The following is a 71,411-nucleotide window of genomic DNA, read 5'->3' as shown; positions in this document are numbered from 1 at the left end:
CACACAGTGGTGCCTCGCAAGACGAAATTAATTCGTTCCGCAAGTCTCTTCGTCTTGCGGTTTTTTCGTCTTGCGATGCACGGTTTCCCATAGGAATGCATTGAAAATCAATTAATGCGTTCCTAGGGAAACCGCCTTCAGACAAGGTCCGGGGACAGTCTGTCCCCGGACCTCTTCTGAAGGCTGGGGGGGGACAAGGGCTTTTCTTCCCACCCCCAGCATTTTAAAAAACCCCAGGACAGCGGAGGACTTCTCCGCTGTCCGGGGCGATCTTAAAATGCTGGCGGGCGGCATTTAAAAAGTCCGGGGCGATTTAAAAGCCCCTGGGAAGGCAGGCAGGGGGGACAAAGACTTTCGCCCCCTGCCCGCCTTCAGAAGGTGTTCCCGCCCCCCCGCCCGGCTTCGGAACAGCTTTCCGAAGTGGGGCGGCTGGGGCAGGTGTCCCCGCCCCCCCCCGCCCCACTTCGGAACAGCTTTCCGAAGTGGGGCGGCTGGGGCAGGTGTCTCCGCCCCCCCTCCCCACTTCGGAACAGCTTTCCGAAGTGGGGCGGCTGGGGCAAGTGTCTCCGCCCCCCGCCCCACTTCGGAACAGCTTTCCGAAGTGGGGCGGCTGGGGCAGGTGTCTCCGCCTCCCCGCCCCACTTCGGAACAGCTTTCCGAAGTGGGGCGGCTGGGGCAGGTGTCTCCACCCCCCTCCCCACTTCGGAACAGCTTTCCGAAGTGGGGCGGCTGGGGCAGGTGTCCCCGCCTCCCCGCCCCACTTCGGAACAGCTTTCCGAAGTGGGGCGGCTGGGGCAGGTGTCTCCGCCCCCCCTTCGGAACAGCGTTTTAAAATGCTGGGGGTCGGGAGCGAAGCGCTTCCGACCCCCAGCATTTTAAAATTTTAAAACCTTCCTGGGACACGGGGAGATTTTAAAATGCTGGGGGTCGGCAGCTAACGCTTCGCTCCCGCCCGCCAGCATTTTAAGATCGCCCGGGCCAGGCGGGGGGGAAGGCAGGCGGGGGGGAGCAAAGACTTTTGCCCCCCGCCGGCCTTCAGAAGAGGTCCTCTTCTGAAGGCCGGCTGTGGGCGAAAGTCTTTGCTCGCAACCGCCAGCATTTCCCTATGGGCTTTCGTCTTGCGATGCAAGCCCATAGGGAAATTCGTCTTGCGAAGCGCCTCCAAAACAGAAAACCCTTTCGTCTTGCGGGTTTTCCGTCTTGCGAGGCATTCGTCTTGCGGGGTACCACTGTATATATATATGCAGAATATGGATAGATATCTTTTCAAAATGAAATCAAGGCCATGGCTTCTTTACATTGATGAGGAGGCCCTCCAGATGTTTTGGGACTACAATTCCCATCATCCCTGACCACTGGTCCTGTTAGCTAGGGATCATGGGAGTTGCAGTCCCAAAACATCTGGAGGGCTGAGGTTGCCTATGCCTGTCTTAAAGATTCCCTAACTGCACAACTGTTAACTTATTCATCTGACTTAATTAGTCAACTAAACCTTGCAGGCTTAATAATAACTATTTGTGGATTTCACCCCAAAGCCAGCTTCAGCAGATGGATTCAGGACTTTTGCAAGGGAAGGGAGGTTTAAATCCCCCCTCCACCCCAACCCATGCCTGTTCTGATCCCATTAATCATCAGCCCCTTCCACCTTTGAGCTGATAGACTTTGCATTTTAAAAGTACAGCTCTCTGCGCATTTGATGCAGATACACATTCAAAGTCAGGGGCACTTTCGTCCTGACGTCAGAGACGGTTGTGCGGGAAGAGCTTTTGACGGAGCGCACCCAGTCAACACATTTCTTCCCTGCGTAGGTGGACTGAAATAATTTAGATCGAAAGTGGGAAGGGGGAATGATGGCAGCAAAGAAAAAGGCTACAGATTGGGCGTGTGGTGCAGTGGGGAGAGGCGATGTATGAAAAAAGCATTTCATCTTCTTCCTTTATTCTGAGCTGTTAAGCCTTAGACTGAGTCAGATCGCTGGTCTATCTAGTTTGGTGCTGTCTCCACCAACTTGGCAGATCAGCAAAGGTGACTGTAAATTCTGGGTTCTCTCTGTTTCTCATTTTTCCAGTTTCCAGTTCAGTTTTCCACGTTTCCACAGCAGTGTGCATTCAAAAAGAAAAAGAAAAAAACAGTCTTCATGAAAATCCACCAGCATTTTAGTATGAATTTCTTCTACTGTGTACACGTTTGAATGCAATTGGGCCTTTCTCACGTGAACATTTCAGAAGACCAATTTGCAGTGCTATGCATTCTGCCAGGCGTCGAAGGCGGGTCTGATCCATTGACACCTTCTGAAGCAGATACCCATTTTTGCAAAGCAATTTCCTCTCATTTAATGTTTGTTTTTTGCTTGTTGTTGCATACATTGGTCTGCACACTTTACCCCACAATGTGCCTCTTTGTACACATTACTTGACTAGAGAACTGCATTGCTAAATTCGAGGAACCACAGATTTTGCAGGATGCCTGTGTTTCTGTTATCACTCTGTTTCTGAAACTGTGGCTTTGGTAAGGTAAAGGTAAAGGGACCCCTGACTGTTAGGTCCAGTCGTGGACGACTCTAGGGTTGCGGTGCTCATCTCGCTTTACTGGCCGAGGGAGCCGGCGTACAGCTTCCAGGTCATGTGGCCAGCATGACTAAGCTGCTTCTGGCAAACCAGAGCAGCGCACGGAAACGGCATTTACCTTCCCGCCTGAGTGGTACCTATTTATCTACTTGCATTTGATGTGCTTTTGAACTGCTAGGTTGGCAGGAGCTGGGACTGAGCAACGGGAGCTCACCCCGTTGCAGGGATTCGAACCTCCGACCTTCTGATCTGCAAGCCCTACGCTTTGGTAGGTCTGGCTTTAAATGCAGTGAATCTGCTTTCTCTCCTCTCCTGTGGTCAAAGTGTCCCTTCAGGATTTCTAACAGGGGACAGCAGGGGTTGAACCTGTGAGTTCTGCATGCCAAGCAGTTGCTCTGCCACTGAGCTGGGATCATTTCATGTGTTACTGTTCCCACAATGCACGTTTACCTGGGGAAAGTGAATTGGTGTATTCCTAGTCAGAGAATAAAATACAGCCAGATTGATTCGCCCGAGGGAATCTCTGTAGTTTGATTTGTGTGCATGAGAGTGTGGGCAGAGAAGCATCGAGAGCAAGAAGAAGGGGTGTTTGGTTTGATTGCCAAGTGTGTGGGGGAAGCCTGATACTCTGTTTGCCGGGGGGGTGGAATTGAATCTACTTCAAATGCTTCTCATTTTATGACTGTCATTATTAGCGTTCGTCAATATCTTTCCAGAAGGTCATTTGAAAGAGCCATTAAGTAAGTTCGAGTGGGTCTGTTAATATTTTTCCTGCTTTCCTGCTTTTTTTGTTTTTTAATGCAGCCTGTTCTGTAGGGAAAGGAACAATCGGCAATTGCACGGCGTTTTTGCAAACGTACCCTTTTGAAAAAGCTTCTTCTGCAAATGAGGGACTATTGTCATTATAATTATCTATTAAAGTTGTATATTGCTTTTCATCCAAAGCTCTTGGGGTGGTTCGCAGCATAAAATACAAAATAAAACCACAAAGTGCATAATACAAACAAGAACGAACCAATAACCGCCCCCCCCCCCACTCCCACAAACACATTTAAAAGGACTACTTTCTTTTCTTTCTTTTTCGGAAAAAAGAAAAGAACGGAGCCAAAAGGCCAAACAGGTTCAGAGAGCAGCAAGTCCCACTGTTCATAACATGAAACCAGAATCCACCTCATCTGGTGACTTTTTCAGATGAGGCTATTGAATGCGCAGAACTGCACAAGGCAGGAAGGGAATCATGGATGGTAGCCAACTCACATGTCCCAACAGTCTAAGAATTTCCACGGAACATCCCTCCCAGCTCTCCTGCCTGTATGTGCCTTTCCTCCTTGCCAATTCTGCTCCAGGGTTTTTTTGGGGAGTCCCCCTAGAAAATCTCGCAGGGGTTGGCTAGGAGAGAGGGAGAAGGCCCTTTGCACAAGATGAAAATGGGGTGTTACACTTGGGGCTACTTTGCATATAACCCTGTGCCTTTCTGCCTTGTCCATTGGCTGCAGCTGGCATGGCCAGGTGACAGAGCATCTGTGTTGCACGCAGAAGATCTCAGGTCCAATCCTCACAATCTCCAGGTGTCAGGATGCTGTCAGTGGCTCCTGGCTGGTTGCCCAGGAGAGTATAAAGACAAGGAAGGGTTTCCTACCGTACTTTTTTATTTCAGGCTTTATAGAGAGAGGCTATAGAATGCAGCCTGTTGGATAATGGCGGTGTCCCGAGTGAATCTCCACACATACACCCGTCTCTTCCACTTCCTCCTTCTTCATCATCATCTCCTCTTCGGGTGCTGCTACGTGCCCTCTGTCTTTGAGCTCTTTGCTCTCCTACTTTTAAGGCCCGGTGGGTTCTGGGAGATGGAGGGTCTGGAATGCTTTCTAGTGACAACGTGTCAACCAGCTGCTGATTTGGTCCTCCCATTATTTCCCAACTTTTCTCCTCATCTGCCTCTGAGCTGCAACCTCCCACAAGCCCCTGTTGTAAATCTATGCTGTCTTCCTCTTCCTCCTCCCTGGAAGGGTCAGGATGGAGAGGAGGTCTCCACCACTCCTCCTTCTCCTCTGCCCAGTCCCAGATACCAAGTAGGCTTGGGAATATCACCTGTTCTCATGGACTGGTGGGAGGAAACAGCTAGAGTGCCCCCTGGGAAGAAGGCTAAGAGCCCTGTGAGTGGTGGTGGGACAAAAGGTAAAAGGTAAAGGATCCCGGATGGTTAAGTCCAATCAAAGGTGACTATGGGGATGCGGCACATATCTCGCATTCAAGCCAAGGGAGCCGGTGTTTGTCCACAGACAGCTTTCCGGGTCATGTGGCCAGCAGGACTAAACCGCTTCTGGTGCAATGGAACACCGTGACGGAAACCAGAGCACATAGAAACGCCATTTACCTTCCTGCCACAGCCGTACCTATTTATCTACAGTCATACCTCGGGATGAATACACTTCAGGTTAAGCATTTTCAGGTTGCGCTCTGCAGCAACTCAGAAGTAATGGAACGTGTTGCTTCTGGGTTTCGCCGTTCATGCATGCGCAGACGCCCAAAATGACATCACCCGCATGCGCAGAAGCGGCGAAACGCGACCCACGCACGCACAGATGCACAGTCGCATCTTACATTCACTTCAGGATGCAAACGGGGCTTTGGAACGGATCCCGTTCGCATCCAGAGGTACCACTGTACTTGCACTTTGACGTGCTTCCGAACTGCTAGGCTGGCAGGAGCAGGGACCAAGCAACGGGAGCTCACCCCGCCGCGGGGATTCGAACCGCCGACCTTCTGATCGGCAAGCCCAAGAGGCTCTGTGGTCAGAGGGAGACTAGGAAGAGGATGCCTCAGAAGCTGAAAGGGCAACAGGGGGCTAGTCCAACATACGCAAGCTGTAATTGCATGGACATTTCACCCAGTTTATGTTTCAGAATTGCACGGGAGAAGTCAAGCTACAGCTGTGCCTTCCCCTTGTGCCGCATTCTTTTCCAGAGCCTTAAGGACAACAACTTTCCACTTTCTCATGGCCTGTAGAAAGCTGTCTCATATCAGGTTGGCTCACTGGTCCATCTGGCTTAGTATCATCTATGCTGGTTGCAGGAAACCCTTGCGGCCGCCACCAAGCTAAACTACAAGTCCCATCATCCCCAGCCATTGGCCATGCTGACTGGGGCTATTGGGAGTTGTAGTTCAGCCATATCAGAAGGGCCAAAGGTCCTCCGCCCCTGTTCTATGCTGATTGGTATTGACACTCTAGTGTTTCAGAAGGGAATCTTTCCCAATTCTACTAAAGGGGATAGAATTTGGGTGCTTATGCATGCCCAACATGTGTTCTGAAAGCTGTCTCAAGAGGTTACTTATCTGCTTCTAATATTTCTTGCAAACTCTTCCTTTTTGGGCCATAGCCAACGAAAACGACTTCGGGCGGCTTCGTTGCACAGCGCCTAAAAGCTATTTGACATTATAATCAGATGCAGAATGGAATAGTCATTGATTTTCTTTAAGATTCTCCTGCTTTTACATCGTTAAGCGGAGGAAGGAAAACAGACCCGACGAGGAATCAAAACCGTAACGTGGAAATCTATTAATACCCTTTCAATAAAAGCTGTGTCCTGCTTCTTGCTCTCTTCAGTCTCTGACCTCAAACCCTCAGCAGTTGTTAGCAAACTGGCTGCGAGTGAGAGAGGCAGAATGATTTTGCTCGTCCAAGATGGCTTCCTCGTTGTCTCCTGTGACACTAGGACAGGAGTGGGCCTGTCTGGGCCGCTCTGTGTGGCCATGGAGACTCTACCTGGGCCACCCTGATCGACACGCTCCTAATAATAATAATAATAAATTTTATTTATATCCCGCCCTCCCCAGCCGAAGCCGGGCTCAGGGCGGCTAACAACAATAAAACAGTACAAAGGTACAACATAAACAACATTCTAAAATCATTCATTATAAAAATTAATTAATTCAAGCCACTAGCAACCATTGGGCCAGAGCTCTGCGAAGATTGCCGAGGGAGGGAGTCAGGCTGTGCCCTGGCCAAAGGCCTGGTGGAACAGCTCTGTCTTGCAGGCCCTGCGGAAGGATGTCAAGTCCCGCAGGGCCCTGGTCTCTTGTGACAGAGTGTTCCACCAGATCGGAGCCACAGCCGAAAAAGCCCTGGCTCTAGTTGAGGCCAGCCTAACTTCTCTGTGGCCTGGGACCTTCAAGATGTTTTTATTTGAAGACCGTAGGTTTCTCTGTGGGGCATACCAGGAGAGGCGGTCCCGTAGGTACGAGGGTCCTAGGCCATATAGGGCTTTAAAGGTTAAAACCAGCACCTTAAACCTGATCCTGTACTCCACCGGGAGCCAGTGCAGCTGGTATAGCACCGGGTGAATGTGATCTCGCAGCGAAGACCTCGTAAGGAGTCTCGCTGCAGCATTCTGCACCCGCTGGAGTTTCTGGGTCAGTCTCAAGGGCAGCCCCACGTAGAGCGAGTTACAATAATCCAGTCTGGAGGTGACCGTCGCGTGGATCACAGTGGCTAGGTCAGGGCGAGAGAGGTAAGGAGCCAACTGCTTAGCTTGGCGGAGATGGAAAAATGCCGCCTTTGTTATAGCTGCAATCTGCGCCTCCATGGAAAGGGAGATGTCGAAGATTACACCCAAACTCTTAACGGACGGTGCTGGCACTAATTGCGCCCCCGCAAGAGATGGGAGTTGCCCCCCCAATCCCATATCGCCCCGTCCCAGCCACAGGACCTCTGTCTTCGAAGGATTTAGCTTCAACCGGCTCCCACGTAACCATCCAGCCACAGCTTCCAAACATCTGGTCAGTGTGTCTGGGGCCGAGTCAGGATGGCCATCCATCAACAGATAGAGTTGGGTGTCATCGGCATACTGATGGCAACCCAGCCCAAAACTCCGAACAAGCTGGGCGAGGGGGCGCATAAAGATGTTGAAAAGCATCGGGGAGAGTATCGCGCCCTGAGGCACTCCACACACCAAGGAGTGGCGCGATGACAATTCCCCCCCAAGCGCCACCCTCTGTCCCCGACCAGAGAGAAACGAGCGCAGCCATTGAAGGACTGTGCCCTGGATCCCCACGTCGGTAAGGCGGTGGTCCAAAAGTTCGTGATCAACCATGTCGAAAGCTGCTGATAGATCTAGAAGAATCAGCAGCCCTGACCCGCCTCGATCCAGCTGTCTACGAAGGTCATCTGTTAGGGCGACCAGAGCCGTCTCGGTCCCATGACCAGCGCGGAAGCCGGACTGGAATGGGTCCAGAGCAGATGTTTCATCCAGAAACCCACCAAGCTGTTCAGCAACCGCTCTCTCAATCACCTTCCTAGAGTGTTCGGTCTGGGAGGAATGTATTCTTGGATCGGGACCATGCCTCCTCGTTGCCTAGATAGAAAAGGGTTTGTGTATGTATGGAACCCTCTGAAGTTTGGGTGGTTGAAATGTAATCTAGGATAAGAGAGACATGCATTTATCCCCCTCACTTTAAGCCTCCTTAATCGTACATGCCTAAGTTTGTGGTATGTGCATCAATCATTCCAGCAAATGCTGGCCTTAAAGGTGACCCACCAACATTTCTTCAATGAAAATAGGTATGTCTAATAATAATAATAATAATAATAATAATAATAATAATAATATCCTGTCCACTCTGGGCTGCTTCCAACATATATAAAGACAAAATAAAACATTTTAAAAAATAAAAATTTTAAAGAAACCTTCCCTATAAAAGGCTGCTTTCTGATGTCTTCCAAAGAATGTACAGTGATACCTCGGGTTAAGAACTTAATTTGTTCTGGAGGTCCGTTCTTAACCTGAAACTGTTCTTAACCTGAGGTACTACTTTAGCTAATGGGGCCTCCCGCTGCCGCCGTGCCACCACCGTGCGATTTCTGTTCTCATCCTGAAGCAAAGTTCTTAAGCCGGGGTACTATTTCTGGGTTAGCAGAGTCTGTAACCTGAAGCGCCTGTAACCTGAAGCGTCTGTAACATGATGTACCACTGTACAGTCATACCTTGGTTTTTGAACAGCTTAGTTCTTGAACGTTTTGGCTCCCAAATGCCGCAAACCCGGAAGTGACTGTTCCGGTTTGTGAACTACTTTTGGAATCCAAACACCCGATGGGGCTTCCACAGCTTCTGATTGGCTGCAGGAGCTTGCTACAGCCAATCAGAAGCCGTGTTTTGGTTTCCGAACATTTTGGAGGTTGAATGGATTTCTGGAACGGATTCTGTTTGCCTTCCAAGGTCCAACTGTATAGCTACTTATACCCTTGGCTTGGGGGTCACATAACTCCATACCCTCCAACATTTCCCCAGTGAAAATAGGGACGTCCAAAGGAAAAGCAGGACATTCTTTGATCAAATCAGAAACCGGGATGGTTTCTGTAAATCCAGGACTGTCCCTGGAAAATAGGAACACTTGGAAGGTCTGCACTGTTATTTATTTATTTTTTACTTTTATTTTGGCTACCTTGGCCATGAGTCCAAAACCCTGGCTTCAAATCTAGAGGGACCCAATGCAGAGATTCTTGTATATTTCAATAGCCTTGCAGGAGATAATATCTCAGCCTTCCCAGCTGCACCCATTAAAATTCTGTCTTCAGCATAAATACTTTAAAATGTGCAGGAGCTCTTGATTGCATCTGTTTACCCTCATTTTCTGCTTTGGCTTCTCTGCCTGGTCATCCTGTAGGGAAAGACCTCCACTTCTCTGAAACAGATGCTGCTTCTTAAACACAAGCAAACAGCTCACCATGCAGGAAATCCAGATTTGCCCCATCGCTGGGTTGGGGAAGCTGGTCCTGTTGGATTTCTGCCTGTTAGGCAGCTGCTACAAGCAAAGAGCCTCTGTCGGCCAAAGAGGTGGCTATAGTGTAGGGAAATGGGCTGGCAGCTTGCCTTCAAGAACAATCTAAGTCTTATTCCAACGCACATGCCCAGTCACTAAGAAAACCCGAAACCTGATCTATCTTGGGGGGTCTAGGGAGCAACTTAGCAACTGCCTGTGCCTTTGTAGGAAAGGCTGCTTCTCTCTTTAGAACCGCAGGTCAGGATTTTTTGTTTTCTCTTGGCACTTGGGTAGTCTCGAAATACTGCAAGAGAGATGAAGGTGAAATAGACCCACTGGCTTCGAGAAGATGGAAACAGATTTTTGGTCATCGTTATGCAGCGGCCGAGCCGAGGCCCTATTCTGCCCTCCGCTTCCCCTGCCAAATCTTCTGAATGGCGGGGCAAGTTCATGAATGAACCAATGAATAACCATTTCTTTTTTTTCAAAGCCAGTTCCCCATACAACGTTTTCAAAGCACCCACCCCATTTCGCTCCCCCTCCCCACAGCTTTCTCTGCTCTGGCTAGCTGGCAGGCCGGAGCGCTCGCAGTTCTGGGCGTCTCTCGCCTCCCTCCCCGTCAACGTTTATTTGTGTCCTACCTCTGAATTGCAAGAAGCTAATCGGAAAGCGTTTGTGGAGCAATGATTCACAGGAGGAAGGGTGCTGAGCCAAGCCCTGTTTTTCGCTAGCCTGCTTCTATCATGGGAAATCAGAGGTGGTGGAGAACGAGATTTGACCTGCCTCTCCCTCCACCCACCCAACTGTTGTTGTCGTTAATATTTCATTTATAAAAAGATAGTGACAAAATAAGAAAAAAAGGGAGTGAGGATGGGGAAAATAAAATGCCGGTGTTTGTGTTCTTATTATCCTAATCTTCTTCTTCTCACTCATAGCCGAGTAAGATTGTCTTCCATAAACACAGTTTTAAACGTGAATCCGTAAGTGACTGTGGAGGCCAATTCTGGATCCACACATCCTTCCACAGTGAGGACATAGGTTTCCGGGCGGGAGTTGATCATGGTGAGGGTTTGCCAAATGTGCCTTTGTCTTAGCACATTTCTCCCTTTCGTCCTGAGTTCGAGCGTCTTCAAAGCCCACGACACCTTTGGTAAAGGCTGTTCTCCAATTGGAGCACTCGCAGGCCAGTGTTTCCCAGTTGTCGGTGTTTATACTACATTTTTTGAGATTTGCCTTGAGAGAATATTTAAACCTCTTTTGTTGAGCACCAGCATTACGCTTTCCATTTTAAAATTTGGAATAGAGTGGTTGCTTTGGAAGACGATAATCAGGCATCTGAACAACAAGACCAGTCCAACAAATTTGATGTTGAAGAATCATCACTTCAACACTGGGGATCTTTGCTTCTTCCAGTACACTGGCATTAGTTTGCCTGTCTTCCCAGGTATTATCCTAATACACAAGTTTGGCAAGTGGATAGGGTCACCCACCTGTCAATCACCTGACATCACAATGGCGTCAGGTGACACATTTAAGTAGGGAACTCCCTCCCATCTTGTTCTCACAATGGCCAGCCAGATGCCTTTGAGAAACCTGCAAACAGGACCCGACACAAGAGCACTTTCTCCCCTCCTCTGGTTTCCAGCATTGAGAAGCCTTGCTGCCTCTGAATGTGGAGATAGAGCATAGCCATTCTGATAAAGTAAAGGTAAAGGGACCCCTGACCATTAGGTCCAGTTGAGGCCGACTCTCATCTCGCTTTACTAGCCGAGGGAGCCAGTGTACAGCTCATGTGGTTATGTGGCCAGCATGACTAAGCCACTTCTGGCGAACCAGAGCAGCGCACGGAAATGCCGTTTACCTTCCCGCCAGAGTGGTACCTATTTATCTACTTGCACTTTGACGTACTTTTGAACTGCTAGGTGGGCAGGAGCAGGGACAGAACAATGGGAGCTGACCCTGTCACGGGGATTCGAACCGCCAACCTTCTGATCGGCAAGTCCTAGGCTCTGTGGTTTAACCCACAGCGCCACCCGCGTCCCTTGCCATTCTGATAGTCTTGTCCTAAATGATTCTGTCTAAAGACCTTTCAAATCCATCCGAGTTGGTGGTCATCACTAAAGTTTCTGGGGAGGAATCCCAGAGTTCTACCATGAACCGTGTCAAGAAAAGCTTACTGTTGTCTGTAGTGTATTGCTAGCTCGGCCTGGCTGGGGGCAGGAAGGGGCGCACAGGGTGGGGGGGAGGGGGAGGCGGGGGAGAGAGCAGCACAACCCTCCCCCACACCCACTAAACACACACACACACATTGGCAGCGGCGCTTGTCAATCACAACGGCACTGAGGAGGGGCTAAACTAAATTTGGGGGCGCTGGGAGGATCTTAGCATCCTGACACCGCATATGCTAAAGATGGACCTGTGAGTGGGTGGAAGCGGGGGGGGGGACACATAATAAAATTTACTGGGGTAGGATCTCCTGCTGCCCCTCCCCACCCTGTAAGTGAGGATCTGCAGAGATCTCAGTCCCTTTTCTATCTCGCCTCCTTTTGAGTAGGCCTTCCTGATTCCGTTCACGATGCTTGAATTGTCCTTGTGTTTCTCAACTTCCAGTGTTCCTCGATATCTTTTATGGTACTATAATTTCTGCCCCCATCGCTTGGGGCTTTTCCTCTTCCTCCTCCTCCTCCTCCTGCTCTCATCTTGCAATCTTTAACGTTAAATAGAATTTGTTTTTCCCTTGTCCTGTTTTGCAAATTGGCTTTACACCGTATCTCGCCTTCTCGCAGGCGCATCCGGCACGGAAACAAAAAGGGAAAGGAAAGCCAATAAAACTTTCAATTAGATCGTAAAGATGTGATGGTCGAAAATCTGAGCGCAGCTCACGAGCCCAAAGCCTGCCTGTTTCTTGCACAAGGGCCAATCCGCAGGTGGGTTAAGGTGGAAATCATTCCCACAAGGTGGACAGTCACCAAAATATTATGATTATTAATGCCTTCCACAGACCTGCCTCGATCAACTAAAACAGCATTTAAAAGAACATGAGATTTAAAAGAACATGAGATACATTAAAAAACAATACAGGGAATGGCAGAGACCCATTCATTCATCAGGAAAAGCTTGTTGTCTTCAGTAATGTCTTCAGTTGTTTCCAGAAAATGCAAATAGAGGATATGTTAGTATGAAAACTTTGAACTTGGCCGTAGTTCTTTTAAATGGGATGGGGTTTTCCCCCCTCTTCTCCCTTTCAGATGTCTCTGTTTAGCTTCTTGATCACGGAAACAAGACATAGATTGAGGCGAATGAAAACGGCATAGCGTCTTCTAGAGGGTGTTCGGTATAAACATGGCCTAATAAGGTTTGGTTTAGGAAAAAACCAAGCATAGCTGTTTAGTTAAATATGTACAGTTATCACTGAGGCTTAATGAAAGGGGGGGGGAGCAGATGTCAGGGGACTAGGTGAATAATGTCATAAGACATGGAGACTGTTCTGAGGGAAAACTTTCTGGGTAGGAATTGGGAGGGGGACAGGTTCCCTGAAAGTTGGATTCTGGATTTTAGCTTTCCTGTGCTCTTTTTTAAAAACCTTCTTTTAGCATTTGCCGTATTCTGCATATATTATCCCTACAATCTGGGGATTTATTGGAAAGGGATGAAAAATAAAACCTGAATGAGTTTGGGTTTTAGAATTTCTGCTACTGGTGTGGGGTTCCTCCAAAACTGGTATTCTGGGTTGTTCTGCAGATGCACATTCTGGAACATATCATTGATATAATAATGGTGCTTTAGGGACAGATTTATACTGGACACACACACACCCTGCCGTTCTGCTTTATTTCCCCCCAAAGTTACCACATGATTGCCATCTGGAGGGGCACTCTGGTGCTGCAACACAGTGAAAGTGGGACAGGAAAATAAATAAACCAGAACATTTGCAGAACATTGTGGCACTGTGGGTTAAACCACAGAGCCTAGGGCTTGAATCGATGGTTTGAATCCCCACGACAGGGTGAGCTGCCGTTGCTTGGTCCCTGCTCCTGCCCATCTAGCAGTTCGAAAGCACAACAGTGCAAGTAGATAAATAAGTACCGCTCTGGCAGGAAGGTAAATGGTGTTTCTGTGCGCTGCTCTGGTTCACCAGAAGTGGCTTAGTCATTCTGGCCACATGACCCGGAAGCTGTACACCGGCTCCTTCGGCCAGTAAAGCAAGATGAGCACCGCAACCCCAGAGTCGTACGCAATTGGACCTAACGGTCAATGGTCCCTTTACCTTTACCTTTTTATCATATATTTATTTATGCTTCACCTTTTTCCCTCACGGGACTCACGGTGGCTTACAGGTAAAACTGAGAACTGCTAAAAACACAGGGGGGGGGACATTTGTTAAAAAACAATCGGACATTGATAGAAGTAAAACCATATACAGTGGAACCTCAGTTTTTGAATGTAATCCATTGCAGATGTCCATTCAACTTCCAAAACTTCGAAAACCGGGGATCAAAGGGCTGTCAACAAGTTCAATGGGGGAAACTGAGAAACACTCCTCAGAAGCCGTTTGACCTCTGAGGCGCATTCGGAAACAGAAGCATTTGCTTCTGGGTTTTCGGCGTTCGGAAGCTGAAACATTTGGCAACGGAGCAGTTTGAGAACCAAGGTTTGACTCTTTCAGGAGTTTTTTCAAGTTTGAAAACAGGAATTGAACCAAGGGTGTGGGATCTGTGGCCCTCCAGAGGTTGCTGGACTGCAACTCCCATCACCCATGGTCACTGGGAATTGGAGTCCCGGATATCTCCCGCAAGGCAGCGGGAGTTTAGTAGGATCAGATAATTACAATTATCCAGCCCTTTCACATTAAAAGGGATGCGGGTGGCACTGTGGGTTAAACCACAGAGCCTAGGACTTGCCAATCAGAAGGTCGCGGTTCGAATTCCTGCGACGGGGTGAGCTCCCGTTGCTCGGTCCCTGCTCCTGCCAACCTAGCAGTTCGAAAGCACATCAAATTGCAAGTAGATAAATAGGTACCACTCTGGCGGGAAGGCAAATGGCGTTTCCGTGCACTGCTCTGGTTCGCCAGAATAGGCTTAGTCATGCTGGCCACATGACCCGGAAGCTGTACGCCGGCTCCCTTGGCTAATAAAGCAAGATGAGCGCCACAACCCCAGAGTCAGTCACAACTTGAGCTAATGGTCAGGGGTCCCTTTACCTTTACCTTCACATTCAAAGCAATCCATTTCCCAAAGCCTTATGGAACAGGCAGATTCAGTGGGAAAGGACAGGGCATGCACTGATAGAATCAGAGCAGTACAACTGCCTGCAAACCTTTGCAGGCTAGCAAAGAAAGTGGGATTGTGTCTAACCCAATACTAGAGGAGAGGAGGAGGAGTTTGGATTTGATATCCCACTTTATCACTACCCAAACGAGTCTCAAAGCGGCTAACATTCTCCTTTCCCTTCCTCCCCCACAACAAACACTCTGTGAGGTGAGTGGGGCTGAGAGATTTGTTACCAAGTTGCTCTGGTCGTCCCTTCCTCCTCTCCTTGCCAAACTCTGGGAGCTGTTTGCTTCTTGGTTTTTGCTGCCCTATTCAGCGAGTTCCCTTTGAAGCTGATCCTGTAAAGAACCTGGTGACTTTTATTTGGGGGAGAGAAGAGGCTGAGTCTCTCTCTCTGGCTTGCAGGGTGGAAAACTGAAGCTCAGCGTTGCTGCCCAGGCTTGACAGCATCAGAGCTGCCCTTTTTTTTCAATGCCTGCTCCTTTCAAAGTTTGTTTTGGAAGCGATGGGCTGCCACCTCCTTTCTGTCGCTGCTTTGTTCAAGCTCCAGGCCTAAGGAAAATTCGCTATTTTTGCTACTTTTCAAAGTTTCCTTCCAGACTCCAAATAGGACAGAACAGCTCCCTTGAAAGGGAGGGGGGGGAGAAATGCCCAAGAGCATCGCAGTCTGCCCGAATTTCCTCATGTGCTTTGCGCTTGTCCTCACTGCTAAACACTTGTAAAACATCTCTGAGCACTGTTCGTATATTAAAAGATAAGCAGTTCTCGGCTGCCTACAGGCAAGCAGTCTAATAGACATGATGCAATGGATGGGGTCGTGCAGTGATAAAAAAATAAATAGAAGCATCTTAGGGCAAACTGACACAGTGCGTGTTCTTCTGTTCTTTGTTCTTTGTGTATTTATTTAAGGCACTTTGCAAAAGGTCCCACAGACCCTGGATAATCCAGTTAAAACAAGGAAGAGGGGCTGGTGACAGGAGCGGAGACATTCTTTTAGGTAAAGCCGAGGGCTTTACAGGTCAGCACCATCACTTTGAATTGTGCTTGGAAACGTACTGGGAGCCAATGAAGGTTTTTCAGGACTGGTGTTACATGGTCCTGGCGGCCGCTCCCAATCGCCAATCCAGCAGCCGCATTCTGGATTAGTTGTAGTTGTAGCTGTATGAACTTCTGCCCATTAAGCCTTGTTAAAAACTGAGGTTCTTTGCCCACAGAATGTGGCAGTTTTACTGCTTGCAAAGCCTTAGAAAACCTGCCGCCTGCTGACTTGTTACTTGGCTGAAATGTATTTAAATTAGATTTGTAAAAGGTTTATTGCTTATATTAGGGGTGGTGGGGATGTTGTAATACTTTTGCAGATCCAGATTTATTTTCTGAGCCTTGGAGAAATATTCCACTTTCCAACATTAGTAAGATTGTCTCAAGATTCTTTCCGGGGTTTGGATTCCAACTGATAAATGATACCCTTGCTGGTGCCATTGCAAAACCAATTTTTTCTTTAAAAAAAAAAAAAAGGTTCGTTTCCACTCCTTAAAAGGCAACGGAACTTTTAAGAGCACTTACAGTATGTGTGGGCAGAAAGCAGCGTCCGTTCTTGCCCGTTCTACAGGAGAGGGTTGAGATCTGATTCCTAGCCGCACATTTGGGCGACATCTTCACAGAGATGTCCAAGGTCTTATTCCTGCCCAGGCACTGCCAGTTTAGACCCTTATGGTACCTCGGGTTACATACGCTTCAGGTTACAGACTCCGCTAACCCAGAAATAGTGCTTCAGGTTAAGAACTTTGCTTCAGGATGAGAACAGAAATCGCGCAGTAGCGGCGTGGCAGCAGCGGTAGGCCTCATTAGCTAAAGTGGTGCTTCAGGTTAAGAACAGTTTCAGGTTAAGGACTTCCGGTTCGGCGCCAGCGCTAATGGCTGCTCCCTCTCCGAGCTCCGGAGAGAGGACGGCTCTGCGAGTTCGGGTCTGACCCGCTACGGCAAGCGGGGGACCCCTAAAATCACAGGAACGGAGCCTGTGAACAAGGAGATTCGGTGGGCACCTGAAGCGCCCCCCTTTACCGCAGAAAGAGCCTTTTTAAAGGCTCCGGAACGACAACGGGGAGCGCGGTGCTGAGAATCGCTACCCAGCCCGCAGGGTGAAGCCGCGTCGCCATTAGTGGAGAGCGCCGATTCCCTTCCTGAACAATTTGGACAAAAAAAGACCCGTGAGTAAGATTGAACCTCTATTCGTGCCAAAACTATCTGAAATTAGGCTGAAAACGGGAAAGGCGAAAATTAAGGAAGTCTGCCTTCCCCCGACTGCATGACAATTAAAGCAACGAAAGTTACTGAGCTGCATCCGTATGGGATATTGTTTTTAACTGCTTGAATCCGACATTTGGACTTTGACTATCCCCTCTAGCTTGCAGGGCAGAGGGGAGGAATAAGTGACCTTATAAGCTGCATGACCAACTTAAAGGAAAGGGAACTCTCTGCAGCCTTCAACCTGGCACAAACTGCTATTAGAACAAAGGAACACTGAACTGACTTTAGACTCTTGTGAAAGTAACAAAGTGGAAGTCTCATTGCTTATTTGATACAAAGTTTTGGGACTTTGTGGACACAATATATCAGGGAAGGCTGGGACTTTATTTAATGAGAAAGTGTTGCAATATACATATAGAAGCCTCCCGATAAATTTGCTTTTCAAATACTCCTTGCCTTTGTTTGCGGACATTTTGATTTGCTCCCTCTAGAGGGTAAATTAAAAGTTGCTACGCTTCGGGACAGTGGAATTTTCCTTTAGGAGAAGGCTCTCGTGGGAAACGACCTTGGGATATGAGTGGCCCAGCAGACGAGATAAGCACGAGAGCCAAGACAAGGCAATATCAACAACAGCTACAGCAACACAAGAAAAGAGGCTCGATCTCAGGCATAACTCCTACAGTGACAACAGGACAAGAAAAAGGTACAGCAGTCTCCATGGATGCAGTGTCGCAAGCCCTTCTTAAGATAAACCAGTCTCTGGAGAATCTAACAAAGCAGACGGCAGAAAATACCAAGAAATTGACAGAGAATTCACAGAAATTGACAGATTTAACAACAAGACTTGACCTGAATACAGAATCTATAAATAGGCTTACGCAAGAAAATTCTGCCACACGACAAATTGCGGAGGAAGCCAGAACTATTGCTGGAGAGACCCAGGAAAAATTAGAACCGATTGCCAGGAAGGTCTATGACCACGACACAACTCTGGCATTGTGGGAACTACAAAGAAAAGAAAGGAATTTGAAATTACGATCAATTCCAGAGGACGAAGGAGACAATCTTACGGACTTTTTAACGAAAGAGTTTGCTGATTTCTGGGAAGACCTAGAGGAAGACGAATTTAAAATCACAACAGCATTTAGACTGGGCAGAAGACAGAACAGAAAGGCGCCGAGAGACTGTCTGATTACCTTGAGATCGAAGGAGGAAAGAGACAAAATTCTAAGACTGCACTTTGAAAAGGCCTTACAAATTGGGAACTCTCCGATACAGATCTTTAAAGATATTCCTAAACATATTTTGGACTTGAGAGCTTCTTATAAGGATTTGGTCTACCTGTTGAAGAAGAACACCATTCTCTTCAGGTGGGAATTTCCACAGGGACTGTCTTTTGACTATAGAGGGAAGAAGGTGAAAATAAAGACGATACAGGATAAAGACAGGTTCCTGCAAAGAAATCAGGAAGACCTACAGAAAGGAACTGTAGACCCAATTGCTGAGCAAAGGAGTGTAATTGACATCCTGAACCTTTCGTTTGGACAGAACCTTCCACCACCAACAGAGGAGGAACAACAACTGGGAGCTGTTGGAGGAATACCAGAAAAATAACAAGATGGCCCTGCAATTCCTTAGTTGGAATTGTAATGGGATGAACAGCCCTTTGAAGAGACGACAAATATTCCATATTTTGAACAGAGAACAACTGGACTTGATTTGCTTACAGGAAACCCATATAACCAGAGCACACAGGAGACTGCTTATGAATAAAAAATTGGGACAAGAATTTATTTCGTCGGACAAAGTTAAAAAAAGAGGAGTTGTGATTTATGTAAAAGAGAAGTGGGCTCCAAAAATGATGTTTAAAGATGAACAAGGAAGATATTTAGCGGTGGAGATTCAGGTACAAGGAGAAAAATTTTTGATAATTGGGATCTATGCGCCAAATGAAGGTAAAGCAGAATTTTTCAAAAAACTTCATGAAACTTTGACGGATTATTTGGAATACAATATGATAATTATGGGAGATATGAATGGTGTAGTTTCTACAAACATGGACAAGACACAGAGACTGACTCTTACTAAAGAAGGGAGACTCCCGAAGACTTTTTTCGAAATGACTGAAAATATGGACTTAATAGACATTTGGAGAACAAGGAACCCTCTTGAAAGAGAGGGAACCTTTTTCTCCCATGCAAAGATGACCTGGACCAGAATCGACCAAATCTGGGTTACTAGTGGAATGGCTCCGAAGATTAAGAAGGTAGAAATCTGCCCAAAAACCTGTTCCGACCATAACGCCGTGAAGATGGAAATGAAATCTACAACAACTGGTCAGTTTAGATGGAGAATGAATGACACCCTATTTCGAGATAGAGAGATCCACATGAAGGCCCAAAAAACTCTAAAGGACTATTTTGAAATCAATCTAAAGGGCGATGTGGAAAAAAGAGTGATCTGGGACGCAAGTAAAGCTGTGATGCGAGGATTTTTGATTCAACAAAACTCAATAAAGAAGAGAAAACAGAATGAGAAAAAGGAAAAATTTTTGGAAAAGATAAAAGAAGGAGAGAAAAAATTAAGATCAAAACCAAAGTCCCAGGAGATTTTGAGGGAGATTAAGTTGTATCAAACACAATATATGGAATTGATGAACCAAGAGATAGAATGGAAAATAAAGCAAATGAAACAAAAGACATTTGAGTCGGCAGACAAATGTGGTAAACTTCTGGCATGGCAACTTAAGAAAAGACAGAAATTAAATACAGTCACAAGTCTAGAAGTGGATGGAAAAAATATATCTAAACCCAACGAGATAAGAAATTGCTTTGTGAGTTATTTTAAAAAACTCTATTCCCAAGGATTACAAAATGAAGAGGACATAGATAAATTCCTTAATAAATATGGATTACAAAAAATCTCTCATCATAGCAAGGTGGAGCTAAACCAGAGAATAACAGAACAAGAGATAGAGGGTGCCATTCAGGATATGCAATTGGGCAAATCTCCAGGGCCAGATGGACTGACTTCCAGATATTACAAATCTTTAAAGGAATGGCTAATACAACCGTTGAAGGAAGTTTGTAACGAGATCTTAGAGGGAAAAAAGGCACCCGAGTCGTGGAAAGAAGCATATATCTCACTCATACCAAAGACAGAGACTGAAAAGACTCAACTGAAGAACTACCGCCCAATTTCGTTATTGAATGTGGATTACAAAATTTTTGCAGACATTTTAGCAAAAAGATTTAAAAGAGTATTGATGGAGAAGATTCACAGAGACCAAGCAGGCTTTCTCCCAAAAAGACACCTCTCAGACAATGTTAGGAACATAATAGACATTTTGGAAAAGTTAGAGGTGAATATAAATACTAAAGCAGTTTTGATATTTGTGGATGCGGAGAAAGCCTTTGACAATATTTCGTGGAGTTTTATGAAAAAGAATCTTCATGGGATGGGGGTAGGACAAGGATTTGAGAATGGTATGGGTGCAATATATTCTGAACAAAAAGCTAAGCTAATTGTAAACAATGTAATAACTGAGGAACTTAAGATAGAAAAAGGAACACGACAGGGGTGCCCAATTTCCCCATTGCTTTTTATTTCGGTCCTGGAGGTGTTGCTGAACATGATTAGAGATGACCAGCAAGTTAAAGGTGTACAGGTCGGAACTAAACACTATAAGTTAAGAGCGTTCGCAGATGACCTTGTATTGACTTTGCAGGAGCCAAACACTAGTACAAAAAGAGTGTTGGAAATAATCCAACAATTTGGGCAGGTAGCCGGATTTAAATTGAATAAACAAAAAACTAAAGTCTTAGGGAAAAACCTAACAGATATGGAAAAGAATAAGTTTCAAGAAGAGACAGGTCTGACGGTGGTTAAGAAGGTGAAATATCTAGGGGTTAATTTAACATCTAAAAATTTGAATCTGTATAAGGATAATTATGAAAAATGCTGGTCAGAAATTAAAAAAGATCTAGAAATATGGTCAAATTTGAGATTGTCAATGTTAGGCCGAATTGCAGTGATTAAGATGAATGTATTGCCTAGAATGTTATTTTTATTTCAAACTTTGCAGATTATTGACAAGATGGACTGTTTCAAGAGGTGGCAGAAAGATATTGCGAAATTTGTCTGGCAGGGCAAAAAGCCCAGAATAAAATATAAAATATTAACAGATGCAAAAGAAAGAGGGGGATTTGCCCTGCCGGACTTAAAATTGTACTATGAAGCAGCAGCATTCTGCTGGCTGAAAGAGTGGATGCTCCTCGAGAATACAGATATCTTGGACTTAGAAGGTTTCAATAATGCATTTGGTTGGCATGCATATCTATGGTATGACAAAATCAAAGTGCATAGTGCCTTTAAAAATCATATTGTAAGGAAAGCGTTGTTCAATGTTTGGATGAGATATAAAGATCTGTTGGAAAACAAAACCCCTAGATGGTTGTCACCCTTAGAGGCTAAGGCCCACAAGAAAGTTAATATGGAGGACGGATGGCCAAAGTATTGTGAGATCTTAGAACAGGATGGAGAGAAACTGAAATTAAAGAGCCATGAAAAACTAAAACCCAAAGTACAAGATTGGCTCCACTATTATCAAATAATGGAGGTTTTCAAACAAGACAGGAAAATTGGCTTCCAGGTGGAAAAATCAAAACTTGAGACAGAATTGTTAGAACCCAATACTAAGAACTTGTCAAGAATGTATAACTTGCTGTTGAAATGGAATACACAAGACGAAACAGTTAAATCAGTTATGATTAAGTGGGCACAGGATATTGGTCATAATATTATGTCTGCTGACTGGGAAAGGTTGTGGAACACTGGTATTAAATTTACGGCACGTAGTGCTTTAAAGGAAAATGTTATGAAAATGGTCTATAGGTGGTACATGACCCCAGTTAAGCTAGCAAAAATTTACCATTTGCCTGATAACAAATGTTGGAAATGTAAGGAAACTGAAGGTACTTTTTATCATCTTTGGTGGACATGCCCGAAGATTAAGGCTTTCTGGGAGACGATATATAATGAAATGAAAAAGGTATTTAAATATACCTTCCTTAAGAAACCAGAGGCCTTTCTCTTGGGCATTGTCGGCCAAATGGTGCCAAAAAAGGATAGAACTTTTTTCATGTATGCAACAACAGCAGCAAGAATACTGATCGCAAAGTATTGGAAGACACAAGATTTACCCACCTTGGAAGAATGGCAGATGAAAGTGATTGACTATATGACATTGGCGGAAATGACGAGCAGAATTCGTGACCAGGGAAAGGAGACTGCGGAAGAAGACTGGAAGAAATTTAAGATTTATCTTAAGAACTATTATAAACTTGATGAAGCTTAGAATGTCGAGATTTTACAGAGAGAAAGGGTTGCAGTAATATAAGATCAGATTAAGAAAGGACTATGATGAATTAGGATGGGAAAGAACATTTATAAGTTGCTATAAAATTTGGACATGAGGATGCAGAAAGGGGAGGTATGGGGAAGTCCGAGGAAAGAAGTCTATGAAAGGACATTTTGAAATTATATTTGTTTGTTTGTCTGTTTTTCTTTTATGTTTGTTTGTTATAAAAACTTTTGTAAAACTAATAAAAATTTTATAAAAAAAAAAAAAAGAACAGTTTCAGGTTAAGAACGGACCTCCGGAACGAATTAAGTACTTAACCTGAGGTACCACTGTGAAATTAAGTTGTTTTTGTCCCGACATGCATCACTTTTCACATGTTTGCATTGAATTGCATTTGGTACTTTATCTCCCATTCTCACCATTTGGAGACATCCTTTCACAATCGCTAAAAGATACGTTTTTCTCTGTGGTTTTGGCTAGGGCGTGCATTTTTGCAAGCGGCTTCTAATGTATATTATTTTCACAAATGCATTCATTTTCATACACATTTCCCACTAATATGTGCAGTTCTGTAAGCCTTGGTTGGAGAACTGCACATAAAAAATCAGATAGGTGTGAGTTTTGAAGTATCTTGGGTGTCATATTGTTCATATTGGGGTTTTTAAAAAATAAATTTATTTGGTTTTTCAGATTAAAATCTTACAGCCACATATACAACATACAACATAGAAAAAAGATTCCAAAGAATCTCTTAGACTTCCCTTCCCCCCTTTGTGGATCCTATTGTTAATCATTTCCTCCTGCATCTTTTATAATAATCCAAATCTTTTACCTCTCCATTGTGTCCAAAATTCACCATTAAACTACAAGTGTTATTCCAATCCTGCTAACTTCAACTTAAAAACATTATAAATTTTCCCCATTCCCTTTTAAAAATTTGGTCTTCCTGATTTCTGATTCTTCTGGTCATTTTAGCCCAGGCACAGGCAAACTTGGCCCTCCAGATGTTTTGAGGCTACAATTCCCATCATCCCTGACCACTGGTCCTGTTAGCTAGGGATGATGGGAGTTGTAGTCCCAAAACATCTGGACGGCCAAGTCTGCCTATGCCTGTTTTAGCCATTTCAGCATAATCCATCAACTTGATGTGCCGTTCTTCTCTGGCAAGGACTTTATCTTCTTTCCATCTTCATATTGTGTTTCAGTGCTTATGTTGCTTTGGAAACTGCAAATCTTAGAAATTACCCTGCTTTAAATGTGAACTGAACTGAATGTCTCCTCCATCCCTAGGTATAAGTCGGGCTATCAGGGAAGGACCATAATAATAATAATAATAATAATAATAATAATAATAATAATAATAATTTATTATTTATACCCCGCCCATCTGGCTGGGTTTCCCTAGCCACTCTGGGCGGCTTCCAACAAAACACTAAAATACAATTACCTGTTAAACATTAAAAGCTTCCCTAAACAGGGCTGCCTTCAGATGTCTTCTAAAAGTTTGGTAGTTATTTTTCTCTTTGACATCTGGTGGGAGGGCGTTCCACAGGGTGGGCGCCACTACCGAGAAGGCCCTCTGCCTGGTTCCCTGTAAATTGGCTTCTCGCAGCGAGGGAACCTCCAGAAGGCCCTCGGCGCTGGACTTCAGTGTCCACGCAGAACGATGGATGTGGAGACGCTCCTTCAGGTATACTGGCACTGCATTGCACGAAAAAGGTTCCAAGCCCAGTCTGTAGCATCTCCAGCTAGGGGCAGGAAACGCCTTTGTTTGAAAACCAGGCATTGTAGGCAACCATGAGCAATGGCCTGACTCACTATAAGGCAGCTTTTTATAGCCTACGAAAAATACACCACCAGCATAGCAACATAATGTTGGCAGGTGCTTGCTGCTGCTCCATCTTTGATATCCTGCCAGTACGTATCACCCTAGACACGGACGTCAAACACATCTTTTAATCCCATGTTTGGGAATCTGGGGGAGAAGGGTTAATGCTTTCCTTCTGCACTGTTTCCCCCCTGAGAATCATCCTTCTGAAGGGACAGTAAAGAACAACTTCAGAGGTACAGTTTTCAGCCAGAAAAAAAGGCAGGGGGCATTTAACTCCTCTGCAGACCCACCCCCTGAATGGGATGGGTTGAAGTCGGTGGATAATAATAATAATAATAATAATAATAATAATAATAATAATAATGCACTAAAATACAATTACCTATTAAACATTAAAAGCTTCCCTAAACAGGGCTGCCTTCAGATGTCTTCTAAAAGTTTGGTAGCTATTTTTCTCTTTGACATCTGATGGGAGGGCGTTCCACAGGGCGGTTGCCACTACCGAGAAGGCCCTCTGCCTGGTTCCCTGTAACTTGGCTTCTTGTAGTGAGGGAACCACCAGAAGGCCCTCAGCGCTGGACCTCTTTGGTTGGGGAAGATGACGGCCAGCTTCTCCTGCGAAAGGAGTTTCTCTTTATACATTCGCTGGTAAAATAATACAGTAAGAACGTGCAGCGATCTCAGGTGGGAGGCCTCCATCATAAGCAGCTCTGTGCAAAGAGGGCAGAAGGGGAGGAACGTCAGGTAGCAGCCGAATCCCAGCAGAGTCTGGAAAACACACAGCTAAAGCAGGTTGTTCTTTCTTGGGCTCTGTAGATTAGAGCGTGAGAGACAGTGGCGGGGGTGCCTTTGTTGCACAGGGTGACTGAAATTGGAGAGCCCAAAGTCCATCACTGCTATTCTGGGTCTTGTTTGGAAAGAAATTCTCCCCTGGCCATTTTCGAGAACTCAAAAGTTCCAGGCTACCCTTGGGAGGGAGAAGGACCCAATGAAGAGAGCACCCAAGGGTGCAGGTAAGATCCCTACAGAGGCAGGGTGTTTATTTTAGGGTTGAGTGAAAAATGATCTCCCAGAATTCCCCATCCTATTTGTGGGCGGTGAAATCGGGGGTGGGGAAATATTCTCCTGAATATTTGAGATGGGGGGGTGGTAATTCTGCTGCAATTTGGATGATGACAAAAAAGGAAACTCAGAAAAATCATCAGAAAACTACCTGGGAAAATTACTGGCTCATGTAACACCCAGGATTTAGAAAGGTCAAATAACCAAGGTCCTTGGTCCAAGGAGCATCTTTAAAAAGTGGACATGTGGGGGGCACGAATCTTCAGGATGTCTTCCCGCTTTCCCATGACTTTACTTTCTGTGCATCCAGCGGGACATTGTTCCATGGGGGTAGAAAACTGAAGATGTCCAGAAAGTCAGTCAATCCACCTGAACAGCTTTCAAGACAAGAACAGATGAAGGGATCTGAATGGCTGCTAACTGCTCCAACTGACTGGGCTTTCAGCTTAGCCAGGGATCCTTTCAAGCAACTCACCTGGTCTCCTAGGAAACAAAACATTCCCCAGGAGTCCACAGCTGGTTGTGAGGTCAGAGTCTGGCCAGGGACTGGAGCCAATGGGCTCTGGGCTCCAGGAACGCTCTCTCTGCCAGGCCCAGGGCACCACTGGGCAACCTCAGGCAGCTGCCAAGCGTCTGACCCTCCTTCTTTCCCTCAGAGAATCCCAGGCACTGAAGTTTACCTCTCACAGAGTTACATGTCCCAGCAACTAAACAAGAATAAGAATAAGAATAGTGTATACCCCGCCCTAGACTGCTCTGTTTCCTTTATTTTAGCAAATGTTTTGTGCCACTGGGGAAGTGGTAATTCTGTATTGATTTGTTTTGGATGTTTGGATGTGATGCCAATAAAAGGTTTGATGATGATGATGATACCCCGCCCATCTGGCTGGGTTTCTCCAGCCACTCTACGCAGCTCCCAACACAATATTAAAACAGAATAAAACATCAAACATCTAAAAGTCAGATACAGTGGTGCCTCGCAAGATGAAATTAATCCGTTCCGTGAGTATCTTCGTCTAGCGGTTTTTTCGTCTTGCGAAGCAACCCTATTAGCGGATTAGCGGATTAGTGTTTATTAGCGGTTTAGCAGCTATTAAAGGCTTAGCGGCTTAGCTGCTAAAAGGCTATTAAAGGCTTAGCGGCTTAGGAAAAGGGAGGGGGAAAGCGGAAAAAAAATCTCAAGACTCGCAAGACATTTTCGTCTTGCAAAGCAAGGCCATAGGGAAATTCGTCCTGCGAAGCGCATTGAAAAACGGAAAACCCTTTCGTCTAGCGGGTTTTCCGTCTTGCGAGGCATTCGTCTTGCAGGACACCACTGTAGATGTTTGTTTCCTCTAGTCATAAGTTCCATTTCCTCATTAATCTAAACTGAGAGGAAAATCTGCATGAAAAATTGTATTTAAATAGATATACAAATGCCAGGTTTTTTCCATGTATGTATTTCACCTTTAATGCATCTTGGTATGTTCCTTGAGCCAAGAACTGTATCAGAAAATCTGGGGATGTATGACATCTGAAGGATAATTAATTAGCCGGGAAAGTGCAAATCTAGCCAGTTCACACCAGGAATTGCAGGAATTACCGTACATTTCTAACTCCACACCAAGGTCCCGATCTGGATCAGAGCCCATCTGAAATATACTTTTTCAAAGCCAACTGTGCAGTTGGTCACAGGCATCTCATGCAGTTTGGCCCTGTGATTGTATAACAGATGGAGGATGGAGGAGAATTCGGCTCAACACTTTTCAAAAGAATGCGCAAAGCAAACCGCAGCCATCCTTTGAAATTAGCCCTTCTTTGAATTTTGTGATGCGGTTCCAAATAGACGTCTACAAAAATCCACACAGCAGGGGAAAGTGTGCAGGGGAAAGCATTTATCAGTGAAATTAACGTGCAAATAATAATAATAATAATAATAATAATAATAATAATAATAATAATAATTATTATTATTTATTTGTACCCCGCCCATCTGGCTGGGTTTCCCCAGCCATTCTTGGCGGCTTCCAACAAAGATGAAAAATACACTAAAATGTCACATATTAAAAGCTTCCCTGAACAGGGCTGCCTTCAGATGCAAATAATGCATTTCGTTAAGGAAATCTGCTTGCCAAAATGCGTTAGAGAAAATTGCATACAAAAACGTGCATATAGGGAGAAATTTATGCTAAAATGCTGACTAATTTTCATGAGGTTTTTTTGCAAACTGATGCAGAAATGTTGAGAACTGGACATAAGACTGGAAAAATCAGAATTTGAGAGAAACCAAAATGGACAAATCTGTGTATCTCCAGACAAGCCCAAGAGCACCAATTAAGCTACATGACAGTCATTTGAACCCTGTTTTTTCCCCACAGGTCACTGCCCAACTTTCTAGCGACAGCACCCTACTCCCAGTTTGCACAAAGGCTTGTGGGTGGTGTGTTTAGTCTACTGCAAGCCATTGCCCGGGCCTTCCCCCCCCCCCCCAGTGCACCGAGAAAGGTTTCATCAACATTATTTACTCTAGTTAAAATTATTGCACTCTGTTCTTTTGAGGGACATATTTCTTCCGGACGTTTGTTTACTCTCCAAATCAACATCTAGTTACAGCAATGTTAAAAGCATTTAAATATTTTCACAAAGAGCAGGATTCAGCTATTAAAACAGGTTATTTTCAGCCAAGGGTGGGTTGTTTTAGTCAACTAACAGACTAGGCGGCAATCGCCAATTGTCGCCATGACAATAATTGTATATTTCCAGCCAAAGAGGCGAGCGTAAAACATATCTGTTTATCTTATGTGTTCTCTGTAAATACCCAATGACGGGTAAAGGCCAAGAATGAGCTGGATGTACCCTTTGTTGCCTCAACATTTGGGCAGTTCCAGGCTGTTGCAATTTTCAGGTGGGATTCAACCACAGAACAGCAAAATCAGGTTGGAATGTTAGGGTTGATTTAGCAGTCTTGTGCAACGAAACCATTTCCCTCCGAGATCAGACTTTTTGCAACAAGGAATGTGATGGGGAAACGCTCTGGAAGTTGTGAGATAATATTTTCTCGGCTAACCTCCCTGAAACCAAACCAGGGTGAATATTCAATAAACGGGTCAGGCAGAAGTGGTCGGAATCCGCCACACGTACACCTTTTGCATTTTTCCATTTAATGCAAAGGAAAGCATAGTCAAAACGCCAAGTATCTGGAATGCAGAGAAATGATCCCTTATTAATAAAAAAACAGCCATGTTCACTTCTCATAAACTCATTCAGCAGCCGAGACACTGAGGTCCAGCTCCAAGGATAAGAAGTAAGGATACAGGGAACCAGGCAGAGGGCCTTCTCAGTAGTGGCACCCGCCTTGTGGAAAGCCCTCCCATCAGTTGTCAGACGATAATGATAATAATAATAATAATAATAATAATAATAATAATAATAATAATTTTATTATTATTTATACCCCGTCTGGGTTTCCCCAGCCACTCTGGGCGGCTCCCAACAGAAAATTAAAAACATGATAAAACATCAAACTTTAAAAACTTCCCTAAACAGGTCTGCCAGAATGGAGGTGCGGGGACAGAACCAGTCATATAAGCCTGTTGACTATTACACATTGTCAGGGAACTGACATCGGAGCTAGAGGCGGAGGGAAGGCTCTCAAATGATGCTGGAGAAGGGCCCAGCAGGGAGAGAGGCAGCTCCGCAGATGGGGAAGCAAATCAGCGCAACACCAGGGATATAGAGGGGCTGATGGGGGAATCGGTGAGAGGGCTCCAGGACTCTTCACCGGACACCAGCGGGGAGAGCCCAGGTCCTCCGCTACCCACGCACACCCTGCGCAGAAGACCTCCGCGCAGAGAGAGTAGGAGGAGACTGGGTGTCAAACAACTTTTATGTTGGAAAAGATTTAAGAAACGCCCACTGACGGATTCTGCTAGCGACTGAGGCAGCCACGAAGTGAAGGGCTGTCCAGACTGAAAGGTTTAGCAAGGCAACAAAGCCTGGAGAGGCGGCAACTTACGCACGAGCAACCCATACACAGTACACACATGTACCATCTTGCTTGTCTTTTCAGCCTCTGCTGAAGACTTTCCTCTTTCAGCAAGCTTTCTGAGATCTTTCTCAGTTAGCATCACTATTGTTGTCACTAGAATTGTTGTTAAGATGTTTTAATTTTTTTATCACTCCAATGAGAGGATGAGCAGGATATACATAAATAAGCACATGAAGGCAGTTTAGCACAATCAGTAATATCCAAAGCAACACAATGACCAAGTACAACAATACGATGTCAATGTAAACTCTTTATATAATCTATACTGAACACTGAACAGTATGAAATGTACTCCCTGCAAAACCAAATAAACAAAAGTCTATAAATCTCTGAAAGTCACAAGATATGCACTCTTGATGGATTCTCTTGAAAACATAGAACCAAATGAAAGTCTTATAAGTCTCTGAAAGTCTTTGTAGACTATTCAAGTCTCTGAAAGAAGCAAGGGTCAGATTCCGATCTGGTGAAAACAAGCCGTTAAGTTTTTAATGTCTGATATTTCATTATGTTTCTGTATATTATGTTGGAAGCCACCCAGAGTGGCATGGGCAGCCCAGTCAGATGGGTGAGGTACAAGTAATAACATATGATTATGATTATGATTATTTCCATTTATGAATTTAGCTTCTCTGCAAAGCCCCAAGTGTTGGACGTTTTGTGGTTATTGAATGAGTGGACAAGGAGGTGATCTAGGGCTTATCTTGCATTCTCCTCTGTGCTATAAGCAATTTACATCTGCCAGTAACTTATGCCTAGCATCCAAAAATAATTCTAGAAACCATCTAGCCTAACAGATGTTCCAAATGCACATAGCTCACAGTACAAGGGTTCAAGTCTTATTTTCGTATCTAGGAATAGAAACCCAGGACTTTCTTTGTGCATCGCATTTTTCTGCATACGTGCAGGACCTGCATTTATTAAAAGCATATTTGCATGCAGATAATATAGTCGAGCCCCACTCGCCCCTCCCCAGATCGGCAACAATTTGGTACGTTCCCTTCTCGCCATCTGGAAGCAAAATATTTTGAGAATCTTGCAGATGCTCACGGAGTTTGCGTTTACAATCCGAGGTGGGGGAGAGGAGGAAGACATTTTAAGAAGATTCCATTTCAAGATGAGAATTTTAAGAAGACTGCATATTATTTCTGGCCTTTCTATAATTATACAGGGACGGTAGCGCCTGTGTCCATGATAACTCTGAGCGTATCTGGCAGGCATTTTCTGAGCTTTTGGGCTTCATCGCGGCTGGTGGAAGTCCAGGACAAAATGTACACAGATGGGAAGGACAGGAGTATAGAAAAATATGCCTGTAGCTCTGGGATGAGGAGTCTGTGGTTCCTCCAGGTGGTGTTAGACTTCAGATTCTATTACCGTTGGCCTTGTCAATTTGGGCTGATGAGAGTCCAACAACATTGGCCATCTTCAAATATCTGAAGGGCCATCACATGGAAGAGGAGACAAGCTTGTTTTCTGCTGTTCCAGAGGGTACAACCCAAAACAATGGATTCAAATTACAGTATAAGAAAGGTGATTTCAGCTAAACATTAGGAAGAACTTTCTGATGGTAAGAGCTTTTCAACAGTAGAATGGACTGCTTCAGAATGTGGTGGACTCTCCTTCATTTGAGGTTTCTAAACAGGTTGGGTGATCAGGGATTTTTTTTTTTAGCATTTCAGGTGGTTGGACTAGATGGCCCTCGGATTCCCTTCCAACGCTACAGTTCTTTGATTGTATCAGCATTCCTTGTTTTTATATCCCACACATCCTCCAGTCAGGAGCACAGGACAAATGACAACACAAATTCAATAAAGCAATCGCACAATAATAAAAGCATCATCAGGACCATAAAAATCAGACCACAACACACAGGAAATGACATGTATCTGTGGAACTGTACCCAAAGCAATTTCCCTTTATTATCCAAATGCCTGGAGAAATAAAAAAAAACAACCTTTGTTTAAAATGTCTGCTGTTGAGAACAGATCAAATACTCCCCAGCAGGGAGTTACATCAAGGAGGTATCTATACCAAGAATCCCCTGTCTTATGGACTACCATGCCCCCCATTGTTCTGCCCAGACATTGAGGTCCAGCTCCGAGGGGCTTCTGGCGGTTCCCTCACTGCGAGAAGCCAAGTTACAGAGAACCAGGCAGAGGGCCTTCTCGGTAGTGGCGCCCTCCCTGTGGAACGCCCTCCCACCAGATGTCAAAGAGAACAACAACTACCAGACTGTTAGAAGACATCTGAAGGCAGCCCTGTTTAGGGAAGCTTTTAATGTTTGATGCATTACTGTATTTTAATATTTTGTTGGAAGCCGCCCAGAGTGGCTGGGGAAGCCCAGCTAGATGGGTGGGGTATTAATAATGTAGTAGTAGTAGTAGTAGTAGTAGTAGTAGTAGTAGTAGTAGTATTTTAGTATTATTATTATTATGGACTGGACTCTCCTAGAAATAACTCTCCTGATGACCACAATGGGTGTTGAACAGAATGGAAACTTGTAGCTCTTGGGTTGTGGTCAATGCTAGTCCTACTCAGAGTAGACCTATTGGAATCAGTGGACATTATTGTTTGTTTGTTTGTTTATTATTTGTACCCCACCCATCTGGCTGGGTTTCCTCAGCTACTCTGGGCGGCTTCCAACAAAGATTAAAAATACATCCAAATGTCACACATTAAAAACTTCCCTAAACAGGGCTGCCTTCAGATGTTTTCTAAATGTCAGATAGTTGTTCATTTCCTTCACATCTGGTGGGAGGGCGTTCCACAGGGCGGGCGCCACTACCGAGCAGGCCCTCTGCCTGGTTCCCTGTAACCTCGCTTCTCACAGTGAGGGAACCGCCAGAAGGCCCTCGGAGCTGGACCTCAGTGTCTGGGCTTAACAATGGGGGTGGAGACACGCCTTCGGGTATACTGAGCCGAGGCCGTTTAGGGCTTTCAAGGTCACACCAACACTTTGAATTGTGAAACTTACTGGGAGCCAATGTAGGTCTTTCAAGACCGGTGTTATATGGTCTCGGTGGCCACTCCCAGTCACCAGTCTAGCTGCCACATTCTGGATTAATTGTAGTTTCCAGGTCACCTTCAAAGGTAGCTTCACAAAGAGCACATTGCTTGACTAACTTAGGCCCATTAATTTCAGTTAAGTTTACTCTGAGTTCGATTTTTTGTTGTTTAGTCATCTTAGTTGTGTTTGACTCTCTGTGATCCCATGAACCAGAGCATGCCTTGGAGACTCTCACTTTCTTCTCAAAGCTTCTCCTTTTTTATGTCCATGGAGTTTTCTTGGCAAAATACTGGTTTGCCAGTTCCTTCTCCAGGTGGATCACATTTAATCTAAACTCTCGGCCTGTCTGTCTCAAGACCTGTCTGTCTTGGGTGGTCCTGCACGGCATAGCTCATCACTTCTTGGAGTTATTCAGACCCTTTCGCCACAACAAGGCAGTGATCCATAAAAGGGCAGAGTGTGATTAGCACTGGATAAAAACCATTAGCCATAGGCCTACCTTGACCCAACTACCCACAGAGTGGTTTTGTACATCCATTGCTGTTCTCTTAAGACATTATTTCTTAGCAGGCCTGCCCCTTCTCCCAAACAAAACAGAATTGCCGTTGCTAGTGCAGTGCTGAGAATGTGACAAAAAGTTGTAAGGTTAGGATTGTCTGATTGAAACTATTTTGCATTCATGGTTGGAGCACACCATTTATTAATGACAGCAGTTGTTTCTTAAAAAAAGAAAAGAATTCAACTCATTGTTTTAAGATTGTCAAAGATGTGCTGAAGATGAATCATTTCAACAATAGCTGTGTCTGCATCCCACTCCACACCCAACCCCCTAGTCAAAAAAAAAAAAGATACTGGGCTATTTTAGAATTAACAGGCAGTAAACGCAAAATTGGCCTCTCCATTGGAATTCTCCAGGCAGAACTTTGCAGCTGCGTTGGAGAAGCAAAGCACAGCCAGTGTCTGAAGCTTATCAGCTTTCTTAAAGAAGTTGTAAGGGCACTTCCATGCATACTACAGTGGTACCTCGGGTTACATACGCTTCAGGTTACAGATGCTTCAGGTTACAGGCTAACCCAGAAATAGCACCTCGGGTTAAGAACTTTGCTTCAGGGTGAGAACAGAAGTGTGTGGCGGCAGCGTAGCGGCAGCAGGAGGCCCCATTAGCTAAAGTGGTACCTCAGGTCAGTGGCGTAGCGTGGGAGGTGCAGGGGGGGCCAGCCGCACCGGGCGCAACATCTGGGGGTTAGGGTTAGGGGGCGCAAATCCACGGGTTAGGGGGTGCAAATCCACAGGTTATGGGGCGCAAATTACTTGCCTTGCCCCGGGTGCTGACAACCCACGCTACGCCACTGCCTCAGGTTCACAATAGTTTCAGGTTAAGAACGGACCTCCATAAGGAATTAAGTCCTTTCCCGAGGTACCACTGTATTCTCAAGATGGATTTGCAAGGCAAGGGGGTGAGCTTTCCATCCCTGAGGGCAGGGGTCAGCAAACTTTTTCAGCAGGGGGCCGGTCCACTGTCCCTCAGATCTTGTGGGGGGCCAGACTATATTTTGAAGGGGGGAATGATTCAAGAGCACCACGAGCCCCAGTGGCTGCTTACCTGTGTCTTGTGAGCGAAAGGGGCTGGCGGTGGCAAAAGAAGAATACTGAGCGGCACTCAAAAGGGCTCCAGAGCACGGCTGCTTAAAATGGCGGCTGCCCAAGCACTGCTGCTGCTGTACCAACAAAGCCCAGCCCCCTTCCTCCCTTAGGCAGGGCAGGGAGAAGCCAGGAGGGAGGGAGGGAGGAGGTGCCACCACCGCCGCCGTGGAAGGAAGAGGCAAGGAACTCGCGTGAGCTGGCAATCCATGCAGCGATTTCCGGACCGCCCGCGGGCCGGATCCAGAAGGCAATTGGGCCTGATCCGGCCCATGGAACTTAGTTTGCCTACCCATGCCTAAGGGCCATTGATGCAGGGACTGCACAGCCGTTGCACTGGGAGGCTCGAATTGCGTCCTGCGTTGCAGGTCCTACATTCCCAGCTGTTTTTAACATCTGATTTGATCAGCGCTCTATTAATAATTGTTTTGTGGGAATTCAGGAACTCGCTCCTGACTTCGAAACATTTTAGGTGCTTCTGACAGAAGCAATGCCGTATTGTGACTTCTTGGATAGCCTCACAAACACACCCCACCATTCTGCTCCCCAGACCCAACTCCTCCTAACAGACCCAACGCAGCTACCTGCCACTCAACAGTGACTCCCCGTGACCAAAACAGACTTCTCCTCTCAGCAAGCAGGGTCAACATGCTGTCTGTGACAGGCTTTTGGCCCGTTCCGCTGCTTCTGAGCCAATTCTCACCGCCTACTGCAGCTTTTTTTATTTTTACTTCTCCAGAAGCTTTCGCTGCTCTTTGAAGAGGAGGGAGAGCATATGGCTTGAAGAGCCAATGTATTTCCTCCCCCCATTATCCTTCTGAAACGCTAGCATAGTACAAACTAGGGGTGGATGGATGGATCTGTGAATTTCAGTTATCTCTCAATTTCTTGCTTTTCCAGTCTTTTAAGTTCAGTTTTGCACATTTCCAGATCAGTTTTTTTTAGTTCTCATGAAAACGTTAATGTGAATTTCTCATAAAATTGTAGAGTTCATCTAGTCAAACCCTCCACATTGAGGGGTAAAGGTAAAGGGACCCCTGACCATTAGGTCCAGTCGTGGCCGACTCTGGGGTTGTGGCGCTCATCTCGCTTTTTTGGCCAAGGAAGCCAATACATCTTCTGGGTCATGTGGCCAGCATGACTAAGCTGCCTCTGGCGAACCAGAGCAGTGCACGGAAACACCGTTTACCTTCCCGCCAGAGCGGTACCTATTTATCTACTTGCACTTTGTGCTTTTGAACTGCTAGGTTGGCAGGAGCCAACCCGTCGTGGGGATTCGAACCGCCGACCTTCTGATCAGCAAGTCCTAGGCTCTGTAGTTTAACCCACAGCGCCACCCGCATCCCTACCTTGAGGGGTATATCTCCACAAAGGCGCATTTCCCCCTTTTTGCACATGTGTTTGCAAGCAGTTCCCCCTAATAAGAGTTACAGTTTTGTACATTACATTCACTGAAGGTATAAATTTTCACACACGATTACCGCAACGCAGACACATTTTTTTTGTGCGCGTTGTTCGGTTGGAAAGCTGCTGCATCGCAAAATCAGGAAAAGTAAGGATTTCTTAAAGGATGGCTGTGCTTCAGTTCAGGTATTGTTTCAGGAAGTGTGAATCAGGTATGGCTAACATTAAAATGCTAACCGGCTTTCTCTCCCATTCCTTTGTACAAGACTGCCGCATTCCTCTCTTCCCCAGTTTCAACGTTTTTTAAAAGATTATTCTGATCTACAAGTACTGTGTTTACTCAAATCTAATGCACACCTTATATGGCCAAATGACATTGCGAATATCAAGGTGTGCATTTGATTCGATGGCACATTTACATTCGCCTGCAAATATCTTTCATTGGTTTCAAGGTTCTGAAAACTGCGGTGCGCATTAGATTCTATGGCGCATTAGATTCGAGTCAATACGATATTTGTCATTTCAATAACAAAGTAGTAGTTTTTAAACATTATGTGTATTGATATTTACTATTAATCATAAATTAACAGTAAACAAATATGTATGTGTATGTAGGCATTTGTAAGTGTAGATCTGTCAGGGACTGGGCAGAAGAGGAATGGTGGAGAGGAGACCACCTCCCCAGCCTGAACCTCCCAGAGAAGAAGATGACAGTTCAGAATTACGGACACAGTGTCTTTAGACACTGCCCCCATTCCCAGAACCCGGCAAGCATTGAAAGAAGTAGAGCAAAGGGCTCAGAAGCAAAAGGACCTCAGCCCCACCCATAGGAGACAAGGTGATGAATGAGGAAGTGGGGAGAAAAGGGGGGTGGAGATTTACTCAGGACAACGCCATTATTCCAAGAGGTTGCATTTCCAAGCCTCTCTCTCTGAATATTGAATAAAAAGCCGTTGGTAAGGACTTTTCCTTGTCTTATCTGTTCTTGGCAACCTGCCGTGGGGGCTTGGATCTTGTTCCACCTGACAAAATATGTTCTAATAATAATTATAAATTACAAAACAATGTGGATATAGATATATAGATATAGATACAGATACAGAGATAAATGATAGATGATAGATAGATAGATGATAGATAGATAGATAGATAGATAGATAGATAGATAGATAGATAGATGATAGATACATGATTTAGTAAATGGCACTTTGAACTGTGAAATGTTCGTTGCAAATTATTCAAAGATAACTTCCCCCCTTTCTTTCTCTCCTTTCTTCTCTCCCCCCTTTCCATCTCTCCCCATCCCTCCCCCCCCTACTCACCCACCCTGCCCACTACCCTTAGGTCCCGAAAACTTCAGTTCAAAGAGCCTTGCGCTGCAAGCCCAGAAAAAGATCTTGAGTAAAATGGCCACCAAGACCATGGCTAACATGCTGATTGATGACACCAGCAGCGAAATCTTCGACGAGTTATACAAAGTGACCACGGAGCACATGAAGAACAAGAAGGAATCCCACAAAATCATGAGGGACTTGATCAAAGTGGCCATCAAAATCGGGATCCTCTACCGAAACAATCAGTTCAATTCCGAAGAGCTGGAGATTGTCGAGAAGTTCCGCAAGAAGCTGAACCAAGCGGCCATGACGATTGTTAGCTTTTACGAGGTGGAGTACACTTTCGATAAAAATGTCCTCTCGGAACTCCTGAACGAGTGCAAAGACCTTGTTCACGAACTTGTGGAACGGCACCTGACAGCCAGGTCTCATGCGCGAATCAATCACGTCTTCGACCATTTCGCAAATGTGGAGTTCCTCACTGCCCTCTATAGCCTTGATGGGGAATGCCGACCACACCTCAAAAAGATCTGTGATGGAATCAACAAACTGCTAGATGAGAAAATCCTTTGAAACTTTGCCCTTTTTAAAAAAACAAAACAGCAACTACACAAGTTTCGCTTAAGAAATGTAACCAGAGAGTTCGGACCAACTGTTAGCTTCCTGTGCATAATCTCAAAAGAGAATGGCCTGGTTTGCACACTAAACCATGGCTTGTTAAACTACAGTTTCTTTAACCATGGCTTAGTGTTATGCAAGAGCCCAGCAGCTTAACTATGGTTTATTAACTATGGTTAAAAGTTGCTTGTTAATCAAGGTCTGTAGTTGGTTTATAAACCATGGTTACTGTAAACCATAGCTTAGTGTTACATGTGGACCCAGCCCAACACCTCCTCCTTAATGCTGCTTATGGAGTCATCACCGCTCAAAAGGTACACAACTGTAACTACCGGTAAATAGCAGCTCTTCTGGGCTTGTGTCTCTTTGATAGAGAGATGTAATGAACTAAGGCTTAAGTGACCATCTGCCAGATGTTTCCACTTTAATGATGGTTTTATTAATGACGGTTAGTGTTAACCATGGTTTAACATTTAACATTAACCATGGTTTAGTATTATGTGTGAACCAGGCCATTCCAGAGCATTTGTAATGGAAAGCAAAGCAAGCCACACTTCAGACCACAAATAAACTGAGCATTTTATGATGCAAGGCCATTTGTGATGGGGAGGGAAATGATTACATACCATGATCGCATTATTGCTGTGTTGTGGTTGCAGTTTGATGTGCCAAAAAGGAAACCTGAAGTTCCATGACATCGAGCAAACATGCCCACGTTTGTATTGTAGAAGAATGAAACCCATAAGGTGAAGTGGAAAGAATGGGCTCTGAATAGCATTATTTTTAAAACTGAAAATCTCTTTTTAGCACATGATCCAAACAGAGAATAATTCCATATGCCAGGAATGGGGGCAAAGCACAACAAAAGGAGGAATATTGCTTCTCTTAAGGTGGCAGCATTTTATACCAAGAAAGGAATGAAAAAGTTGTGCCAATCTCTTAAAGACTCTTAAATCGGGTGCCGCAGAAAGATTGTGCAAGCTATTATTCATAAGGGTGTGCATTGGCGGGGGGTGAAGAACATAGTGAACTGGGGTGATTTTGGGGCTCGTCCCTTCACTCCTGAATTTAAGCATGATGTCAGTAACCTCCCGACAGTTGAATCAGAGTCCCCACAAAGCCTGGCGTCTCTCTGTTGTTTCTGTACCATATACAGCTCTGTGTTTTCCTATATATCTATGTTTCTCTAGGTCCTTGGGCTTTGCGAGGAATGAGGCTGTCCAAAATGTTGCCCGAAGAGCTCGTGATTGTTGCTTGTCAAAGCATAGAAATGGACACTCAGTTTCAAAAGCTTCATTTGAAAAAAAAAAAAACCCCTACAATCCTCTGCCTTAAACTGGCAACCGATATCGTTGAAGGCCTGCACCCACTAGGAATGGACGGATCCATCTATTTATGATCATAGCTGTCAAGCGTCCCTTATTTGGCGGGACAGTCCCTTATCCCAGCGCTGTGTCCCGCTGCTGTCCAGGATTGATGATGTCCCTTAAATTTCCTGGGTTTCAAAGGAAGCAGCTCCTCTCCCTCCCTCCCTGCTGGCCAGGGAGGAGGGAGGCTCCAACTGTGTTGCTTGGCTGCGTTGCTCACCCAATAAGGAGTCTAAGAATGACTGGGGGGTGGAGCTTGCATGCCTTGTGCTGATCAAATCGGCTGCGTTGCCTGGGGACTTGCCTTTTCTCAGCGCTTCCCAGCGGAGAGGTGACGGTGGTTTCCCTTGCTGCATCCCCTTTGCCGGGTTGCTGCGCTGTGGGAACCACCACTTGAGGCTTCGTTTGGCTGCTGGCTGGGTTTTCGGCCTTTGGCTCGGAGGGGCTCAGAAGTTGAACATACCTGTGCCCGGCAAATCCCTTATTTTGGCTGCTGATCCCTTATTTTTGAGGCTGTTGGTCCCTTATTTTCAAATCTGTAAGTTGACAGCTATGTTTCTGATCCTTATTCGGTTTGCACGGTTTGGCTGATCTGTTCCATCCCATTTCCATATTAATCTGCAAAAAGTATAAGCGCCCTGGTGGATCAGACTCAAGGCCCATTGGTCCATCATCCTGTTATCACAGCAGCCAACCAAACGCTTATGGGAAGAAAGCCCACTAGCAACAGCACCCTCCCCACTGGCCCCCCAAAAACTGCCATTCAGAGCAGTGCCTCTCACCGTGGTGAGTGAACATGGCCGTTGTGGCCAGTAGCCAAATTCCTCCAAGAATTTGTCCAATCCTCTCTGCAAGCGGTCTGAACTGGTGACCTTCGCTACATCTTATGGAAACAAATTTCGTAATTTTAACTATGTAGTCTCTTTCATCAGTCCCAAATCTTCCAGAAATTGTTGGATGGCCCCAAGTTCTGTTATCTACTTTCTATATGCATAATCTTCTATACCACGATCTGGCCTTCCCTTTTACTCATCATCTTCTGCCCTGTATTTGTTGTATGAAGCAGTGTTTCTGCTCTGCCACCCACCAAAAATGACATCATCCGCCTCACACGCTGCTTTGGCAAAATTGCATAAGTTACGTAATTACGTAAGTTACGTTGTCCTTACATTATTCCACCCCATTCATTGCAGTGCAAAGCAGGGAAGGGCACAATCAGTTATGCACGGTTCACAAACTGAAAGCGAAAACAGCAGCAAAGGTCAATGGCCTTCACTAGATTGTTTCCAATTTTGGATAGGGAGCAAAAAGTGAGATTTTGCAATTTCTGCTCCCATTTTCGCTTTCGTCAGAATTCTCTGACATCCCTACACAGATATAAGTTTCACTGGGTTCAGCTGGGCTTACTCCCAGGTAAGTGGGTGTAGAATGGCTGCTTAAGAAACTACAAAGGCCTATTGCCGCATAGCAGCAAATACATAACAATTGTTTTCTAAGATTAAACACAGGATCTATTCTGGCAACCAGAAGAGTAAAATCCACAATGACGTGCCCTCCTGCTGGCTTTGATGAGATTGTCCACGAGTCACTTGTCTCTGGTAGCTTCATTGGGCAGTTTACATTTTGCATCCGTGTCCATTCACTGGATAATGTAATTTGGGGAAGAAGATCAGCTCTTTGTCAAATCAGGGAAATACAAAGAGGAATTGGCTTGTTTTGCACGTAACACTAAACCATGGTTTAACATTAGGGGAATGTGCAGGTGTGAGCCTCAGGCTCCCACTTCTGTACACCTGCAAAGAGATTTAAAACCTGTGGTTTCTGCTATTCACTTATCATAGTTAACATTACATCTAAACAGGGCAAATTCTGGTTAGTTAAGAGTATGGTTATTTTTATTTTATTGATTTTCAATAGATTTTTATTAAACCAGGACAGAAATCCAAGGTAATCACACATCAAACTAATTTTTATTAATTTTCAATAGATTTTTATTAAACCAGGACAGAAATTATACATCCAAGGTAATCACACATCAAACTAATTTTTAAAAGGAGAGACAGGTTAAAATATCACTTTGAAAACTGTTGTTTCACAGGTGTGTCGAAATAAACTTGGCTCAGTGACCCACTGCAAAACTGTCCTTAAAAACTAGAGAGTACCAGCTGGCCTGTTGTCTACATACCAAAGCATAATATGCAGGACCATAATTCATTTTAAGAAACCATAGTTTAAACTAAGCAGAGTTCTCCCTTTTTGAAGGCAACAGGAAACTGCGCTTAGCAAAAAATAGAAGTGGATGCTGCTTCATGTGGCTACGCTGGAGGAAGAAGAGGGGTGTGCAAGACTTAGGCATGTTCGTGTTAACACAACTATGGTTTGATATTGTGTGCAAAATGGGTCCTTTTCAGTTACTCAATCTGGCCAATTCTATACACTGTGATCAGCAACCCTCCAAATGGTGATGGACTCCCGTTATCCCTGACCATTGGTCACGATGGCTGGGGCTGATGAAAATGGGCTCCACCAATAGCTAGAGAGCTATAGACACCATTACTTCCAATAAGCCAATTTCCCCAGCAGTGATTCAGGGAGGCTGCTCCAGGGAGAAAGCACAAAAAGGAGAGATGTTTATATTTTGCACACATTTGAGCTTCAAATCTGGTTATTTTTTTAAGGAAACAGCCAAATGTCTTGTTATTTATATGTATAAAAGACTTGAGTAGCCTTTAAAAGGGAGGCAAAAATATTATGCGTGTCTCATGCTGGCATATGCTATATATTCATCGTTTACTTTTATATTGGTGGGTTAACATGCAAAACAATCATTTCAGTAGTGTTTGAGTCAGACTCAAAAAGTGTGCCATGTGTTTATCAGAAATTATGCATTAAATGATTTGTGATTAAACTATATGTCCTTTGGATTTTTTTTAATCTGCTGCAGTTATTTCCTCTAACCTTCTTTGAAGAGTTTCTTATTTTTTAAGTACAGTGGTACCTTCGTTCTTGAACTTAATCTGTTCCGGGAGCCCATTCGACTCCCAAAACTGTTTGAAAACCAAGGAGCAGCTTCCGATTGGCTGTAGGTGCTTCCTGCACTCAAGTAGAAGCCGTGTCGGATGTTCAGCTTCCAAAATATGTTCGCAAACCACAACACTTGCTTCTGGGTTTGCGGCGTTCGGGAGCCGATTTGTCTGACAACTAAGCCGTTTGAGAACCAAGGCACTGTAGGCAAAATCTCCCTTTCTTTAAAAGCTCGTTTCTATCCAAAGAACCATCTTCTCCAACATGAGCTGCCAAAAACTTCACCACTGCACACATAGACCCTGCTGTAAATCCTTCTACCAGCTGAAGCTCAACTGGCCATGACTACAAACAGGGCCTTTTCAACTGTGACTCCCCATCTGTGCAATATCTCTTCCAGGGAGGGTCAGCTGGTGCCAACCATGATGTTGTCTTGTCACCTGGTTGTCTTGTCACCTTTTTCTTTTTTGCCAGACCCTCCAGCATGGTTTTATTATTTTACCCATTCCTACTGGGCTTATCGCTATGCTACACTGCACTGCCTTAAGGCAGCTGCCTTCTAATAAGTCAGAACACTGATCTACATTGTCTACACCAACCAGCAGTGGATCTCCAAGGTTTTAGACTGAAGCCTTTTCACTTTTTGATCCCTACCTGGAGATACCATGGAGTGAACCTGGGGCTACCTATATGCAATTGTGCATTGGCTCAAAGCTTGAGACATCCCTGAATCTTAAATAAGAGGTAAAGTTAAGAAGGTAAAGGGACCCCTGACTATTAGGTCCAGCCGTGGCCGACTCTGGGGTTGCGGCGCTCATCTCGCTTTATTGGCCGAAGGAGCCGGTGTACAGCTTCCAGGTCATGTGGCCTGCATGACTAAGCCGCTTCTGGTGAACCAGAGCAGCACACGGAAATGCCGTTTACCTTAACGCCGGAGCAGTACCTATTTATCTACTTGCACTTTGACGTGCTTTCGAACTGCTAGGTTGGCAGGAGCAGGGACCGAGCAACGGGAGCTCACCCCGTCGCGGGGATTCGAACTGCCGACCTTCTGATCGGCAAGTCCTAGGCTCTGTGGTTTAACCCACAGCACCACATGCGTCCCTAAGGTAGTGCAAGTATTAAAGGAACCCTCCCTTGTCACATTGCCTATGGCAATTGTCACATGGTCTCAATCACCCTCTTTTGGGGAAGGTATTTAAGAGGGTCGTGGCCACCCAACTGCTGCTTTCTAGGAAGAATATTGGTTAACCAGAACAAAAATAAACCATTTCTGGAGGGAACCTAAAAATAAAGAGATCACACCACAGGTAAAAGTAAGCAAATCCATTTATTTTCAACCAAGTTTGATTGTTCTCTTAAATTCTGCATACTGACAGATAAATAGTAAAAGAGTTTAAGATTTCAAACAAAACGTTTAAAAAAATGAACTCAGCACATGTACATGTGTGAAAGCCATAGCTATTATTTAACATCATGCCAACACCACCTGATGGACATGGTAGAAAACTGCATAGGAGAGAAATGGTAGCTTTGCTAGCTCTTGTAGCATCCATGGTTTTGCTCAGTTCTAGCCTTTAAATCTGATGCACGCTGTTAACAGTCACATGGAAGGAAAGTTCCCAGAGTTATTTATTCATTTCTCCAAAATATAGGCTTCCATTTACATCCATGAGGCATAAAGTAAACATGAGTATACATTAATATCTGAATATTGTTTTTAAGAGCTATATTTTAGTGCACTTTAGTGAATCCCTCCATTCAGACATCATTGGAAGAAAGCAGAGAAACAGCTATACTTAATACCTGTCTCTCAGCTTCTGCTGACTGGTCACTCTGTGCTTCTGCATCCTGTATCCTCATGTCCTCCAGAAAGTACATATTGCAGCTTTGCTTCATGCAAGGGAAAGGCAACCTGTGGACATCCAGATGTTGCTGGACTAACTCACATCATCCCTAACCCCTGGGCCCTGCTGGGTGGGGTTGATGGGAGTTGGAGTCCAATAAAATCTGAAGGTGTTGGAGGCTAGTGACCATCTGGATTGGGTGAAGCTAGAACCAATGACGGGCAAAGCCACCCTAGATATAAGAAGGTGGACCGATGGGGTGGAGGGAGAGGCTGAGGCTAGTGGGGCAGTGTCCCACTCACCCTAGTGGACCAGCCATCAATGTCAAGAGGGCCTCAAAGTGCCCACCCCTGCTGTACGCCATAGAAGGGAATGGAGAGGGGCTGTAGTTGGACACTGCTGAGACAGCTGACAAAATCGGCCCTTCCCTTCTCCGCTGTCCCCCTCTCACTGGATGGGATCTCATGGGCTGTGTGATGCTGTACTTGCTTAACAATACCTACGGGCCACCTTTCAATGGAAAACTCACAAGGCACATTACAAGTGAAAAGAATCCATACAAAATCGGAAAACAGCGCAACACAACTTACGTCAACACACGTTTCAGACAACCTAAGGACAGCGAGAGTCTCTAATAAGTCTCAAATGACAGATGTGGGGAGGGTGTTTCCAAGTTCGTGTGTCTACAAAAGGGGGCCATGTAAGAGCACTGTAGGAAAACATTCCACAACCTGGAGGAGGTTGCAGAAAACCTCTCCCCTCCTCTCCCCAGCTGCCTCCTGCCACTCACAGAGCAACAGTCTTCTCCTACTGTTTTACATTTCATACAATACAGAGCTCATTTACAAAGTCTCCAAAACACAGTGCAACTGGCTCTCCCCTTTGCATTTCCTCTGATGTGACAAATGTTGCACTATTCATGTGCATTCAGCATTTCCCCCAAACATGGCCCTCGCATGGTACACTTTCCTGCATTATACAGAAAATTCTCCCGAGGTTCTGGAAGGAACGAGTCTTATCATTCCAAGAGGGAGCTTTTACCTAGTCAAAGGTGACTTTTATCACGGATGTTTGGGAGTTATCTGGTGACTTATCCTATCGTATTTTTAATCTGACCTTAACTTTTGTAAATCACACATTTTAAAAACATACATTGAAGGGCAGTATAAAAATGATTTAATTAAAGCTGTTGTGCGCCAAGGCTTGTGGCGGCCAACTGCTCACCACTGTTATATTGATGACCACAGCACAGCACACTATTATAGAATCTACCTTTCTCCAGATGTAGAGAAGGACAATGTTTGGTAGGCCAGTAGAGTGTCAACCCTTGCTCTCATTGTCATGTTCACAGTGATGGGTACCATTTTGCGGGTTTCTTACTCGTTATACCAGCCGAACAAGAACTGTGACCTTAACTTAGCACTACAGTGGATACAAGCCATCACCTATTAATTATTGACTGATTTTTAAACAAGCTGAGAGCAACTCTGAGCAGCATTTTAAGATGGGAGATAGAATGTTTAAATGCATATAATAAAAACAGCACTCTTTTCAACCTAATCAATAATTATCGTATCAGAAAGCAGATGGGGTACGACCATGAGTTCAATGCAAATCACACACCAGTGTTTCGTTGGGCTGAAGAGGAATTACATTGGCACTGCAGACAAGTGAAAATGTTGAATGTTAATGTTTTCCTTAACTACATATCTGAAAATACACATGGATTTGAAATCCTTCCCTAACGTTTTCCTGTATCCGTTTCCTTCTACTGGAATCATTCCAAAGGATTTCTATGAAGCAAGACATTAAAAGAGTGTGTCAAAGCACTCGTGCTTATGGAATCTCAGCCTGGGAATTTAGCCTTTGGGAAATCAAAAATTGTAATTTTACAACTCAGAAAGTCCAAATCATGCCTGCTTGTCACCAATTATAAAAATAGTGGTGATCTAAATCAGGCAAGCTTTGTTTTGAAGAGAAAAATCACTTTTTCACTTTACAGATTAATGACTGTGTGGGGAATATCATTGATTATTTAAAACTGACCAATTTAATATGAAGAGCAACACTTTGACACTACTAGGACTGTGGTTAATCTTTTCTTAATAAGTCTATCAAAATTTTGGTTTCCTGGTTGAATTTTCTGATGAAAATTACTCTCCTTCAAAAATGTTATAAACCACCCAGGATCAAACATACTGAAATGCTGGTTCAACTGTGTCAATTCTCACACTTGAGCTATAAGAGCTAGAAACCTGGGCTACAAATCAAAAAAGCTTCATAACTAATATCACCTTTTTTTTTAAAGAGGAGGTGCCCTGTGCTGCAGCTTTGAAAGGTCCCATTTCTCTCATTCACTGAACAGCAAAAAGTATCACAACAAATGAATGGAAAAATGTCAGCCACTTGCAATGTTTTTGTTCTGCTGCAACAGCAACTAGTATTTAAAATACAGCAGAGATAAGTAGTCAGGAGATGCAACGTATGTCTAAACTTTCCTGCAAACAAAGCCATTTTATTGCTGTATACATGCGCCAGATTCACTCTGGTTACCCAAGGGGAAAAATGGGTCCAATGCTAGTCCTACTCTAGACTTTGGAGCCACCAGAAACAGCAAGCCGATATCCATCTTTACTCTAGTGGTATCTTTGAATTCAACAGACAACGGCTGCCGTTCATGCCTATGGATAAAAACGAAGTGCTATTCAAACATAATCCTTCAGTGGTGCAAAACCTCTGTAACGAATCTGCCCCTGACCATTTTTCCTGTTCTGGTTTCGATTTTGTCTTTTTGCTGCTGTTCTAATCTAGCTTTAATAATTGGATCTGATGGCACGGTATTATGTTTTATATGTGCTGCTTTGACAATTCGTCACAGAATTGAAAAGCAGGATATTGATTTCATAGAATAAATAAATACATAAAGTGTGCCCAATGAAATCAAGGAACTTAAATTAGTCACACCCATTAACTTCAATGAGCTGAGTAGGATTATCAATGGATACAATCCACCATCTTTTGTAAAAGCTGCTGCAAACATACAAAAGATGGCTATGGGTGGTTTTGTACTTTCGTCTGCCCATTAAGGGCAACCTCTGTGGGAACTATGACACACACACCTGGTTTAAATAGCAGAACCACCATGATACGCCACAAAATGAATCTGGGAGGATATTCAAAAGCAGAATTATCTTGTTAGATAGCACAAAGAGCTGCTCTTTAAGGAACACAAGCTCAGTGTCTTTGGCCATGTGGAATACGTCGTGTAGCTCTTTTGATTCCAGCTTGTATTATAATGCAAAAGTGCAAGCGTTAGATCTATGTGCCATGTGATCACCATGGGAAATAATCAGTACAATTAAGGGATGCTACTGATGGAATATGAGGAAGGACAGGTGAAAACTTCTGATGGATTCATGCATGAGCCTCTCGAGGTGGTCTCTGGAGCCTAGTGTTTTTAAACACTGAAAACTGAGATTCTTGGTACACAGATGGCGCTAATTGCAGTCCTGTGCTAAACTACAGAGTCCTGCTCACAGCCTGAAGCTGCATTCTTAAGAAACCAGTATCCTATCCTCAGGATAAGACCCAGTCCTCCTATTAAAGGCAGGTATCAAACATGGCATCACATAAAACAGCAGCCCCAGTGCTGTTGCGAGGTGCAATGATATGACTTGTGCTTCCAAAGCTTGGCATTTATGTGCTGGTTATTGCTGAGTCACAGGATGACTCAGCCTACAACCATAGGACAATCGTGGAGATTTATCTTATAGCAGAGAGCCTGCTTTTGCAATACTGGTGCGAAACTGGTATAAAAGATGCAAAAAAAAAACCCATCATGAACCACAGGAACAGTAGGCAAGGCTTAAGAAGTTCCTTTCCACCATAAGCCACGTTAATGAAAGAATTCAAGTAGCAGCTGATCTTATGAATAAGCTGCTGTGACCTGTACAAGTACATAACAGAAAATAAATACCTTGCATAACACCTTGCATAAAAGTACCTATACTTTTACTTAGTCCCTTGTCAGTGACTGACTGACCCTGAGCATTTGGGGGGGGGGGGGAGAGGCAGGCACCTAGCAGAATCACCTGTCAAGACTCCAGGATGTATGCTTATGCAACTTCACTCCTGACAAACAAGATGAGAGTTGCCTTTCTTTTGGTAACCCCCTGGCACAGCCACACACGTCCTTCTTTCCATTAGGTTAGAAGAGCGGGGTTTTGCTCCTTTTCTCCACGGTGCTCAGGATTCTTCCATCACCTTTTGACACTGATAAAGTAAACAGTCTGGAAGAGCCGGACAATGGGATCTGAACCACAGCGACAGCATCCCAGCATGGACACGGCAATGTAGTAAACAGGGGACGGATGGAAGCAGTCGGCATGATGCTATTCCCTCACTACCTAAAGGGAGGAAAAAATGGGTTTTTCCCCCTATTAATGTCATCGTAATTTCATCCACAATACATTCCTACAGTTCCGTACAAAGCAGGTTATCAATTAAAAAAACATCAGTCTGGGTTTGGCACAAGACAGTGTGATCAATTAAGAACCACAATTTTTTTGGCACGCAGTTGGTGTGATCAAGTCCACTTTCCAAGAACCAAGTATCCTGCAGATTATCAAAATACACTGTGCGAAGATAATGGGGTTATCACCTTGCAAATGTGAACTGGCTTCTGATGAAGAAGGGCTGACCCTGGTTATAACTGGCCCGTTTCATTGCCTGCCTAGGATCATCCTTGATACAAATCTAAATAAATCCCAAGCTACTTACCTATGATATCAACTATATGTAGGTTCAGCTTTTGCTGCAAAATGCTTAGGACGGCTGACAAAGATCCCTGAGATGATGTCATCTTTAGGTTTTGTTTGATATCATTTGAAATGGAGAGCCACAGTTTTCCAAATTCATCAGTGCTCATTTTCATTGGCCTGAAAATGCAATATGAAATAGAAGCAGATTTTGCAATATGTACTTAGAAGAGAAAGCTGTTCCCAAGAAGACAATGAAAACAAAAGTTTCTGCCCCACCGTGAAATACTTTCACATTATCCTGCAGCCTGAAATTGTCAACCTAAACAAGATTCCATTAAAATTGTCAGCTGGGCTGTTCCTTAAATGTACTGGATTGGCATCTTCTAGCACAGGTATGGGATCTAGTCTACAAGTTGTCTTTTTACACTCCGAGGACATGCATATGGAGATCAGACGGACCAGAGAAAAAGACATGGTTTCCCTTCCACTTTTAGAGTGGGGAAGACCCTTAAATGTTTTTTTCCCCATTCCCTCTCCTCTCTGCACTCATATGTTTCGAATTACCTAGGAAGCACAACTTTTCGATAATGAAGAGTCTGAGAAACAGAAGAGCCTGTGTGTGTGTGTGTGTGTGTGTGTGTGCGCGCGCGCGCATAAGCATGAGATATGACAAAATATGATTACAAACAAGATAAAGCATAGCAAGCGAATTCAAATCAATATTTGCTTTAAAACACTTCATTTGTTCCCAGCTATTTCGTGTAGGTACCTGATAAAATCCAACAGTTCTAAAGTTACAGAAAATCTGAGGAGTGCATCAGACTCTAGAAAGTAACTGATGGACCCAGAGAGCATCTCTGAAGAGCACAGCCCCTCCATCTCGACACATGTCTGGAAGCTTTCTATGCTCTGAGCTTCTACTGCAGCGAAGTGGCAACCAAGGCTTTCTGAAATCTACAATAAAACAGGAGGGGGGGGAGAGCCAAGAGGTTTACAAGTATTTTAATATCACCACTGCCAAGATTTCTTTTAAAGGAAAAGCAGTGGTAAACTTAATAGAATCACAGAACTATAGAGTCAACCCAAAGGGTTATGTGATCCAACTTGTAGCTACTGCTCATGTTACCTTAAAATGTTCTGCGTGCTCAAATTCCAGATTCACAGCTTTAAGTACGCAAGTGCTTTTGTTGACAAGAAATAAGAAGAGTAGGACAGAGTCATCTTTCCAGATTTTACAAGAGGACAAAACCAGTGTTTCGTTGCCGCAAAGCTCTACGATTTCCGAATGGGGGTGTTTGGCTGCTTCTTCTGGTAAGTAAGGCATCAAAGAGAGTTGCTGGGGGGCCGTAGCACTTGGAGCACTTGGAGAAGGCTGGAAAACTTCCATATTGCCGTCCGCAAACAGAGAGGACAATGAAAGTCTGTGACCCAAAAGCTTCTCATTCAGTTCAGCTTCCGGCAGAGAATGAGACCTATCAAGTACCACCTTTGATTCAGAAGTTCCAGCGGAACTCAGTGAAGATTTCCTTAATCTTAGGTGTCCATTGTTTTGGAAGAGGTTCTTGTTCCTAGATATCCCATCAGGAAAAGGGCAGAGGGAAGGGCCATCAGCACTTTCGATACTGGATGATTCCTCACTATTTTGGGTTTTGCTTGTTTTTGACTTCCTTCTGAGCTTCTGAGCGGTGGAGTCTCGCTTGCCCATCTTAAGTTTTAAAAGGACACAGAAAATGTATGTTAATTCAGGGAAGGAGGGGGGAACACACAAATTTGGGTACAGCCAACTGTTTAAGGTTGTACATTGCAACTTTTCAGACTCCAGAGCCACCTTTATGCACAGGGTGAATAAGTTGCATCTTAGGGCTTCAGATTAAGGGCTCCTTTTTCTGTGTGCTCTCTCTTCTTCCACTCTGTTATTCCCCTCTCACTCCCCTTCTCTTTGGAACATTAAAAAAATATATAGGTAGTGGTATCACCACTCACATTTTGATAGGGGCACAAGCCAGTTATGGGATCATAGAATCATAGAGTTGGAAGAGACCACAAGGGCCATCGAGTCCAACCCCCAGCCTATTAACTGAAAGACCAGTGTCTTACAGGAATAAGAAAATACAGACGTACCTTTGTATTCTTTCAACTTCCAAAATGTTTGGGAACCAAAGCACGGCTTCTGATTGGCTGCAGGAAGCTCCTGCAGCCAATCGGAAGCTGTGGAAGCCCCGTTGAATGTTCGGTTTCCAAAAACAGTTCACAAACCAGAACACTCACTTCCGGGTTTGCAATGTTCGGGAGTCAGAACGTTTGAGAACTAAGCTGTTCAAAAATCAAGGTACGACTGTACAGGTGTTGCTTTCATAATTTTGGAAGGATTTTCTGAGGACTCATGTCAGGGGAGGTCAAGCCAACTTACTCAGCAAAGGGGATGTTAACTGACATGCCGTTTAGGGTCACTGGTTATGCTGAAGGCAACATGGCAACAAGGCAATGCAATCTTACCCCTTTGGGATGCTAATCCTGCATATTAATATCCATGCTGTGGCTGTTAAACTGGTGGAGGATATAAAAAGCCACAGGGAAAAGGGAAACAGTAAGGCATGTACTTGGCTAATGTTTCTCTTCCGTGGAAAAAAGGGGGTTTCCAAACTGTAGAAGGCCAAGAGATGCAAATCATGGGACTTGCATGAACACACTTAGTGGGAGGGACTTTCAGGCATTCAGTCAGAATCCAAGCAGAATCTTTGGGGTACGCCCAGGGGGTTGCACAAACTCAACAGACTGCCTGGAATTTTTCTTACTGAACAGCTGGCTCCTGCAGCGGATTGCTACTTTCGCAACTCCCCTCAACTTCAAAATACTTTTGCAATGCAGGCCGGGGGACAGATTTCAAGAAGGAGAACGCACTATTGAACACACCAAAGAAAAATAATGGATCTTCCAAACTTGGACCCTGTTCACATGTCACAAAATGTGTAGTAAGCAGGGTGAGAGCTCAGAACACATGCTTGGAAGTTTGGGGACCTATCCTTTAAAGGGTGGCCCAGCCCCTCCTATGAAACCGCAATTAGCTGCCATACCAGACTGATGCTGCTTTGAGACCCTAAGCCAACAAAGAGTGTTGACGCCAGTAGACGCTTCTCTTCCTCTCCCTCCAAAGGACCAGTCATTTCTTGCTCCGGCTGGAATGGAAAGTTGCCAACAATATGCTCTGCAAACGCACTGCCTTCCAGAACAGACTTAGCGTTGTCTTCTTTTTCTGCTTGGCTTTCCTTCTTGGGGAGGTAGCCTTCTTTCCCCCATAGTTTCTTCACTCCATCTAGCTTCAAACTGTTGGCCCTAAAGAATTTGCAATCCGGAAAAGTCAACACAGTGATCAGGAGGAGTCTCTCAAAGAGCTTCTGAAAAGTCAGTCTATTCTTGTAAAGTCTTTCAGAAACCCAATTTTCCTATGTTGAACAAGCTGAAGATGTAACCTAATCCAGGCTTTGCCAACCTGATCCCTCCAAGGTTGTTGGTTTTTGTTTTTTTTTTTGGACTACAACTCCCATCATCCAGTGCTGGTTGGGGATGATGGGAGTTGTAGTCCAAAACATTTGGAAGGCACCAGGGTGGCAAAGCCTGCCCTAATTGGTTGCCCCTTGTGATATCTGTGGGTTGCAGCCAAAGTTAATCCTGCTCAGAGTAGAGCCATCAAAATTAATAGGCCTGACTAACTTAGGTATATTAATTTCAGTGGGGCAGATTTGAGGGTAAACCATACACAGCACGGGTCTGCCCTTGTGGCTCGCTGGAAGTTGAAACTGCTTCACATGTACTACTACGTTGTCGTCTTTATGAGGATATTCGTTTGACTTTTATTACACCTGTTTTGCAAAGGTCTAGGAAAGAATCGGAACACCATAGTTTAAAACTACTGCTAGAGGACAAGAATCCCAAGACTACATTAAATTCTGTGCGTCTGCAATTAATCGCAGGAAGCAAGTGGTATCCCATAATGACCAAACCCCTAAATGTTAATTACCCCTAAATGTTAATTACAGGGGGGGCACGCTAATAATTAATTTTATTTTTTATATTTAAATCCTTGTTATATTCAAATTGTCCTCTGTATTTCTGATATATATTTTTTTATGATCTGTGATATTGTGTGTGTTGATGCTGGTCTGCGACCGTATTAATAAATTCATTCATTTATTAATTTCAGTGGTCCTACTCTGAGTAGAACTCAGCTGGGTACAACCCTGTATTTTTCCCATTGGGGTGAAGAAGAAGAATGGCATGAGGAGAAGAGTCAGCTCCCAGCTCTATTAGCATGGCAGGTGCAACATGACTGAGAGCCCAACACAGCAACTTTTAAATAAAAAGTTTTGGGGGACCAAATCATAGACTTCCCATGAAGTTTGGATCTTACAGAACTAAAATTCTAAATGCAGTTTATAGTTCAGGTGTTAAACCCCAGGACCTTATGCATTTCATTTCAATATTAAATAAAATGCAGGTGTGATGTGAATTAATACAATCCAGCTAATCCAGTATGGGGGGGGGGGAGATGGAGGCTAACCTAGCAATGAATTATTGTTGGTGAAATGGCATTTTTGCTTACTAGGCCAGAAAGGCAATTGCTTTTTTCCGCAGAGCCAGCATTTCCCTATACAAATAGCAAGATAAGAACAGACAGGGAACTCAACTACATATTAAGTCGTTGCTGAAGCGATAAGAGATACTCACTCCTTCTGTCCAGTCTCAGCACTATTAACAGAGATGTCAGACCCCAGAGAAAGTCCAGTTGGAGATTGTCTGCCAGTAAAACCAGACGCTGAGAAGCTCTGGGAAAGTGATAGCCCATAAGGTTCAAAATTCAGAGCTGAAAAGATGGAAAATTACTCATCAAAACAGAAGACCAGATTTAAAATTATTAGAGAACAGCCTGCCTCTCCTGTAATCTGCGTCACTGATGATGATGTTCTGACAAGAATATTCCACATTCAGCATCTTAATATTAAATACCATTAATTAGTGAAACCCTTGTGCTTTTCAGAAATACAGCACATTTTGAATTCAAAACGGAATCTATTCTGAAAAGAGGCCTACAAAAGCGACAGTTCTAAAATACCAGTTTTAACAAAAAGCATCTTTATTAAATAGATGTGCCTATCAAATATTGCAATTGACTATACAATATAATCAAGCTATTCTTCACATTTAAAACCACTTGACTAAACATTAAAGAGCAACAAGCATTTAACGGGGAAGGCAAACTCCAATAGCTGCTCGTCATGGAGCAATTCACATAGCAATTCATGAAGTGGAGAGTGGCTTGGCCACTGTGAGAACAGGACTGGACAGACCACCGGAGTGATCCAGCAGGCTGTTCTTATGAGTGTCTGCATTTTGCAATATTTGAGGTCTGGTAAAAGCATGTTTCATTGCAGGATCATAGGTTGGCTACTATGGAAATCACACTGCCAACACCGTAGGGCCCTGAAAAGCTTGAGACCAGCTTACTTGAAAGACCACCTACCCCTGTCTAGATCTGTAACTTAACATATTTGACAGAATCTCATCCCAATCCTAAAATGTTTTTTTTTAATGATATTTATTGAGAATTTAAAATTACAGAAAGAGAAAGGAGAAAGCAAGAAAAAAGAAAAGGAAAAAAGGTATACAAAAAAGAGATTAAACAATATGTCAATAAAAACAAAAGTCAAAAAACAACAAAAACACACACAATACATCAGAATCAAAAAAACAAAAATAAACAAAAAAATTAAAAGCAAATCCAATATTCCCAAATCCTTATCTTTCATTAACTTGTTTCATCAACCTCCTCACACCTCCCTTTTTTTGTATTCTAGTTATTAGTTATCTCAGCAAATCCTTTCCATCTTTCACAATATTCTGTCATAAGATTACCTTAATCTATTTTAACCTTATCTTACCATAAAAAACCCTAAAGCTTAAAACTTAAATCTTGTTTATACCTAATTCTTTTTATTTATACATAATTCTTTTTAACATTTCTACTAAAGCCAAATAGTTTCATTCCAACATTTTTCTAATACTCATTAATTTTACAATGATTTTCTAAATAAATCCTAAAATGTTGGCCATGCATGCTGATAATTGCAAGAGGGGGGGGGAAAGGTGCGTGTTTTTCACTCCATAAGACGCACCTGATCATAAGACACACCTAGTTTTTAGAGGAGGAAAACAAGAAAAAAACTATTCTGAATGAAACAGTAGATGTATGATTTTTGTGGTTCATTCTGTGGCTAGCATTTGCAGGAAAAGAAAACACACAGTTACCTTTTTCCTGAGACAGCTTCTCCTCTTGTCTTTGGTGATGAGGTTTATATGGCGCTGCACCACGATCCAGTCCTTCTGCTACAAATCCATCTAAGAAAGATAAGGAAGCATCTACCTGCAAGGAATTTGAGGGAGAGGTCAAAAGGTGATGATTATTCAGTTATCAGCCTCTTAAGAAAATACCATCCCAACCTCTAAATTTGCTCTTAACTACTATAACAATTAAATACTCCAAGTGAGTGTTTTTTTTTCCACCCCAGCCTCACTGGTGCAGTTAAGAAATCAGAAGGGAGAAATCCTAGCATGTTGCCTGACATAAAAGCCGAACATTATCCATTAGCTTCTATTCAAAAAGGCTATGAGATCTTGCTACTCACAGTGGAAGTGAGATGCTTCTATATAGGTTCAAACTGTCTGTAATGTTTGCACAAGATTTAGAAACATGGTACTCTCCTCTCCACTGTGTTCTGAAGAAACATTCAGATCCCAAGGATGAAGCAACAACACACCCAGAGATGCGATGTCATTAACTCACCACTACGTCCTTGCAACTAGCATCAACAGGGAAGAGTTGCTTCATCAATTCTTTGTTTTCATATAGATGCTTTAATTCAAAGGCATACTGCCTCATGCAGGTATCCAAGGAGGTACTGAATTCCATGATAAGTTTTTCAACAGTTTTTGAACAGGTGGTATGAGAAGCTATTTTAGTGGCTGCAGCCACGATCCAGGCTTTGGTTTCAGGAGAGGCATTGTTCCTAAGTATCCTATGCAAACTCGCCAAGACAACTTCTGGATCCACGTTCTTCATAAGGTACGCATATTCCCCCAACACCTGTCGGAGGACAGTTATAAACACCATGATCAGCATATGAAGGCTATGAGCAATGAGGAAATGAAAATTCGCCTCCGTGTCTTGCATTTGTGCAAGAGCACAGAAAAAGTCAAGGGCGTAGAAAAAGCCACTGAGGTGTGCAGAGGGAAATCTGAATTTCAGAACAAACAAAAAAAAACCCCAGAGTTTGCAGATAAATTAATAAGCTGTGCAATAAGCCGACACCTGAGCTGAAACACAAACTTTTATCCTCAAAACTTTCTTAAGAAACCCAGAATGGCAGAAAGAAATTTTACTGGACCCAGAGGAGGAAACAAGCAGGTTTCAATGTCAAAGTCCTAGGTCTGCAGAATTTAACACAGCTCAAAGTACATGACTGCAGTCCCACTGAGAACATTCAGCAGCAAATATTTTCAAAACAAAGTTAAAAACAAGTCACAGTGTAGTTACAAAAGGCATAATGATTTCACACAATCCCTCTCTGAAGTCCTGCAGGGATGCTGCCAGTCAGTCTTGACAATTCTGATCCAGATGAACCAATGATCTGATTTGGTATAAGGCAACTTCTTGTTTCTTATTGGTCATACAAGCTGACCTCAGAAATGTAGTTGTCTAGTAAAAACAAGGCAATCTACTGAAAAACCACAGATTGCCAACCATACTGAAAACTGATCATGGAACAGGTTACTAAAAATGTCACATTTTATTGGGTGGCATATGATTATTATAGTTTATTTTTTAAAATAATAATTAAGCATGCAGCTGTCAAACACAGAAACACTTGTCCCTAGGTGTGAAAGAACCGTCTCAGCCCTTGAAAAATCATGATCTACGAAAGAAAGGATATTTAAAAAAAATAGATTTGGGGGGTTTTCTCACAAACCACCTTGTTCCTTAAAAAAATAAAAACCACACAAATTTTAACCTTATCAGTGCAAAACAGAAGAACTTCCTTTTTTTGGAAACTCAAGATTCTTAGAAAAGCATGAAGATCACTCCTCTAGCAAGGCAGCAGCCCTCTTAGTTTCAGTTTATCACTTTTCAGCCATGCTGGGAATTCAGCAATTTAATGCTGGAGGTGTGAGAAGCGGAAACACATGCTTAAGTCTCACAGTGAAATCAGTGGAATTGTGAAGCGCTTAACCTTGGCCCAATGATGCCCCCTGCCGACAGCTAAATAAAAGAACAGCATCCTGTCACTGTGTGAAACAAATGACCATTTACAACAGACAATCATGTCTCAACTTCCCTTAAAATATTATCACAACTCAAATTTCAATTGCCTATGCTGTACCTACAATTCCCATAAAGGTAAAGGTAAAGGGACCCCTGACCATTAGGTCCAGTCATGACCGACTCTGGGGTTGTGGCGCTCATCTCGCTTTATTGGCCGAGGGAGCCAGCGTACAGCTTCTGGGTCATGTGGCCAGCATGACTAAGCCGCTTCTGGCAAACCAGAGCAGCGAATGGAAACGCCGTTTACCTTCCCACCAGAGTGGTACCTATTTATCTACTTGCACTTTGAGGTGCTTTTGAACTGCTAGGTTGGCAGGAGCAGGGATCGAGCAACAGGAGCTCACCCTGTCACAGGGATTCAAACTGCCGACCTTCTGATCAGCAAGTCCTAGGCTCTGTGGTTTAACCCACAGCGCCACCCACGTCCCTACAGCGCCACCCGCACCCCTACAATTCCCATATTTCCTTTCTAATCTGTGTCTTTTCTTACCCAACTCATTACTTGAAGGAATTTCTGTGGATAAACTGCATTTTCATCCTCTAGCAGCACAAGATAGGACTGGACAGCATGAAGTCGCAGCTGGCTATCTTCCTTTGCATCTTCAAAACCTAGAAAGGACATCACAATATATTTCTCTTTCTCGATGTGTGTGTGTGTTTTCTCTCCATAAAAGACAAATGACACTACTCCCTACTTCCACTACTGAATTTTGTATATTATGCTCACCTTCAGCAAGGAGCTGCAAGAAGCTGTTTGGGATGTCAGGGTGCATTTTATCTCCTCCTACGGAAAATACTGCATTCATAGTCTGGATGAACCATTCATTGTCAGGAGCATATGTGTCAGGAAACATTAAGGAAAACTGAACTTCCACAACCATATAGCAATTCTCTGCAGTGTTTTCTTAAAGCTTACTAATGCACATTTAGGAGAAGCAATACACTCATGACGTAACCATTCCAGATGCATTCAAAGGATATTTTTCAGCTAATTCTGCTATTTTGCCAACTATGTTGATGATGGTATACTCCTCCTTACTTTGAGTAAGGTAGTCAAGCATCTTCTGTACTATGACAGTGACATTCTGCCCGTTGGTGATTCTATACAGTAGTTCCAATGTCTGAAGAAAGAAAAACGTTAACCATGCCAATGTTTAGCTGTCCCCAAACAGAACAGCAGCATAATAAGCAACATGCTTCAGGGTTGTGAATATGACCAAAGCCATGCTCTGAATAAACAAGTACCATGCATCCTAACATTTACAGAGATTTAAGAATGGGTTAACATGAACCATAAAGGAAATGCATAAGAACGAACATTTCCTGCATGAACTCCCTCATAGAAACAACAGAAATGGTTCCTGTTAAGAGCTGTGGTTGAGGAAGCACAGGGAAGTAAGCATACTGAAAAATGCATACGCATCGGCAAGGGAACTTCATAAATCACGCTGCTGAGCCATTCACGTGGCACTGTGGGTTAAACCACAGAGCCTAGGACTTGCCAATCAGAAGGTCGGTGGTTCGAATCCCCGCAGCAGGGTGAGCTCCCCTTGCTCGGTCCCTGCTCCTGCCAACCTAGCAGTTCGAAAGCACGTCAAAGTGCAAGTAGATAAATAGGTACCACTTCACCGGTAAATGGCATTTCCGTGAGCTGCTCTGATTTGCCAGAAGCGGCTTAGTCATGCTGGCCACATGACCCGGAAGCTGTATGCCAGCTCCTTCGGCCAATAAAGCGAGATGAGCGCCACAACCCCAGAGTCGGCCACAACTGGATCTAATGGTCAGGGGTCCCTTTACCTTTACAGTGGTACCTCTGGATGCGAACGGGATCCGCTCCAGAGCCCCGTTCACATCCAGAAGCGAATGCAACCTGCGCATGCGCGGGTCGCGATTTGTGATTCACTGCTTCTGCGCATGCACATGATGTCATTTTGACCATCTGTGCATGTGTGAGCAGTGAAACCCGGAAGTAACGCGCTCCGTTACTTCCAGGTTGCCGCAGCGTGCAACCCGAAAATACTTATCCCGAAGCTACTTCAACCCGAGGTATGACTGTACCTTTTTACACAAGTTTGCAACTGCATGTGCTTGTGTCCACACAACACACACGGAATACAGTTGTACCTTGGTTTACAACCATAATCCATTTTGGAGGTCTGTTTGTAAACCAAAACAGGTTGTAACCCAAGGTGCGCTTTCGCCAATGTGGTCTCCCAAAAAAATTGGTTCGTAATAATAAAAAAATGGGTTGTAATCCCAAAAATGGTTGCAAACCGGGACACGCACTTCCAGGTTTGACGTGTTTGTAATCCAAAACATATGCAAATCAAGACATATGCAAATCAAGGTACCACTGGACTGGACTGCAGGCGACAACCTCACCTAGAAATCTGCATGCACTCTGCTTCACAAGGGTTTTTTTCTTTTCAGCTAGAAACCCAATCTATACTAACAATTTTATTTCATTTTTATTTTGCATTCATGGATTGGCTACTCCTAATGGAAAGAACAGACCAGTACACTCCCAGATACAAAAGTAGTCATTAGTTCCAGATGGGTATCTTGCTATGCTGCCACTAAATCAGTCTAAAGGTAACATTTTTCATTTCGCTCAGTATCTTTATGTCAGAGGTTAAAAAGGAATGATAACTTCTTTCAAAACCATCTAATATGCACATTATATCCCGCACAAACACGGGAAGCTGTCATTCTTACAGTAAATATCACAAATCCCCACAATGGGGAAGCAATATTAAGAGAATACCAATTTGCAATTTATTACTAAAGATTGTGCTTGTTAAAATTCCACTTACCTCTCTTTTAATAATGGGATCAGGGTGATCCAAGCACTCAATTATTGTCATTTGGTGCTGCAATGCTAGGGCAGGATCCTGCTGGACAACATATGTTAGGGCCTTTAATCCTAGAAAGAAAAGTTACTGCAAAGAATGCAAGCTGAAAACACGGGCATTCGGCATCAAACGCACAGGGTTGTGACAATCGGGAGAACTTACCCAAATATTTCAAATTAATTTTAGGCGACAGGACAAATTTTCCAATGCATTTGGCTGCCTTCTCAAGTAGATCAGATTTAGGGTAAATTGTGTAAATTGTCTGGACACATTCAAACAAGATTGCTGCAGGAAGATCAATGATAAAGAAAATGATAGTTTCTGTAAAAACAAATAGGCACATGAATATTGAACAAGTCCCATTAGTTTATAGAGACATCAGAACTTTGGTGCTGTGGCCTTTGTTGAAAGCACTCCTGAGCATGTGGACTTTTATATTTCTAGCACTCCATGTTCCATTTCTACTGGATGCATTTGAAGGATAGGCTAGCTGCTTCAGGAATGCATTTCTTACATTCTGAAACACCCTTAGTTACCTTCTGATCTATGTATGGGTACTTTTAAAGGACCACATTAATCCATGTGTTAAGACCTTCTGAGGTTCTTCTCTGAGTTCCCCTGCTTGCTAATGCTCAACAGTGATAATCACCCAGAAAGTCTGCTTACGGAATGATCTCTCAGGTATTCTCATGTCTTTTGATGGCAAGCCTAGAATTTCATCTCTCGTCACCACTATCTGCCTTAGTTCCCCCAACTCGCTTCCTGCAAAGGTTAGTTCAGGCACTGAAATCTGCCCTGTATCCTTTGTTTAGAAAATGTGCTGCAACCTACCATACGTAATGTTATGGTTTATCTCCGCTCTCCTTAAAGATTCATCCAGAACATCATACATTAATTCGCTGGTCCTGTTACAAAGAGAGAAGGTACAATGGTTTTTAACACAAAATTAGTCTCACGATCTCAGTCCTAAGTAACTTTTCATGTAGTCCAACAACCCCTTATGATCGTTTTAAGGGGGCTCCTTCATATCATTACTGGAGCAGCGGAAAAGAATGAGCCGCGTCAACAGTTGAGGAACAGATGGCAAACCCTGCCCCTTGCAAAACTTATTGCTTTATTTTTTGTTTCATGGGAGTACGGTAACAAAGTGTGAGAGAGAAACGTGAACTGTTGAAAAGTTCAAGCCAAGAAGAGAAAGTCTACCTTGGATCATCTTTTCCAAGCAGCCCCAATATTCTTAGAAGCTGGATTTGTAACCAAGGTGCTGGCACACTGTGATAATTGAAGTCTACAGGGAGTTTTCCTCCCACTACCTGCTTTAGAATAGCGACAAAGCTGCCAGTCAAGTCTTTGTATCCAGAAGAGTTTTCCTAGACAAAGAGACAAAACACAGAGAGACCTTATAGAAACAGAAACAAAAGCTATTAATGTTTCACTTACTCATTTGTCTCTCCTTGCCTTTTCATGCAAATGTTTTCTCCCCCGATTTTAAAAATCAAAATAAAATACAGCCAAGAAGCACAAAAAATGTGCAAAAGAAACTCATTACGCCCATCAAAAGGTCCTAGGTTCAATTCCAGCATCTCCTGCTAGGGTTGGGAGAGACCCTAGCCAAAACGCTGGAGAGCTGCTGCAAGTCAGTGCAAGAGATACTGAATGAGATGGGCCAATGGTCTGACTCAGTAGAAGGCAGCTTTTCGTATAATAATATGTCAGAGGTGCACAAACACTGGCCTGAGCGGACAGAAATGCTGCATTGCTGATGCACAGTTAAGATTTCTATTCTCTTGGTCACTTCATTGAAGGCATAAGCCCAGGACATATTGTGCAGTGTCCAGCATTCTAAGTCTGCTAGCAAAATACCTTGCACATTGATGAGTTGTAATGATGTCCACAAGTGGAATCCAAGTTAACATTTGCACTAGTGCAGGGGTGGTAAACCTCTGGCCAGGAGATCAGTCTTGGCTCATCAAGATGCCCTATTTGGCCAGTAATGCCATTTCTCCCAAACCACATCCACTTGCCCATCAGGCTGGTGGGAGGAGAGAGTTTAATACTGCATTGGCTCCACACCGTCCCCAACAGGGAACAGGATTTAATCCCCATTCATGAGATGAATGGTGAGAGTGCAAAAGCACTCTGAAACAGCTCAAAGCTTCTCCTTTAAGCAGGCAGGTGGGCAAGAGGGCCAAGGATCCCCGCCCCACACCCGACTTGAATAAATGCAGAGCGACTTCAAATAATTGCTTAGTACTTTTTGCAAAGTTCTTTAAAACAGCCCCAATGCTGCTGTTCCAGCCGCCAGAGGCTCAAGCAGGAGTGGTGGAGGAGCTGCCTGAAAACCCTTTGCAAAAAGCTTTTTGAAACTGCTGCACCTCTTTTCCTTTAAACATCAATGTTCAAAGTAGGGGGACAGGTGTTTCAAAGAGCAATTTTGCAAAGGGCTTAAGGCCATTGACCCTGTAGAGGCTGAAACATGAGCAAAGGGGACTGTCAGAAAGCGCTTTGCAAACAGCAAAAAAGGATTTGAAGCGGCTGCATGTTCCCAGCTGGCTGCCAGGCACTTGGGAATCCTGTGCAAGGGATTTTAAGAGGCAGGCGGGGGTCATCCATGTGTCAATCATGTGACATCATGTAACTGGAAGGTAGGCTGTCCCGTCCATCTGTAAAATTTGGCCCACAAGGCTGATCCTGAGCCAAATGCAGCTAAAAAGCTTTCCCACCCCTGTGCTAGCGGAAACTTGTCGCATGGCACATTGTGGGGTCTCTTGCACAATAAAATTAGCAGCAGCTGTGTGTGCACTCTCTTGTGCAAAGAAATTCCACTGGTGCAAAACAATTTCCCAGTGGAACAAGTGTGCTGCTAGGTGTTTTTTGATGCAGCGCATGGTTACCCAGCGCTGTTGCTGTTTAAGATCCTCACCTTCACCATTTGGAGATAGATGTGCAACGAAGCAGCCATAACTCCCACATCCCTGTCGCAAAGTGCCTTCCGGAACTTGTCGTGGATGTGCTGGACTTGGTTGGGAGCAATAAGGTAGAACTTGTACAACGCTTGGACTGCTTTTCTTCTGATAATTTCCCTAGAAGAGACAAATCAGTGCACCTTATTGGCAGCCAACTATACTGTTGTTTCATCCAGACATATCTTAAGATCCATGCTTATATCACAGTTTTGGAACTGAACTCAGGTTCCCTAGAATTTTGTAAGCAAAGACATACTTTGAATGCTGAAGCTTATCTTCTATTAGTGGAAGGACAGCTGGAATCATTTCCCGCGGAAAGATTTGGCTTGCCACAGTCAGAGCCATACACACTTCCAGGAGGTTAGTACTCTGCAAATCCTGTCAAGACACATGAAAACAAAGCTGTTAATTTCCCCCTCAAGTTAAGATCTCTCATAATGCACAGTGGTACCTCTAGTTACGAACTTAATTCATTCCGGAGGTCTGTTCTTAATCTGAAACTGTTCTTAAGTAGAGGCGTGCTTTCGCTAATGGGGCCTCTTGCTGCCACTGCGCCGCAGGCACACGATTTCCATTCTCATCCTGGGGCAAAGTTCTCAACTTGAGGTAACTCTTCCAGGTTAGCGGAGTTTGTAACCTGAAGCGTTTGTAACCGGAGGCGTTTGTAACTCGAGGTACCACCGTACAGTGGTGCCTCGCAAGACAAAAAGAATCCGTTCTGTGATTCTCTTCGTCTAGCGGTTTTTTCGTCTTGCGAAGCAAGCCCATTGACGGATTAGCGGCTTTTTGGCTTATCGGATCAGCTGATAAGCGGCTTAGCGGCTTAGAAAAAGGGGGGAAGGGGAAAAAACGCGCAGGAACTCGCAAGACATTTTCGTCTTGCGAAGCAAGCCCATAGGAGATTCGTTTTGCGAAGCACCTCCAAAACGGAAAACTCTTTCGTCTAGCGAGTTTTCCATCTTGCGAGGCACCACTGTACTTTCAAAACAAACAAACACAAACAAACAAACAGAACCTGTTTACAATTTTTACTTCCATAAGTAACACTCTTGTTAAGACTCAAATTTGCCAGGTTTGAATCCAAGCTACAGCTTCACGCTACAAAAGGTGGGGAGAGGCTTTTCTGCTTTGGGTATAGGACAGTGAACCAACCATGAGCCAATATTATGGCTACTGCATGGGGCGATTAGCCTTTTTTGACTCACACTTCCTCTTTAGCAACCCATGTGACCACCTCCTTTTAGGGCTATTTAGAGGGCATGTCCAGGACCTGAGTAAGGGACGCGGGTGGCGCTGTGGATTAAACCACAGAGCCTAGGACTTGCCGATCAGAAGGTCGGCGGTTCGAATCCCCACAACGGGGTGAGCTCCCGTTGCTCAGTCCGTGCTCCTGCCAAACTAGCAGTTCGAAAGCACACCAGTGCAAGTAGATAAATAGGTACCGCTCTGGCGGGAAGGTAAACGGCATTTCCGTGCGCTGCTCTAGTTCGCCAGAAGTGGCTTAGTCATGCTGGCCACATGACCCGGAAGCTGTACGCTGGCTCCCTCAGCCAGGAAAGCGAGATGAGCGCCGCAACCCCAGAGTCGGTCACGACTGGACCTAATGGTTAGGGGTCCCTTTACCTTTACCAGCACCTGAAGGGGTACAGGCTTTGGAAAGTCTGCTCCTCCTCCAACCAACTAACATCCCTGGTCTAGGCCTCTGTCCCATCTTGGCTGTTGTGCCATTACACCTGCACATCCCATAGGCCACGGTGAGAACAGGATGTTGCACTACACTGGCCTGATTCAGCAGACCTGTCTGACATCGTGTCTGTATTATCTCATGTGGCAAGGGCATTGGGGCAGGGGGCATTGCTATATATCCCATAGCCCCTCAGCAAGTGGATCAATAGGATTGTTTCCAGGAACTGCAATTTCAAGTGGAAGAGCAGTGTGGCTAGGAAGGGAAACCACCACTGACAACAGGGGACAACACCGTCACATCTCCTCCTGAGAGGTCTCAACCATCAAGTCTGCTGCCTGGGGGAAGAACTGTGTGGCAAGAGCTGCCCTGTCCTCTTGGCCTTGACACTGTCACCTGCCTTCCTCTTGAACTTGGGGGACGGGGAGAAGAGTGCTTCCAACAAGAGACCACTCTTTATCAAGACAAAACCGCCACTAACGTCAGCGAAAAGCTGCTGCTCTTCCAGACAGCCAGAATCCCCATTGACAAAACTATGTAACTTTGTGAAAACTGTTACTTGATGAGCTTGCTTTTACCTCCTCCTGCCCAATTCCTTTTTCCTTGCATGCCGTGTCTTTTTAGATTACGAGCTAGAGCAAGGACTGTCTTAGTACTGGTTTTTGTAAGCCACTCCCAGAGTTATTTTGGCTGAAGGGTGGGGCATTAATAAACGTCTTAAATGAATAATTACTAAACCTTTCTCTTTTTGGATTTTATTTTTTTGCAACAACAACAACAAAAGTCCCACAGCACTGGTTTGATTGTCACTGGGCTTAGAACAGATTTTTTTGAATGGGGAGGGGTTGCAGGAACCAACACAAAGATTCTGTGTCTCAATAGCTGCATTGTACGCAAAAGAAATGTCCCACAGACCCAAAAAATCTACCTGAAAATTTTATTGATTTTCGGATATAACAGATTGAAGAAAGGAGTTTATTAATAAATACATCATATGAGGGTTTTGAATTAAAGTTTTTCTTTTTTTAAAGGAGAACAACTCAGGTCTGAGGTCAGTGTGATGTTTACCTCCAAACTTCCCACAAAACTGTTACCTTCACAACTGTATTCACAAGCAGAAGCAGCAGTTCATGGTTTTCATGAAGAAATAGAGAAACTGCCAGATAACCTAAAAGAAAAGAAAGATTAACCTATATCAGGTGTTCCAACTTATTTGTATTCCATTTCTGCCATGCTCTGACTTGCAAGCTCAAAGCAGCTTATGGTTTTCCCAAAACACAAAATGCTTGTGTTTTGGAAAATCTAAATAACAAACTGTCTGAGAAACAAAAAGGCAAAAATTATTTTTTTAAAAAAAATATATATTATTATACTATTCAGTAATGAAAACAACTACTATTAAATATGATTATCATTATTATTCTTTATGCCTCAGCCACACTGGGCGGCTTCCAACACATATAAAAATATAATAAAGCATCAAACATTTTAAAATTCCTGATACAAGGCTGCCTTCAAATGTCTTCTAAAAGTTGCATAGTTATTTATCGGCTTGACATCTGATGGGAGGGTGTTCCACAGGGCGGGCGCCACTGCCAAGCAGGCCCTCTGCCTGGTTCCCTGTAACTTCACCTCTCGCAGTGAGGGAACAATGAGGGTGGAGACACTCCTTCAAGTATACAGGGCCAAGGCCAATATAAATGTTAGTTATTTTAATACTAATATTTGATATTTAATATTAGTTTGCCTTTCTGGAATCTCCCAACAGTATGCCACAAGGGTAGCTACTGGAGAGTAACAGTGAAAAGCAAAACCTAGTCCATTAGAGCGGTGTTTCCCAAACTTGGTCTCCAGCTGTTGTTGGACTACAACTCCCATCATCCCTAGCTAGCAGGACCAGTGGTCAGGAATGAGGGGAATTGTAGTCCAAAAATAGCTGGAGACTCAAGTTTGGGAAACACTGCATTACAGCAAAGGAAGTTTGCGGATTTGCAAGCTTGGTTTCAGCATTTTATACTATCATAAAACTGACTACTTAAAATTTGGCCCATGGGGATGTGGGGGGAGGTGCCTGCTTCTCCAGCTAGCGGGACAAGATCTATAGGCCAAGGAGTGGTTAATGTTTCTCTGCAGGAAGAAACTACCCATAAATAGGTGGTGGTGCTCCACCCTCTGTTTAAGAAGCCTTCACTGAATCTGGAGGTACTGCCTAGTTCTTATGATCTACCACTTTGGGCTCCATCATCCATAATTAAATCATGGGTAAGTAAAGGTAAAGGGACACCTGACCATTAGGTCCAGTCGTGGCCGACTCGGGTTGTGGCGCTCATTTCGCTTTATTAGCTCAGGGAACTGGCGTACAGCTTCCGGGTCATGTGGCCGGCATGACTAAGCCGTTTCTGGCGAACCAGAGCAACGCACGGAAACGGCGTTTACCTTCCCGCCGGAAGGTACCTTACCTATTTATCTACTTGCACTTTGACATGCTTTCGAACTGCTAGGTTGGCAGGAGCAGGGACCGAGCAACGGGAGCTCACCCCGTTGCAGGGATTCGAACCGCCGACCTTCTGATCAGCAAGTCCTAGGCTCTGGTTTAACCCACAGCACCACCCGCATCCCGCAAATCATGGGTAGTAAAGGACTTATTATGGACCAACCTGCTCAGTTCTTGCGTTCCAGTGAACCTGCCACAGTCCTAAGACAACCAGAGCTATACATGAGCTTTGATGAGCAGCATACTGTCACGTGATGCTTTGGAATACGTACCGACCCTTTTCTCAAAAAGGTTTCCTTGTTGTGCCAACTTGATGGCATGGATGTATCCGAAAGAGGCCTCATAGCCCAGCATCTCGCAATAGATCAGCCTCACCATGCATTCCTTCATCAATTTCTGAAATGCAAGAAGCAAATCACAAACTGAAATAAGTGGGCTTCTCAAGTGCTAGTTCCACAAAGAGCATCAACATTAACAATGCTAATGAATTCCAGCAAACAATTAGCAAGCTGTATACAACACCAAAAAATAAAAGAAGCAGCAATTATTTGCTACTATCTGAATGTGGCACGGGAGCTATTACCCACAGATGGCAAAGACTAAGGACCACTTCTGGTATCTTCTTTTTAAAATCATGGGAGCACTTTCACTATTCAATCCTGCTCTGGTTAAGGCTGAGTGCAATCCTATTCTGAAGATTCATCAATTGGAGAGCTATAGGATTCAACAGAGGTCCCACTCCACCACTATGATAAATAGCTTAGGGTAGGTCTAACTAGAGTCATACCTCTGGTTACAGACGCTTCAGGTTGCGCTTTTTCGGGTTACGGACGCGTCAAAACCTGGAAGTACCAGAACAGGTTACAGTGGTACCTCGGGTTACATACGCTTCAGGTTACATACACTTCAGGTTACAGACTCCGCTAACTCAGAAATATTACCTCGGGTTAAGAACTTTGCTTCAGGATGAGAACAGAAATTGTGCTCCAGCGGCGTGGCGGCAGCAGGAGGCCCCATTAGCTAAAGTGATGCTTCAGGTTAAGAACAGTTTCAGGTTAAGAATGGACCTCCGGAACGAATTTAGTACTTAACCCGAGGTACCACTGTACTTCCAGGTTTCGGCGGTCATGCATGCGCAGAAGTGCCGAATCACAACCCGTGCGTGTGCACACGCGGCGCTGCAGGTTGCGAACGTGTTTCCCGCATGGATCACGTTCGCAACCCGAGCGTCCACTGTAGATCTCATCCTAAATCTCTGGTCCTAAACTCTGATCCTAAACCTCTGACGCCTTGCGGGAGAAGTAAAGTCTAAGGAGTAAGTCCTACACAAATTTGGAGTGTAGTCCCTAAGGTGGGTGGGTGGAGCCTTTCAGCAACTCCTGCAGCCGAGCTGGAGCCATATTGCTTTGCTTTCCATCAGCAAAGCCAAGAAGAGGGCCCAGGGCCTCCATGCACGTTGCCCAGGCTTGCGCCCCGTGGAAGTCACTTTGGTGCAGCAGTTTGACTTCACTCCTGGAGGTACACTCCATTGTCTCTCAAGAAAGACGGATGGCAGCAACAACAGGTGTGAAGAACCATTGGCCCTCCAGATGTTGCTGGAGTTTTAACTCCTTGCCAGGCGCAAACCACCAGGGTCTATTGTCGTAGATGATGGCAGCTGCAATCCAGCAACATCGAGACGGCCAAAGGTTCCCCAACCCTGCTCTAGTGGAATATCTCATGGAACATATATGCCAGTAGCAAAAATTGTTCAAACGCTAGGAGAGGCAGAATTGGCATTTCTCTTTTACAACTTACCAGTGTTGTAGTGGGTGCAGAAACTGTTGCTTTTAAATTATTTAATTCCTGTTGGATTAGTTTTTCTTCCTCCTAGTAAAGAAAAAATTTAAAGCATTTAAATGTCTTTACTAGACATAAAACTATAATACAAAAGGCACTTTGTCACATATGTCAGTCAAAAAATATTCCTATTTTTTTGACATCTAAACATCAATAGTCTATACAATTACATTAGACTTCCGCATTCAATTGGGTCTGTTTTTTAAGCACACCATCTAGATGTCAAAAAGTTGTTCACAATGCAACACAATATTTCATTTTTTAAAAAATCATAATACTCTTATTGCATATCTGTTGATGCACCCTACCACAATGTCCTTAACAATTTCCTGCTGTCAATGGGAAGTTAAACACATGCCTAGATCCAGTGTTTTTTTCCTTAAAAAATGTTTAGGGGTACTCTCATTTTCCTATTCATATTGAAATACTGCCCCTCAATGAGGCCAAAATTAGGTTCACCAAATGTTTATGGGTATGCGTACCCCTGCGTCCCCCCAGAAAAAAGCACTGCTTAAATCTCTCGCTGAAAGCAAGGCGCATGAAAGAATGCCTAACTTTGCCTGAATCACGGCTAAACTTCGAAGAACCAAACTTTTTAAATAACCAGTTTTGACAGTATGAAATGCTGAAACAGAGCATCCTGGTCACGTTTGCAAATTTGTAATGTTCATTCCAATCTTGTTAGGTTTTTTAAGATACTTGCTTTTCTGGGAGCTATCTAACAGGTCATATTCTTCCTTCTTAGGCCCCAAACCTGCAACCCTCCCAGGAACTTAAGTGCCCCACATCTGATCAACAGGACAAGTTGCCCTTGCTGCCCTGATAAACTAGGGATTCCCTTTTTGGATTCCTCCTAACCTAGAATCATATTCTCCATCTGCACACACCCTGGGTACCTCCCCCCACCTTCATTTTTGTTTTTTGTTTTTTGGTCTCAAATTCTTTATTTTGCGCCAGTCAGGGGCAAAAAGAAGCACTCCCTAAAAACAAAAAAATTACCACCCCTCTACTGATAACAGCAGATAAGAGGTGCTTGTTTTACTGCACTAAACTCTCTTTCTAATCCACAAAACCTAATTCAACCGTTCCCCACCTCAAAAGTTGCAAGCATCTTATTTTTTAACAAAATTCCCCAAGATTGGCAAATTACTCCATAAACTTCCACAATATGATATGTAAGCGATAATAAAATAATCTGTTTGGCATCCTATACACCCTTTTAAAATGTGGCTCTTTTCTGGGTGGGGGGCTGTTATTGGGTTGTTCTTATTCTGATTATATACGCTGCGATCTTTTCTGTGAACCGCCCTGAGACCTCCGGGTATAGAGAGGTATATAAACTCAATAAATAAAAATAAATGAATGACTAAAAATTAAAAAGCCACTGAAAACACCACGCTATTGCCACACAAACGCTGCCAGAACCAAGCTGTTTCGTATATACAAGCTTCGAGGACGCTGCTGAAGGAGGCTCGCCCTCGGCCGCGTCCTGAGGCGAGGAGCACCGTGGGGCACTCTGTGCATGCTCAGAGGCACTCTCGCCGCACCCTACCCATCCCCCAGATTTCCTCCGCGCTGACAAGGGACCCGAGCCCGGCTGCGGGTGGAAGCCGAGCCAAAGGCCTCGCCTCCTCGGAAGCAAAGCCCCGCCGGTTTCCAAGGAGGCAAACCAGGCCCCGTAGCCCCAACCCCCGCGTACATGTTTGGAGGCCAGCGCGGTGATGCTCCGGATGAGGCCGCCGAGGCGAGAGGTGGCCGAGCTCCGGCCGGGTCCCCCGCCGCCGCCGCCGCCCAGCCCAGCCCCCGGCTCGTGCTGCCCCAGCAAGCCGGGCAAGGCGCTCAGCGTCCGCTCCACCACGTCGCTCATGCCCGGGCCGGCGCCACGGCTGCCCGGGGCCGCTGTCGCCGCAGCCCGGAAGAGGAGGCCGCGAGCCTGACGCCCCGGCCCAGGGAGAAGAGACGCCGGCCTGCCAGCCGCCGCTGCCGCCGCCGCCTCGGCGCGCACTTCCGGGCCGCCTCGGTCGGCGGAGAAGGCCGCTCGCCGCCCCCGGGAGGGCTTCCTCTCGAGGAAGGCGCCGGGCAGGGAGGCGGAGGCCGGGCTGCGATCTAGAGGGAGAGCCAGGCGCTGCGGGGAGAAGTTATTTTTATTTTATTTATTCTTACATTATTATTATTTATTAGGTTTTTTTCCCCCATCCCGTAAACGAATCTCAGAGCGGCTTACAAAAGCCGGGCGTTAAAGAGGATAGAACAGCCTAAAACACATAAGTGCTATTTTTATTTTTATCTTTTATTATTATTATTATTAATTAGGTTTTTCCCCCATCCCAAAAATGAAACTCAGAGCAGCTTACAAAAACCAGGCATTAAGAAGCATAGAACAGCCTAAAACACATAAATGCTATTTTTATTTTTATCTATTATTATTACAGTATTATTATTATTATTATTATTATTATTATTATTATTATTATTATTTATTAGATTTCACCACCCCGAAAAGGAAACTCAGAGCAGCTTACAAGAACCGGGCATTAAAGAGGAGGATAGAGCAGCCTAAAACACATAGGTGCTATTTTTATTTTTATCTATTATTATTATTATTAATTAATTATTAGGTTTTTCCCCATCCCAAAAATGAAACTCAGAGCAGCTTACAAAAACCGGGCATTAAGGAGAAGAATAGAACAGCCAAAAACATGTGTGCTATTATTATTATTTACAGTGGTACGTCTGGTTGCGAACGGGATCCATTCCGGAGCCCCATTTGCAACCTGAAAGGGACGCAACCCGCGTCTGCGCACACGCAGGATACAATTCACCGGTTTTGCGCATGCGCGAGCGGCAAAACCCAGAAGTAACCCTTTCCGGTACTTCCAGGTTGCCGCGGGACGCAACCTGAAAAGACGTAACCTGAACCGAACATAACAAGAGGTATGGCTGTATTAGGGTTTTTTTCCCATCCCAGAAACAGCACCCAGAGCAGTTTACAAAAACCAGGCATTGAGGAGGAGGATAGAACGGCCAAAAACACATATTCTATTACTATTGTTGTTGTTGTTGTTATTTATTAAAGAT

General features: G+C 44.3%; 2 protein-coding genes and 1 long non-coding RNA gene across 5 annotated transcripts in view; 1 reads left to right on the top strand and 2 right to left on the bottom strand.

Moving 5' to 3' along the window:
- The window catches only part of LOC309518551, a 334,884-nt gene extending 308,927 nt beyond the window's left edge, over positions 1-25,957 (bottom strand). Inside the window, exon 1 of the long non-coding RNA XR_014213482.1 lies at positions 25,394-25,957. This is a non-coding gene — a long non-coding RNA (uncharacterized lncRNA). The remainder of the gene's footprint in view (positions 1-25,393) is intronic.
- Positions 1-41,401, top strand: part of TNFAIP8L3 (TNF alpha induced protein 8 like 3) — a 70,844-nt gene extending 29,443 nt beyond the window's left edge. Inside the window, exons 1-3 of one of the 2 annotated variants that reach the window (XM_082198870.1) lie at positions 10,700-11,034; positions 12,575-12,681; positions 36,519-41,401. In XM_082198870.1, coding sequence (XP_082054996.1) covers positions 36,581-37,081 — 501 coding nt within the window. In that variant the 5' untranslated portion in view covers positions 10,700-11,034; positions 12,575-12,681; positions 36,519-36,580 and the 3' untranslated portion in view covers positions 37,082-41,401. Of the gene's footprint in view, positions 1-10,699; positions 11,035-12,574; positions 12,682-36,518 lie in introns of those variants that run through there. The other variant, XM_082198869.1, reaches the window with a different exon arrangement.
- Positions 41,402-42,828: 1,427 nt separating this feature from the next.
- Positions 42,829-70,287, bottom strand: AP4E1 (adaptor related protein complex 4 subunit epsilon 1). 2 transcript variants are annotated; one of them, XM_082198326.1, is made up of 21 exons: positions 70,033-70,287; positions 68,292-68,363; positions 66,767-66,890; positions 65,095-65,168; positions 62,573-62,694; positions 62,274-62,433; positions 60,554-60,720; positions 60,182-60,255; positions 59,513-59,635; positions 59,312-59,421; positions 57,480-57,619; positions 57,226-57,338; positions 56,989-57,107; positions 54,963-55,262; positions 54,428-54,542; positions 52,850-52,985; positions 51,199-51,457; positions 49,251-49,829; positions 48,894-49,078; positions 48,144-48,301; positions 42,829-47,770 (listed from the first exon to the last, which is right to left on the bottom strand). In XM_082198326.1, exons 1-21 carry the CDS (start codon positions 70,198-70,200, stop codon positions 47,610-47,612), a joined length of 3,459 nt encoding a protein of 1,152 aa, XP_082054452.1. In that variant the 5' UTR covers positions 70,201-70,287; the 3' UTR covers positions 42,829-47,609. The 2 variants fall into 2 exon arrangements, with proteins under 2 accessions (XP_082054452.1, XP_082054453.1); XM_082198327.1 differs by lacking the exons at positions 66,767-66,890; positions 68,292-68,363; positions 70,033-70,287 and having other exon boundaries at positions 65,069-65,168.
- Between the last annotated feature and the right edge of the window lie 1,124 nt (positions 70,288-71,411).

Source organism: Podarcis vaucheri (genome assembly GCF_965113315.1).
Source record: "Podarcis vaucheri genome assembly, chromosome: 14".
Classification (NCBI taxonomy): domain Eukaryota; kingdom Metazoa; phylum Chordata; class Lepidosauria; order Squamata; family Lacertidae; genus Podarcis; species Podarcis vaucheri.
This window is presented reverse-complemented; position numbering and strand designations above follow the sequence as displayed.

Bases quoted from the DNA above. Each gene is read 5' to 3' on its own strand.
- AP4E1 (XM_082198326.1), bottom strand. From the start codon at position 70,200: ATGAGCGACGTGGTGGAGCGGACGCTGAGCGCCTTGCCCGGCTTGCTG. The intron at 57,620-59,311 runs GTAAGTGGAATT...TTCTTTCTTCAG, and splicing joins ATCCCATTATTAAAAGAGAG to ACATTGGAACTACTGTATAG. The intron at 47,771-48,143 runs GTAAGTAGCTTG...TCCTCCCTTTAG, and splicing joins ACATATAGTTGATATCATAG to GTAGTGAGGGAATAGCATCA.